A 72,089-nucleotide genomic window follows, 5' to 3' on the forward strand; every position below is an offset into this window, starting at 1 on the left:
TAAACCTCCTAGAAGAAGTTCAACAGGATGTTTTCCAACTACAGAAAAAATGTAGAGAAAAATACTAGTTTAAACTGAATGATACGTTTATTTTGATTAAAAAACAGCGAGAACGAGTCAGTAAAATCCATAAATCCTGGTCTTAATGGACGTTTAAACAATATATTTGTCAGGGTTTGACATTCCCCCCAGCCTTTCAGTTTCTGTTTTGCCCCGCCTGTGTCCCATCTGCCCTGATTGTCTGCACCTGTGTCTCGTCGTGTCTCGTTATCCCCTGAGTATATCTGGTCTTGTCATTCCCTTGTTCCCTGTTGGTCCGTACTGTTTAGTCTTCCATGTTTCCTGCCACGTTTTTCCTCCTCAACTTTTTTGATCCCTGTTTAGTTTCTTCGAGTCAAGAGTCCCCCGTCGAGTCAAGACCCGGACCTTTGTTTTTCTGGAATAAATCCTTGGTTTTTGCAACTCCTGCCTCCTGCTCTCCTGCGTTTGGGTCCACACCATACACCAGACGTGACAATATTGTGTGTTTTTGCTGCAGTAAAAAGGTTTAAGTTCATTCCTGTTCTGACTGCAGGTCAGATCTGTTTTCCCCGTGTTGTAGACAAACTCATCAACACCTAAATGTTATATGTTTCAACCACTGTGTTGTGCGCCGCCCATATGCTCATGTGAACTCTGAACTTATAAAATGTATGGACATTTTGTGAATGTGTATATTCAACTTTGAAACTGCTCAGCTGAAAATCGGCTGTAATGTGCCTCCAAAAATGGCCGCCTGGCCATGAACTACAACCCCCAGCATGCCTTGCATGGGGGGGGTGGCGCCTACAAGCGGCGCGCATCCAATCGCAATGAGGCACCGATGACTTCACCGCAGCGCGCGTAGGATCAAAACGCCGCGCTGCTCCTTTTTTCTTTCTCTTTTTCCTTCATCAACCGCGCCGTTTCGCCAGTTGATCACGGTTTAAACACCGGGATCACCACCCGTTCTAATTGCACGTGGCGTGGTTACAGTTCCGCCATCTTTAAAATACCACAGGAGCCCGGCTTCTTTAAACACCGCAGCCATGTTTTAAACCGTACATGTTCGTGATATCATTTTTATTATTGCTTTGATTTCTTTTTCCATTCCATGCATTTAACTTTCATTTCATTTTTATTGATTGTTGTTTTCCTAGTTAATTAATTGTTTTATAATACTTAAGTTCTGCCATCAGGTTTATTTGGGGTGTTGCGTTTATCATCTTTTGACACCTGTATGTAAATAAATCCTGATTGATTTTTGATGAGTGGTTGTTGTTATTTCATACAAGATTTGGTCACAAACTGATTGATTAAGCAGAACCAGTGCTCGGATCTTACGCCTTCAACTGTTATTCTGTAAGTGATAGTAAGATTTGCTTTCCTGCAGGATAATTCAAATCATATGAGACTGATTTTCTGCTGTTTAGTTATCATTTTCCCCCGGAGTAAGGCCCCGGGGGTGGTGCCCCTATGAGAATTATCATTTTGATAATACAATTTGATAAATAGTCAACTTTATTAATTATTAATAATTATTAATAATATTCATTAATAGCCTTCGATAACTGATCAGCTTAGCTACCTGAGTTGCACAACATAATGGAGCCCCAGCGTGAGGTTCTCGATAGAAGCAATATTTGTGGCCAAGTTTGTATGAAATAACAGAACATTAATTTTGATCGGGAAAGAAAATATTTTTATTTTTCTTCCCCTCATTACCTGATTCCTACGGTTATTTTAAAACCTGTTAATGGCAACCTCGCTTCACTAAGGGTTGGTTGCTTTGTTAAGTTCTTTAATTTTATTAATTTGAACTTTTATTTTTCATCACACGATTATTAATCTTGTGATTGATTTCCTCTGCAACCTTACTTCACTGAAGCTAATGCTACAGCTTCACTGAAGGTAATGGTTGGGTTTGCTTTAAGTTCTTTAAGTTGAGTAACTTGAACTTTTATTTTGATCACTACTTTTATTAATCTGTTTGATTAATTTTCCTCTGCAACCTTACTTCACTGAAGCTAATGCTACTGCTTCACTGAAGGTAATGGTTGGGGTTGTTTTAAGTTTTGTTAATTTTATTAACCTGAACTTTTTCTACCACTCAATTTTTGTGAATGTGTTTGAGTAATTTCCTTTTGCAACCAGGTTCCATGGAAACTAATGGTTGGCTCGCTGTAAATTCCTGATTTTATTAATCTGAACTTTTATTGATGGATCACTATTTTATTAATCTCTGATTAATCCCCTTTTGCAACCATACTTAACTGAAGGTAATGGTTGACTTCAAGTTCTTTAATTCTATTAATTGAACTTTTGTTGATTACCCCATGTGAGTTATTAATCTTCTCAGATTAATCTCTACCGTGTTTTATTAAGTTGAATCTTTAATTTAAAGTTGTTATTTAAAGATTTGTCCTTTTTAATTCACTTTATCAATTCCTTTCAGTTGGTTCTTGCTTCTAAGGTTATAACCAATACCCCAGTCTCCCAGGGTTTGTTATCGGTTTAATTTCTTCTAATCTGGGTGATAACGTGAGCTGACTTCGTTAATAAGTGTAATCTCTTGCCAGAATCCCAAGCGAAGCGCTGGTGTCTGGATTATGAGCTGTGGTGTGGTTATTAATGGCAGAGAGCTCATCGCAGTGGACGGAGAACCAGCAGAGGTGGACAGGCTGATGGAGATGGACCGACAGGCAAGTCTGTTCTTAGGCTGGACCCAAAAAGTGGTGAGCCCGGTCGCTCCTCCCCTGAGCCCCCTGGTCAGACGCCACCGTGAGTAAGCCAATAAATTAATTACCCGAAAGGAGCTGCGGCCCTTCCCAGCTTCACTGTTACTGACGCTGAAGAAGCAGCTTGGCGTTTTCTTAAAGTAAACCAGAGAAGAACAACCAAGGCGCAGACGCCGCACCTGAGAGCACAGGGGGGTCCCACGTTTTACCTTTTTAGCCAAAGAACACTGAACAGCTGCATTACCTTTATGCAGCGGCCCCCTCGCATTTTTTTCTGACCCAGAAGTGGGAGTCCGCTCCACACCTGGAAAGGGGGGTAGGATACCTTGGGGCGTTAAAGAAAATTCACGCCTACACACAATTTCCAGGCTTCCACGGCCAAACATAAGTTAATTTGTGTGTTTTTGTCGCCTAGCAATTAATCAAAGAGTGGTTAAATTGTTAGCTTTTGTTTTTAGGTACAGTGTACATCCTGAAACCTAACTAACTCCTCCTTTTATCTTTCATCTACCGCACTTTAAGAGTGATATCACTGTGTTAGGTAAATTAATGATGTTATTGCTTTGAATATGTTTTTCTTTTCATATTTTTGTGCATTGCTCGCCTAGTGGAAGTAACCAGGCCAGCTCACGCCCTCAGAGTCATGACCACATGGACTGACCGTTTTCGAGCTGCGACAACGGACCCTTTCATTCCCTCGCTCGCAGCCAGAGGGGGGATGTTGTGCGCCGCCCATATGCTCATGTGAACTCTGAACTTATAAAATGTATGGACATTTTGTGAATGTGTATATTCAACTTTGAAACTGCTCAGCTGAAAATCGGCTGTAATGTGCCTCCAAAAAGGGCCGCCTGGCCATGAACTACAACCCCCAGCATGCCTTGCGTGGGGGGGGTGGCGCCTACAAGCGGCGCGCATCCAATCGCAATGAGGCACCGATGACTTCACCGCTCTTTTTCCTTCATCAACCGGGGGGTCAACACGTCCTTTTGGCTCCAGGCCAAAGGTCCCATCTCCTTTTCTCCCCCCGGCTGGGGGGAGGTGTAAGGCCCGCATCGGATCGGGCCCGCTCCGTTGGACCCGCGGTTGAAGCGGCGGTCCCCGGGGAGGCTCCGGCTTCCACTAAACCTTGTCCTCTTAAGTTTCACAGATCCGAGCTTCCGACGCCCACGCGCTCCCGGCAACCAGATCGGGACACAGCTGCGACTGAACGCTCCGACTGAAGCCCCCCTCCCCGCTCCAAGCCCCTGTCTGCTAACCGCGCAGTGATCGGGACGGACGGCCGGCATCTCGCCCGGCGTGAGCTCTCCCGGGGCCCGGACGGCCGCGCGTCAGCGACCGGCGAGCTGGGAAGCACGGCCCCCCGCCGCGCCTAGGAATGCGTGGGAGCGTCCGTTGGTCCGGAACCACGGCCCGGCACAAGGCCGGGCCGTGCTTTGATTTCTTTTTCCATTCCATGCATTTAACTTTCATTTCATTTTTATTGATTGTTGTTTTCCTAGTTAATTAATTGTTTTATAATACTTAAGTTCTGCCATCAGGTTTATTTGGGGTGTTGCGTTTATCATCTTTTGACACCTGTATGTAAATAAATCCTGATTGATTTTTGATGAGTGGTTGTTGTTATTTCATACAGGATTTGGTCACAAACTGACTGCTTAAGCAGAACCAGTGCTCGGATCTTACGCCTTCAACTGTTATTCTGTAAGTGATAGTAAGATTTGCTTTCCTGCAGGATAATTCAAATCATATGAGACTGATTTTCTGCTGTTTAGTTATCATTTTCCCCCGGAGTAAGGCCCCGGGGGTGGTGCCCCTACGAGAATTATTATCATTTTGATAATACAATTTGATAAATAGTCAACTTTATTAATTATTAATAATTATTAATAATATTCATTAATAGCCTTCGATAACTGATCAGCATAGCTACCTGAGTTGCACAACAATTGGGTGACTGTCTGGGCTGGACTGAGTGTATGAGACGATCAGGAATAAAGACGTGAGAGATGATCCCAGTTTAGGAGATTTAATACATCGTTAGCATGTGTTGAAGAATATTATCAAAACCAGTTCAGAAGTCCGCTGTGGTGTATTGAGTGTTATTCAGTAAGCCGGCGGTGAGCAGACCTATGCAGTGCATGGCTGGGTTGGTGTGCTGACCAAGAATGATTGAAATCATGATTCTTTATACAGTAAGTTCAAAGCACAAAAGGCAGGAATAAACAAGCCAAGTGAGAGACAAAAACAATTTACAGTCAGATGTATCTGTGGCCAAATGCCGTTATCGGGCATTTGGCACGACTGTCACTAAGTTGTAAATTACCCCATAGGGTGTTCTCATGGTTCAAGTCTGTGGCCAGATGAGTTGGTATTAACATATCAGTCAGTCAGGAACTTCATCATATGGCATTCCCGTGGTTCAAGTCTTTGTCGAAGGTCCAAGGTGTCGCCCCTGCAGGGGGTTGGAGTTTCACGTCAGCCACGGTGTTACAATGCCTCATCACATGCAAGTGGGTCAAACATACATCAGGCACCTCAATGCAGGAGTGACACAGAGTTAAAGCTGCATAGTATTTTTGAAGATCACAAAATGATGAAGACTAAAAACTACGATTCTCATAAACAGAGCTGAGCTTTCAGAGACAAAACATCCGTCTACACACACTCTGTACCCAGGCTAAGGCTAATGTTTCCATCACACACAGCTGATTTATTGATCTGTGGATCGGACAGAAGCAGGCAGGTCTTCATCGTTTTCATAGTTCACCTCATCATCATCATCTTCATCCCTGTTCACCTGTGGAAACAACATAGTTCATGGGTCATGAGACAACACTGCTCCTCCCTCCTTGTCTTGTCTCCTCCCGTCTCTTGTGTGGCTGCTCTGGTGTTCCTGGTTAGGAGGTGTGTTACCGGGGCAACAGCTGACACACCTGAGCAGTTACCGGGGCAACGGCTGACACACCTGAGCAGTTACCGGGGCAACGGCTGACACACCTGAGCAGTTACCGGGGGCAACAGCTGACACACCTGAGCAGTTACCGGGGCAACAGCTGACACACCTGAACAGTTACCGGGGCAACAGCTGACACACCTGAGCAGCGTCACTGACCATCACACCCTGGATGAAACCAGCAGCTCTACCAGTTTATCAGTTTCCTCCGTGGGTCAGAAATCCTCAGACTGAACGTCAATGTTCTTGTAATTCATGTTTTCACCACAAGAGGGAGATAAAGATCATATTTACATGATAATGTTCTTAATGGTTCCTATGAAATTGATCTGCAATTATCAACTATTTTAATATCAATATCTGAATGAAAACCAAAAAATCATCAATTTATAAGATTTATGAAAGTTAGCAGCTATAAATGTTTATTTAACGTCTTGTAAGTCAACTAAGACTCTCTGGTATTTAGATTTATTAACAGAAAACCAAGAATAATCAGCAGCAAATGTTGATAGAAATGAACCAACAGGAAACATTAGATGAACATGGATATTCCATACATATTTATATTTTAAAGGTAGATATATATAAAAAATTAGTGAAGATACTCACATACTGATGCATTGGTAACTGAACATCTGGAACAAAGAATGTTAAATTCTTAGAGTTAGTTGACAAGATAACACATTTATTATCCTTATTCTGTCATTATTATTATTAATAATAATATAACTTCTGATTTAAGTTGTTCATTAATAAGTCACTTTTTTACATTTCCAGTGATGCTGGAGGGAAGAAATAGTTTCTTCTTCCTCTTTTCTCTACATGTGCAGCTGTGACGTCTTCTCTTCAAGTCTAGTTTAGATCATTTTATCCTGCAGTAGTTCTTTCAAAACCAGCAGATGAAATCCAACATCTCAGACTCTCACTGACTCTCAGATCCAGAGGATGTTGTCCACCAGTCTCCACGCCATTTTCACAAAAAATCACATTTTTAACTGCTTTATTCCAGTTTGAGAAAGAGTTTCAGAGTTTAACTCAATCTAACTTCAGAAACTAAATAGCAACCTGACAGGCAGGTCAAACACACCTGTTTGATGTTTGGGATTGTTCCTTTTAACTTTCATCCTGTAAATGATGAGAAACGTAGCGATGATGACCAGAACCACCATCAGCCCCCTGACCTCCCATCCAATAATCAATCTGGTATTGATCAGACTGGAATCTGGAATCAAAGGATTCAACAAAATGATCAGAAAGTCAATATTAACACTTTAACTGATTAAAAGTGTAAAGTCTGAATCATGACATCCAGTTTTTATTATCTTCATCTCAACCTGGTTTCCTTGTCTGCATGATTTCAGGGTCTTACCTGTAAAGTCCAGTGTGTATTCAGCATTTATCTTCACTCTGTCTCCTTCAACAACCTGGCAGGTGAATCTTCTCTTGGAGCCTCTCTGATGTTTCACCATCAGATCAGAAACACAGTTGTTCTGTCCTCCAGACACAAACCCATCACCTTCACCAAGCAGCACACTTCCTGTCTCATCCACCCAGATGATGCTGTTCTGCTCACAGGGACCCAAAACAATGTGTCTCAACAGAGAACAGCGTAATGTCACATCTCCATCCCTTCCTGGATCCACATCTGGTGGAGATGGAGAAACTGGAAAAAAAACAAATAACTGTTATTTCAGCCACTCGAATATGAGAAACTCCTCATTTTACTGATCCAGTTTTACTGAGTGATTGTCTGATGGAAACATCAAATATTTCAATGTGTAAATAAACGTCAGGTGTTTGTGGTCCAGTTCCTCTGAGAGGATCCATCACGTTGAGGAGGATCCCAAACAGACCAGACGTTCATGTCGCTGACAAATCCACACAAGCTTTTAACAGTGTTTCACTCAGAGTTGATGAGGAGGATTCAAACTGACAGTCTGGATGTTATTAAGTCAAAACACTCACCTGTTAAAACATTCAGATACACAGATTGGGAATAGAAACCCTCAGTATATCTAATCCCATAGATGTAACGACCAGCATCTTCAGCAGTGATGTTGTTGATGATCAGAGAGCAGTTACTGCTCAAACTCATTCTGTCAGCTCCAGGTGACGTCTTTACAAAATTTCCACTATAAAAGATGAATTGTCCGTGTGCATTTTGAATGCCGTAATGAAACCAGTGAACAAGAGAACATGGGTCGGATGAAGATCCAACGCTAGGTGGTAAAACGACGTCATCTCCAGCTCTGTGATGGAGAACGATTTCACCACTGATTCCTGCTGCAGAGAAAAACACTGAGAAAAGTTTTACACTTCACACACCAACCTGACCCAATAAACATATTTAACCAACATATTTAGGTTTGTCAGCACAGAGAAGAGACTTCAACACACATAATCTCTGGTGAATCATTCAGATTTATGTAACATTGTATTCAAGTGGTCTGATTGTAACAGAGGTGAGTTTTATTAAAGAAAACACATTTAGTGAAACAGCAACGTTCAACGGTACACAACAACTTCAGAGTGGTTTTTACAGTCTTTTTAAATCAGGAGCCAGTCACGGCACTCACGACCAAAATATGCCACGGTGCCAGAAAACCATGTGTAAACTATGTAAAAAAAGAGGATCTGCACACTTGGATCAGTGCAAGAATCGTTAATAAATCAACCAAGCTTTCGGTCAGATATTACCCTTATGAAGGTCTTCTGACCGAAAGCTTGGTTGATTTATTAAAGATTCTTGCACTGATCAAAGTGCGCAGATCCTCTTTTTTTTTACATAGTCTTTAAATCAAATTAAATCCTAAAACATGAGTCAGAGTTGATCTTTACCTTCAAAGTGAAGCAGTAAAGTGATGAAGAGCTGCAGTCGTGGTGTCATTCTGTCTCTGCTGGATGAAATGATGCTTCTCTCTGCTGCAGGTCTGTATGTGATGGTGGAACTTCCTGTTTCTGGGAAACTTAACCACTGAAACCATCTTCAGAGTAACACCTCCGACCCTGACGTGTCTTTGTTTCCTGAAATATGTGACCATGAGCCAAAGTTAAGGAAACAACCGTGAATTGTTTAAAAGTGAACATGCAAAGGTGTTTCTGTTGAATATTTATTTTTGTTACATTTCAGTTAACCCTTAAGGTGGATTTGTTCTAGAAGAGTGATAGATTTGGTTTCCAATAAAAATAAAAAAGCAAGTGAACAAAACTTTCTTGTTTTTTATTTATTTTCTCAGAAACATCAACTTCTGCATGTTTGAACGCAGTGAAATCAGTAACCTGAGGGTTGAACGTGGTTTTCCAACAACGACCCGGTCCTCCACTGATCCACGTCTACATGTTATACCAGCTGCTGCCACCGGGGGGCGTCTCACAGATGACAGGAGTGTCGGTGGAGGACGGATGCTGAGGACAGACACCTGCTGAGCCCCTTTGAGACGTAATGAAGGAACAATCAGCTCATCTTTAACATAAAAACACCCAGAAGATGGAATCAAGTAAACATGTTTCCATCCTGAACTAATATGGAGATAAAGTTACAACATCACACCACATTTTAAAAATAACCACATGTTCTGGTGGTTTTCTCTGCTGCAGGTGTGTGTGATGGTGTTATTTCCTCTTTGTGGATCACAAAAGACTAAAACTGTCTTTGGAAAACCACTGACACAAATGAACTCTCTGTAAAAGCAGCATTTAAAATATCCTTGTTTTTAAGTTTAATTGTATTAAATTTAACATTCTGTTTTTGTCTTTTCTTTGTTGCAGTTCAATTTAAAAGATGTTCTTGTTGTTTCTGAGAGGGCATTGTTGACCTGGTAAAAAACATTAACTTTTTCATGTTTGTCCTGTTAGAGGTTTATTAAAAGATGAACTTGTGTATTTCGTGATGTTTGTGCTGGTATTGCACTGGTACTGTCAGGGTTTGACCCTTCCTGTTTTATTTTGAAGCCTCTGCCTGCGCCCCAGCCGGTTCTTAGACCCCTGCCCAGGACTCTGCCTACACCACAGCCCAAGCCAAGGTCCCAGTCCCGAGAACGCCCGTCTTCCCAGTCCCGAGAACGCCCGTCTGCTCAGTCCCGAGAACGGCCCCCTGAACTTTGACTATGTGTTGGGCTCGCACGGGTACTGTCAGGGTTCGACCCTTCCTGTTTTTTTATTTTGAAGCCCGTGTCTTTGTGTTTAAGTTCTGGTTTGACCTTCCTGTTTCCCATCTGCCCTGATCGTCTGCACCTGTGTCTCGTTATCCCTTGTGTATATCTAGTCTTGTCTTTCCCTTGCTCCCTGCTGGTCCGTACTGTTTCCCCCCTCCGTTTTTTCCCTCGTGTTTAGTAGTTTAGGATTCTTGTTTCGAGCAGCGCTTTTTGGGGCCAACACATGGTCAAGGTTCCAGGGGCCGTCCTCGGGCCGGGCCGACCAGGGAGACAGTTCGGGGGGTCGCCCTCGGGACGTAGCAGGCGGGTCAGGAGGTCGCCCTCGGGACGGGGGACTAAGGATCCTCGGGGCTGGCTCGGGGGGACACCGGGTCCTCGGAGCTGGCTCTGGGGGACACCAGGTCCTCGGAGCTGGCTCGGGGGGACACCGGGTCCTCGGCGCAGGCTGAGGGGGAACCCGGGTCCTCGACGCTGGTTGAGCGGGAACCCGGGTCCTCGGCACTGGCTGAGGGGGACACCGGGTCCTTGGCACTGGCTGAGGGGAGTCCGGGACCATCCCAGGAGAAGGAACCGTGGCTGATGCGTCCGGGACCAATGCCGAAACAGGAACAGGAGACGATGCGCCCGGGACCACCGCCGGAGCTGGAGCCTGAGCCGGAGCCGATGCGTCCAGGACTACCGCCGGAGCGGGAACAGACCGGGGCTGGCGCCGACGTCGTCTCCCTTGAAGCTGCTGGCTCGGGCTTGGGAAAGCCAGGCGCGTTCCCCAGAATGGGGACCCCTCTTCCGTGACCCATAGCATGTTCCTCTGTATCTCCCGGTAGGCGAATTGGAAGAGGGTGATGAGCTCTCCTGCTGGTTCCATCTTGGCTGGTCCGTTCTGTCACGATTGCGGTTTGTTGAGGACCCAAACGCAGGAGAGCAGGAGGCAGGAAGCAGGAGGCAGGAGTTCCAGAAAACTCAGGTTTATTTGTAAAGACAAAAACCAAAAGCGCTGCTGAGCAGGATCAAAAAGGTAGAACAAAAACAGGAATCCAAAAACTAGACGAGGAGAACATGGAGGGAGCAAACAGTACGGACCAGCGAGGAGCAGGGGAAAGACAAGACCAGATATACACAGGCGATAACGAGACACAAGTGCAGACAATCAGGGCAGATGGGAAACAGGAGGGACAGAACTCAAACTCAAACTGGGGGAAATGTCAAACCCTGACAAACAGTGAAAGACCAGTTTAATATCAGTGCGATGCCAGTTAAATACCAATGCCATACCAGTTTATTACCAGGGAAGTACCAATTTAATACCAGGGCAGTACCAGTGTAACACCAGTGAAATACAAGGCCCTTAACCCGAATTACTCCACGGGCGAAATGGCCTGTTTCTTCTCTCAGAATCCCTTTTGGATAAAAGTGTCTGCTAAATGGCAGTAGTAGTAGTAGTAGTAGTAGTAGTAGTAGTAGTAGTAGTAGTAGTAGCAGTGGTAGTAATAGTAGTAGTAATGCCAGTGCAACACCAGAAACATACCAATGCAAAAGCAGTTCAGTACCAGTGCAGTACACTTGTAATGTCAGTGCAGTACTTGTGCAACTCCAGTGAAATACCAGTTTAATGCCAGTTCAGTAACAGTGCAGTACCAGTGAAATAACAATGCATACCAGTGCAGTACCACTGTAGTACTAGTGCAACATCAGTGAAGTACCAGTTCAGTACCAGTGCATTGGCAGTGCAACATCAGTGAAATACAAGTGTAATACCTGTTCACTACCAGTATAATACTGTGAAATACCAATGCAAAAGCAGTTCAGTACCAGTGCAGTACACTTGTAATGTCAGTGCAGTACTTGTGCAACTCCAGTGGAATACCAGTGCAGTGCCAGTGCAGTATGTTGGACCACCGTTCATGTGCTCATGTGAACTCTGAACTTATGAATGCTCATGAACATTTTGTGAATATGTGTATTCGACTTTAAAGCCGGCTCAACCCGAAATCAGCTTTAATGTGCCTCTCAAAATGGCCGCTTTGAAAACTACAAAGAACAGCGTGCCTTGGGGGGGGGGTGGCGCCTGAAGCGGCGCGCGTCCAATCACTGGCCTGGAGCCTATTACGTCACGCAGGCCGCGGAGCACAAATCTCTGTGTTGCCCCAAAAATCTCTCTTCCTCTCAACCTTTCATCCTGAGCAGCTGATCCGCTCTTGGGACCAGGGATCCTCTTCTCTTCTCTCCCCCCGGGAGGGGGGAGAGTAGATCCAGCGGAGCGCTGCTCCACTGCCGGCTCCCACACTCTGCATCCCCTCGCTCCAGCTTGGCCTGGAGACCCGCTGCGGCCCCGGAGCGAGGCAGGGCTCCGTCTCTCCCCCTCTCTCCTAATAACGAACTCTGTTTGGGGTTCTTTTTCCCAGGAGGGCCCGATCCTCCGGCAGCTCATCTACATCAGCCCGAGAGCTAGACTCTTCCACGTCCATGAGCCCGCACCTCGTTGATGAAACGGGGGCGGCCCTAATTACAGGGGACTGTGCCAGCGCGCCTGGAGGCCGCGTCAAGAGGCTCCGTAGATCCGGAGAGATCTACCCAGCTGTTGCACGCAGCAAGACTGTTTCTCTTTTCAAAGTAGGAACGGGAGAGAGAGCTGAGCGCCTGCCGGCTCCTGGAGGGCCCCTGCAGGAATGGACTGCCCGTTCCTGGTGGGACCCCCGCCACCGAGAGACTGAGCCGCATGGTGGAGCCGAGCCGAGCTGAAACGAAGCTCTCCGACACCGGGAAGCCCCGGCAGAAACCTGATCATTACCGACAGAGCCCGCAGCCCAGATCCGGAGCCCGGGAGGCGTGAGGTTTTATGAGTTCTGGGGATCAGTGTAATTTAGAGCGGTTCAGAGCTAAATTTATGTTTGATGAAATTACTGTATGCATACTACTGTGTAACGCCGGTGCCTGCGATTGTGTGTGTGTGAGGTACTGCTGAAGCGTGTGTGTGACAGGCTGCGATTGTGTGTGTGTGCAGTGCTGCTCGGTTGTGCGTGTGCTGTCTATGTACCAACGTTTTTCATGTGCATTCATGAGATGTTGTGTAAATGGTAGACTTTGTGAACAGCTGAAAGTAGATATACAATTATATTAATATCATGACAGTCAGTGGATAATTTACTTTTATATTTTTGAACAGTGTTTGTCGCTTCCTGCTCATCTGTTGCTGAGAGAAAAAAAATAGTATGGGTTCTTTATAATAGTTTGCTTACATTGATTAATTCCCTGATCTGGAATTTCACCAGCCAGCTCCGGGCCAACATTCACAAAAAAAAAAAAAACTATTAAAACTATTAACTATGTTGTCTATGTTTTGATTCACACCATTCCTATCAATAAGGTATTCGGGATATATTGCCTTTGTAGATCCTTGTTTAATTAGGTTGTTCAGTATATCCCAAGTTCCTTTTATATTATTTTTATTTTCATGTAATGTTTTTTTATAATATAGCTTTTTGCTAGTTCTTATTATATCTGTTAGTTTATTTTTGTAGATCGTATATCTTTGTTCTGCTTCTTTGGTTTTTACCTTAAGGAAACATTTATAAAGATTATTTTTCTTTTTACAAGCATTTATTATTCCTTTAGTGAACCAAGGACTTTTTAAATACATTCGGATTTATTTGAATGAAAAAGAGAAGGAACCCGGTAAAGGGTCTCAGGAAAAGGAGAGTGGTGAAGGTCAGAGGAGTGAGCGAGTGGGAGGAATATAGGAGGCTGGGTGGGTGCAGAAAGCGGAATTCCACAGTGAAAGGTACTGTGGAATTCAAAGGAGATGTTAGTGAGACGTAAAACATGTCGGGTGAAACAGAAACAAACAAAAAAACTTTTAGAATGCAGTTGGCAGAGGCCAGGCGCAAGGTCAATGAGGCTAAAGCCAAACCGAAGGCGCTGATAGTAACTCAGGCACCACACACACACAAATTGTATTCTCCACCACCTTTCACCACAACCCCCACACTACCATTATGCATACAGAGGGAGAGGGATGGGGGACCGGGGTCCCGGGGGTGGGCGAGGAGGTCCCATACAAAGACCGAACGTAGCCAGTGATCAGTGCTACATATGCCACGAGAGAGGCCATTGGGCCTGTGAGTGCCCCCTGAAGGCCCAGAAGGGGAGAGGCAGAGGTCAGGGTCCCCCTAGAGGGCAGGGAGGATATTGTGCGCCAGGCCCCAACCCAACCAACTAGATACCACTGGCATGGGACGAGTGGGAGGGCCAGGAGTGACACTCCCCACAAAGAGACTAGGGTGTGGGAACCACGCTAGATCCTATGCTGACCATGGAGGGGGACGGCGACCAACAAACACTCCACAATGAAGGTGGGTCCGACATCCCATCTGTCCATCCGTACACTGACGGTGACTGGCTTCTCTGGAGAAAAACAGACTTTACCATTCACACGCCCCCTCAGGATGAGGATGGGACTGCAAATCCTGAAACATTCTTTTCTTGTATCACCCCAAGCTCCCTGTAACCTGATGGGAAGAGACTTACTAATCAGGTTGGGGATGACGATTTAGTGTGGACCCGATGGTTTGACACTTACCTTTCTGGACGGAGGTACACGGCGATGTGTGGATCAACCATCCAGTGGACAATGCATGTTATCTCCTCAGCCAGGTCCGGCCGCAGATATATATTGGACTTTGTTGGAACCAGAAACACCGGCTACTCCTGGCCTCTATACGGTCTATCAACAGTGGCGCCCCTGAATCGACACCCTGGGTCCTTATGCTCCTCCCCCTGACCCCTTACATCTCACATTATTTCATGACACGACACCCAATGGTACCATGATGCCTTCCAAGACAAAAAGGGGGACCATTGGAGTATTGCGTGCACACACGTATGTTTCGGCGGTAGGCGTTGCTGCCTCCGCTGCACTCACAACTGCACGACTAAGGTGGTATGAAATGGCGGATGAGGCCTACCCTCAAGTGTCATTGGCTTTGCGCCCAGGCCATCAGGCTAAGGATTTAAGGTCTCCAAAGCAAAATTACAATGTGCTAGAAAACAGGTTTAATTACTGGGGAGATTGGTATCTCAAAAGGGGGTGCATATCTCTCCAGAACGCCGCTCCTCCATCCTCCACCACCCCACACCCCTGACTGTAGAGAATACTTCTACCACAAACATCACTAGGCTAAAAATGTAATGAAAAAGGCAATGAATTGAAAGACAGGTTTTATTTGGAAGAGAAATTCAATTTTAAACAAAACTCAGCCGGCTGGGCTTTCCTCCGTGCTGTCTCGTCGCAGGAACATCGCAGGAATGCCGGCTAACCGGCGTGGTGCGTGGTGGTGGGAGGAGAGTGGTGCCCGTGGGTGAGACTGGCAGTGCCGTTTCAGGCAAGATAGCGACAATTAATGCAAGAGGGATGTCAGCAGTGTGGACATATTTCATTTGACAGTGGGACACTGTTCTAACATTCTGACATTGACTTCCTGTTTGTTTACTATGGTTTTACTGAGCAGGAAACTGAAATCCAACAAAAAACAAATACATTTATTTCTCTCTATTAACACAACAATGACAAAAACTGGTGAAAAATGTTAGATTAAAATATAGAAATATTACAAAAAAAAGGTACTAAATTGCCAACAGAAGCAGAACCATTTTTAAAAAGCTAATATAAAACTGAACTTATTAGAATTACACCTTCAGATTTCTTTCTCTCAGAACAAAAGATTAAACACATTTCTATCACTGTGTTTTTTTCTAACATGTTTATGTTTGTGCCATTTGAATGCCTCAAACTCATCATACACACATTTTATCCAATGTAAATACAATTGTGACTTCTTAAACTTATCTGATCTGGCAAAAGCTGCCCCACACTGATCACATTTTCTACGGCTTCTCTCCAGAGTGAACACATTGGTGACGTCTTAAATGAGCCGATACAGTAAAAGTTGCCCCACACTGATCACATTTGTACGGCTTCTCTCCAGTGTGAACACGTTGGTGACTTCTTAAATGACCCGATACAGTAAAAGTTGCCCCACACTGATCACATTTGTACGGCTTCTTTCCAGTGTGAACACGTTGGTGACTTCTTAAAGTACCCGATCTAGTAAAAGCTGCCCCACACTGATCACATTTGTACGGCTTCTCTCCAGTGTGAATACGTTGGTGACTTCTTAAAGTACCCGATTCAGTAAAAGCTGCCCCACACTGATCACATCTGTACGGCTTCTCTCCAGTGTGAATGCGTCGGTGCTTTGTTAAAGCACCTGATTGAGTAAAAGCTGCCCCACACTGATCACATCTGTACGGCTTCTCTCCAGTGTGAACATGTTGGTGACTTCTTAAATGACCCGATTCAGTAAAAGCTGCCCCACACTGATCACATTTGTACGGCTTCTCTCCAGTGTGACCACGTTGGTGACTTCTTAAAGCACCCGATTCAGTAAAAGTTGCCCCACACTGATCACATTTGTACGGCTTCTCTCCGGTGTGAATACGTTGGTGCTTCGTTAAATCACCTGATGTGGCAAAAGCTGCCCCACACTGATCACATCTGTACGGCTTCTCACCAGTATGAATACGTTGGTGACTTCTTAAAGTACCCGATTCAGTAAAAGCTGCCCCACACTGATCACATCTGTACGGCTTCTCACCAGTGTGAATACGTCTGTGTTTCGTTAAAGTACCTGATTGAGTAAAAGCTGCCCCACACTGATCACATTTGTACGGCTTCTCTCCAGTGTGAACACGTTGGTGACTTCTTAAATGACCCGATTCAGTAAAAGCTGCCCCACACTGATCACATTTGTACGGCTTCTCTCCAGTGTGAACACGTTGGTGACCTCTTAAATGACCCGATTCAGTAAAAGTGGCCTCACACTGATCACATTTGTACGGCTTCTCTCCAGTGTGAACACGTTGGTGACTTCTTAAATGACCCGATTCAGTAAAAGCTGCCCCACACTGATCACATCTATACAGCTTCTCTCCAGTGTGAATCTTCTTATGTCTCTTCAAGGTTGATGAAGTGGTGAGGACTTTCTCACACTGATCACATGGGTAGTAACCTGTGGGCCTCTCTTTGCCTTTACGTTTCTGTAAAGAAAGAAAGAGATTTAGATCCTGTTGTCGGTTGACCTGTCAAAAGTTTATTCAGTTGTATTTAATAGCTTTCTATCATGGTGTTTAGACAAACAATGAAACAATGAATTCTTATTTTCTAGGGGTCATATTAACCATGTCCTGTCACAACTAGTTCTTTACAGACAAAAACATTCAAATAAAAACATATTGGTAGGTCAGAACAAAAGTGTAAGTGGTGAAAGCTGTGGAAATTCCCAAAAGCTATCATTTTGTGTCTTTTTAAAGGATTTCTTGTTCAGCATTCAGAAATTCAGCTGCAGAGGGATTTCAAGTGGTCTGTCTGGAAAGAGACTGGGCAGTGGCATCCAGTAATTCTTGGTAAGTTTTTAAACTGTCAGGATTTGGCACGGTAACAGCGAAGTTAACACTGTAACAGACAGATTGTTTCAATTTGGTCATCAACAGATACAACAGTTTCAGGTGTAGGCCAAGTATCTGGAGGTTCGCATAAAAAAGCTGGGGCATTGATCCATCGGTTCGGGAGGAAAATATCTGACAGGGATAGGCCTCTTGTAACATCATCAGCACGATAATTTTCTGAATTTATGTGTCTCTAATAGGGATGTCCCGATACCATTTTTTTCACACCGAGTACGAGTACGAGTATTTTAACAATACAGGTTGGGGCATGATCCGAAATGACAATATTATGGTAATTGAAGCTTGTTTGGCACCTACTAGAAAAAAGTCAATTCACGAGTAAGATATGTGTACGTTAGGGAAGGAGAACTCTCTTTCAGCAGGGTGTTGAATCCTCCAAATGTCAACTATATTGGTGGAAGAAATAATACCCTTTAGAGTAGTAAGGGCTTGAGAAGGAGTACAGTGGCAAGGTGGTAGAGCTGATTGTTCATCCATCCATTTTCCACCACTTATCCGTAACCGGGTCGCGGGGGCAGCAGCCTCAACAGGGATGCCCAGACTTCCTTCACCCCAGACACTTCCTCCAGCTCTTCCGAGGGGAGTCCGAGGCGTTCCCAGGCCAGCCGAGAGACATGGTCTCTCCAGCGTGTCCTTGGTCTTCCCCGGGGTCTCCTCCCAGTGGGACATGCCTGGAACACCTCCCTAGGGAGGAGGGACATGCCTGGAACACCTCCCTAGGGAGGAGGGACAAGCCTGGAACACCTCCCTAGGGAGGAGGGACATGCCTGGAACGTCTCCCTAGGGAGGCGTTAAGTCTCTCTTCCTTCATAATCTCCATGAAAGCGTGCGATGTGATGTAACTCTTTACTGCAGCAGGAAGAGAGATCTCAGCATGCAGCGAATCCACGAGTATGCACAGCTGGCGTGGGAAACACAGAGACGTCCCACTGTAGGTTCTGAGAGCGGTCCACAGAGCGACAGCTTGGCATTTGAGGGCAGAGAGGTGCCCCGCCCCGATGCTGACGCCAGGGCAAGGCCCAAGAGACGGCGAAGACGCCGTACATCAGCAGGCCGACAGAGCCAAGGGGGATGCCATATTTACCCTTTTAGCCAGAGCACTGAGCCAGCTGCATGATCCTTCTGCAGCAGACTCACAACTTTTCTGACCCAGAAGTGGGAATCAGCTCCACACCTGGAATGGGGGTAAGGGTATCCTGGAGTGTTAGGGAAGTAAAACTCATGCCTAAACTCACAATTTACATGCTCTCACATCTAACACAATTTTATTTTGTTTTTTTTTTGTCTAACAATTAATCGCAGAATGATTAAATTGTTAGTCCCTTTTGAGGTGCACTGCACCTGCTGTACCCTTTTTCTTTTATCTTTATCTACCTCGCTTTGCTAGTAGGGTTGCACGGTATACCGGTACCAGTATAATACCACGGTACTAGAGTTTTGAAAACGGTACTATACCAGTATTTAAAAACAAACGGTACTTTTATATATTTTTTCTGTGCAAACAAATTGGTAAATTGGAGCCTGTCTCTTTAAGCACAGCGAGCTCAGCGAGTGTGACGTAGTTGCAGAGCCGCCTCCATAGACATCATATAGAACACTAGACTGAGCATTGGCTCCTGGAACGCGAGAAATAGCGCCGCCATCTTGGAGTGGTGAACGTCAAGCTTACAACAACCCCACTGCTATTATAAGTGGGTAGTTTCATATTTAATTTAGCTAACCTTGATGAATGTGTGGGCTCGTATATATATATATATATATATATATATATATATATATATATATATATATATAGACAGTACTTGAGTTGTAAAAAAAAATCAGGGGGGATGGTGGATTTTATCATATGGGGACAGATAATTTGTGCTGATTACAAATAATACAATATATTACAAATAATAGCAGTGACCAAAACAGCTGCAGAAATACTGCAGGAATGACATAGCAGCAGTTAAATGCAGCCTTCTGTAAGCTTTAAATATCCACTGGACTTACATCAAATACATCAAAACACAACAATAAAAAACACTTTTCTGAACTTATCAATATGACTCTGTCCTTCACAGGATAAGTAACATGGATCACTGCAAAAACTCACAATCTTAACAAGAATATTTGTCTTATTTCTAGTTAAAATGTCTCATTTTAGTAAAAAAAAAAATCTCATTACACTTAAAACAAGACTCAGCACTGGAAAAAACAACAATTTTCACCTGTTTCAAGTAGATTTTCACTTAAAATAAGTAGAAAAATCTGCCAGTGGAAGATTTATCTTCTCATTACAAGCCAAAAAAATCTTGTTCCACTGGCAGATTTTTCTACTTATTTCAAGTGAAGATTTACTTGGAACAGGTGAAAATTGTCAAATAAGTTATTTTTCTGGTTTCATTTTTCTGGTGATGACTCTAAATGTTGAAATAGCAGTAAAACCACATTCATTGATGAAATGACATAAAGGATGGAAAGGGGAATGGCAGTTTTACAGGGGGGATGATTTGGACCGTTTTTATTTCAGGGGGGGATGCCATTCCCCCTCACCCTCCCTCAACTCCAGTACTGTGTGTGTGTGTGTGTGTGTGTGTGTGTGTGTGTGTGTGTGTGTGTGTGTGTGTGTGTGTGTGTGTGTGTGTGTGTGTGTGTGTGTGTGTGTGTGTGCGCCCATGAGCGGTTGCGTTCGTTGCTCAGTCTAGTGTTCTATATGATGTCTATGGCCGCCTCCCCCTCCCACTCGCATGCGGAGGAGGAGAGACAGAAAGGAGAAGTCGCGTGTAAGACACACAGACAGAGCGGGTTGAAATTAAGTCAATACAGAGAGATGGCAGCTGGAGAAAAGCCCGTACTTTTGGACAAAATGGGGGCTTGAAGTACGGTATGGAAGTATTTCTGGTTCAAACCCAACAATAAGGGCGAGCCACTGAACCCAGATGCACCGCAGTGCAAGCGCTGCTACAAAGTGTGTCTCGCTAAAGGAGGCAAGACTTCAAACTTGTCGAAACATTTAAAAGGACAACCACGCGGACTTGTTCCACGACTTCAGTCAAGAACGACAGCTGATAACTTTGTTCACCAGTTCTGATTCTGATTCTGATTCTGATGATCAGCAATATTAAAATGATAAAAGGCTTGCAATATTTCAGTTGATTTGTAATGAATCCAGAATGTATGACATTTTTGTTTTTTTAAATTGCATTACAGAAAATCACAATATTCTAATTTTCTGAGACAGTCCTGTAGATCACAGGTGTCAAACTGAATCCCAGAAGGGCCGGTGTCCTGCATGTTTTAGATGTTTCACTGCTTTAACACACCTGATTCTAATTAATCATCGTCACCAGCTTGTCATCAACGTCTGGATAGTTCTGTTGATGACACAGTCACTTGTATCATGGTGCAATGAAGCAGGGAAACATCTCAAACCTGCAGGGACACCGGCCCTCGAGGACTGGAGTCTGACACCCCTGCTGTAGATGATAGAATGAGCCTCGATTTATTTTTCTAGTTATGCCCATTTAATGTTTCATGTGGCCTATAGTTTCAAAACACAAACCTTTTGAACAATGAAACAAGTAAAATAAAGCAATGGCATTCAAATTAAAATGACCATGTTAATTAAAATACTGTACTCCCTCCCTCCCCCAATTACAGAAGTCTAGTGCTGCCGGCTCAGAGAGGGTGACACCACCCACTCAGAAGCAACCTAGTCTCCAAGATGTCTTTCAACAGCATATGAAGTACCCAAAGGACAGCAAAGATGCTAAAAGGCTCAACAGGGGCAGTTGCAGAGTATATCTGTATGGATCAAGTGCCAATATATTCAGAGAAAGCTGGGTTCAGAAACCTTGTACATAATTTGGACAAAAAGTATGACCTCCCGTCAAGGAATTTTTTCATGTATAATGAAATTCCCAAGATATATGACGAGACAAGGTCTATGATCAGTGCACAGCTAGCAGCAAAGCCTTTGTTTGCCTGCACTACAGACCTCTGGACGAGCAGAACTGCAAGTGCATACATGGCTGTAACACTCCAGTATATTACAGAAGCCTGGAAAATGGAGTCCTGGTGCCTAGGATGCTCTGCATTGCAGTCTGACCACACAGCTGAAAGTCTGAAGGAAGCCCTGGAAGATATTGTAACAGAGTCATGGGGGTTGGATATGACCAAAATGTCTGGTATCACAACAGATAATGCTTCTAATAACCGCAAGGCGTTTGCTGATGACTTCAGCTGGATACCCTGCTTTGGCCACAACCTGGATTTGGCTGTCAAGAAATCCATAGCGACAGATTGCGTGGCTAGCTCTCTGTCCCGACTCCGGAAGACCATCTCTGCCTTCTCCAGGTCCAATAAGATGACAAGAATGCTGAAAGAGAAACAGGCCTCTTTAAGGCTACCACGGCATAAACTAATTCATGATGAGCCCACCCGCTGGGGTTCCACCTATGACATGGTGGAACGATTCTGTGAGCAGCAACAAGCCGTTTCTGCAGTTCTGGCGGACGATAGAAAGAAGTGGCACCTGATGCCCAGAGACTCAGACATGACAACTCTGGAAACAGTGAGGGATGTCTTGGCTCCACTCAGTGAGTTCACAGATGCCCTAAGTGGAGAGAGAGAAGCAACTCTCTCATCAGTCCTGCCACTCATATGGAAGATAAGAGCCTGCCTGGAAGATGAGGAAGGTTGAAATGAAGCACAATAGTAAAGAAGACTTTGAAAAGAGATATGATGAGTACAATCTGAAGATGACACTAAACATCACCACATTCCTAGATCCAAGGTTTAAAAATATGTTTGTTACTATGGAAGAAGAAGTTAAGGGAGAACTTCTCCTAAAAGTTGACACAGTTCATCTTCCTAGGGAGCCCAACCAGAAACAAGAAGAGTCAGTGGATGACACAGGAGCAGGTACATCAAAGAAGAGGAGAAGTGACCTAAAGAGTTTGCTCTGCAGTATCACCTCAGAAAAGAAGGGGGCAGATACTAGACAAGATTCTGCCACACCCATGACAACACCCAGTGATAAACTAGAAGGAGAGATGACTGATTATAGACAATTAAGAGACATCAGCCCTGCAGAGGACCCCCGGGTATGGTGGAAGCAACACCAGGTAGAGCTGCCCATCTTAGCTCAGTTTGCAAGACAGTATCTGAACGTGTCTTCAGCACATCTGGAAATATCTGCAGTCCAAGGCGTTCTAGACTGACCGAGGAACATGTAGACATTCTTGTTTTCTTGGCTAGGAACCTGAAAAAAGAAAAACAGTGATAGCCCACCAGCCCCCCTAGGAGGAGTTTTTGCTGCTACAGTGTTTTATTTTACATGGTGACTTTAATTTGAATGGCATTGCTTTATTTTACTTGTTCTCACTGTTTTAAAGGTTTGAAAATTTTAATATCCCGTGCCAATTATTTATTTTATTCATCGTTGTTATTGTTCCCAAAGTCTGGTTTAAAATAAAGGAAAATGTTGACATTTGAGAGTGTTCCACCTTTTTACAAAAAGTATCGAAAAGTATCGAAAAGTATCGAAATACATATTGGTATCGGTATCGAAACAGAAATTTGGTATCGTGACAACCCTACTGTAAGGAGACAAACACCGTGAACGGCGAGTGTTGCAGTCGCTACCCCAAAGCTGCGGGGAACACGAAGTTTGCCGACAGTGAAGGCACTTCGCAGTTTAAACACGATACCATAATTAAACACAATCAAAGCCTCAAGCATAGAGTATGCCGATAATATGCTAATAACTGAAAAAGCAACCCCACTGTCGGCTGCTTTTAGAAGGCAAGAGGCTGTAAATCATGCCGCAGATGAGGCAGAAATGTGTAACCCAGGTAGCCATGGTTACCACTCCTGTCTGTTCCTGACAGTCAAAGCTTTTAGTGATGTCACATCCCCCTTCACTTCCTCCTCAGTCCACTTCCTGCCAGCTAAATGTTTGGTGTGCTCAAGCAGTGTTAGCAGTGTTAGGTGTGCTGCCCGGCTGTGTGCCAGAGATTTCATTCCTACTCAGCGGTGAGTTTACTCAAACTATAGTCACTGGTTTGGTTGATCGGTTAACATTGAGGTTGATACAAAAACAAGCTAATGTTTGAAAGCTAATGTTTGAAAGCTAATGGTTGAATGTTCACCAGGCCACAATGCCTGAACACTGAGCTCTTATATCTGATGGCTTGAGCTGTATTTATTTTGAGTTGATTTATAACTTTTGGTTTGTTTTGAAATGATTATTTGAGCTCATGAAGTAATTGATTTTGGAAAAATATTGTGATTTAAAAGCATTTAAAAAGCATTTAAAAGCATTTAAAATGATCTAAAAGCATGCTAAAAGAATTTGAAAAGAAGAATTGTTTGATTTATGAATGATTGAATTGTTGCAACAAACACTGATTTTTGGTTCGTTTCACCTGGCCTTTCAGGCCAGGTTTTTTGTGTTAGATGGTGAGCTTTCCCCAGTCCTGGAACTGAACCTGAGATCGAGCCTGGACTCTCCTCCCACAGTCCCCATCATGTGTGGTAGGCTTGTGCCTTCTCCCCAATAGGGAGAACCCCCCAGTCCAAACCCCAGTCCCAACCTCTGCCCAAGCCCCAGTCCAAACCCCAGTCCCAATCCCAAATCCTTAAGTCTGAACTGACTGACTGAACTGAACATTGAACCTTGAACATTGAACAACTTAAAGGGCCCCAGTTTGTTATTTTCAATATTAATGCAAATGTGTTTTTTTGTTTGTTTGTTTAAATATTAATATGCATATTCAACTTGAAACGTTTCTGCCTCTGGTTGGTCATTCACACTATACACACTGAGCTCAGCAGCCGAACCTGGTTTTTCTAAACATTTTTCACTAATTCTCATTAATGGTCAATTAGCCTATCAATTAAGTTGTTATCCATTGTGCTTGCTACAGCTTGGTGAGCTAGCCAGGAGCTCAATAAGTGTGAATACCTTTGATTTATTTTTTTGGTTCATTTGCATATTTTCATGTCAAAATGGAGTTTGTTAAACTTGGGGTTAATTTAGCCAATTCAGTGCTTGTCAAAAGTGACACAAACACATCAGAGACAGATCGCAAACTTCTTGACCTTTTAACAACAACCTTTGGCCCTATTGAAAGAGTTGAAAGGGTTGAAGACCCTCTGGATACTGAACACAAAAACCTGGTCGTTGAGTTTATAGATGACTCCGCCCTAATCACTTCAGAGTCACTGTTACCAATGGTGCAAGAAATGGAGGATGAAGGAGTTGTCTATAATATAACATCTCTTGCAAATGAGTACACAGCTATTGTGGGTGGTACACACACTGAAAAATATCTCAAACAAATTACTGATGTAGCCATGTCTACTGGCAAAAGTTTTGAGAGCGTGTTAAAGGACATGCTCACTCAAATGAGCAAGGAACTGAAAGAATCCAGTGAGGAGGAAGTGACTGCTGTTCTCAAAGTTGAAAAGGAGGAAAACACAGGAAATGGAAACACAAGACGTGTTACCAGAACAGTTTCCCTCTCAGCTGATGATTTGAATCCCCCTGAAGTACAGACAGTTGTGGTGGAACATATTTTGAGGAAAGAGGATTTCACTTCTCATTCAATGTCCCCACTCAAACTTCGGGCTTTCTCTGGGAAACCAGAGAAACCCAGTAACGAAACAGACTATGAGACCTGGCGTTCTCAAATCGATATATTGCTCGCAGACCCTAGCATGTCTGCCATGAATGTCACAAGGCGCATCTTCTCGAGCTTGCTGTCTCCTGCAGCCGAGGTAATTAAAGGTCTTGGACCTGAAGCAGTACCTGCTACATATTTACAGGTTCTTGACGCAGCCTTTGCTACTGTTCAGGATGGAGACGAGCTTTTCGCTCAATTCTTGACTACTTATCAAAATCAAGATGAAAAATACTCCGCCTATCTACAGCGTCTACAACTTACCTTGAATACTGTAGTGAAAAGAGGCGGAGTTCAGTCTGCTGAAGCAGAGAAACATCTCATCCGACAATTTAGTCGTGGATGCCTGGAAAATGCAGTAATAACAAATCTGCTTGAACAGAAAAAGGAACACCATCCTTCCTTTTCAGAGCTACTGGTCTTGCTGCGCACTGAGGAAGACAGACAGCTGGCAAAAGAAACACGCATGAAAAAACAAGCAAGTACATCCAAGAAACATGTTCACTTGAGCTCACACAGTGCATGTGCCTGTGGTGCAACATCAGAACATGACGGCAATGCAATTAAAGATCTCCAGAAGCAAATGAATGAACTGCAGAATCAATTGACATCACTGCTTTTGCAGAAGAAAACAAAAGCCACTTCATCAAAGGCTAACCCATCTGCTTATGCTGTGCCCCAGTCCTCTACCAGACCAAGGCCTTGGTACTGTTTCAAGTGTGGTGAGGACGGTCACATCATTACATCCTGCAGTAATGAAGCCAATCCCACTTTGGTGATGGAAAAGAAAAAGCAACTACAACAGAAACAACAGACATGGGACATGAAGAACAAAACGAATAAATCAAACTGAAAGCAGTCTCTGTGGAGGGACAACCAGAGGCTGCAGTGAAACAATGTCCCGTGAATTGTAAACAATCACAACCCACTTCTCATATCTGCAAATTACCAAAAGGACTCATCGGTACCAAAAGCACAGCACAAGTATTCATCAAAGGAACACAATTCAACTGTCTATTAGATACAGGATCTCAGGTGACAACGGTCCCCCATTCCTTTTATTCCAGTTTCCTTTCTGACCAAGAAATCAAACCACTGGTTGAATTACTGGAAGTTGAGGGGGCTAATGGTCAGAGTGTGCCTTACATGGGCTACATCGAACTTGATGTTACTTTTCCTGCTGAGTTCCTTGGCACGTCCATAGACATACACACTCTTGCTTTGGTGGTACCTGATGTCCAATCAATGCAGTCCTTGGTTCTTATTGGCACGAACACACTTGATGTTCTCTATGAGAGAAGTCTGGAAGACAATCTGCCAATGAATCATTCACTCCCATATGGGTACAGAGCGGTACTGAAGATTCTTGAGCTGAGATACAACCAATCCAATCATGGTGTAATCAGACTCCACGGCAATAATCCCCAAACCATTCCTCCAAGAGGAACAGTGGTTCTGGAAGGAACATCTGCCAATTGCTTTTTGCAAAACGCTGTTATTGAGCATCCATGCTCATTCTCTCTACCTGGCAGCTTGATTGTTCAAGCATGCTTGGTTGACTGTTCTAAACATCAACCCTGTCAGTTGCCTGTCATTGTGAGCAATGAATCTGATCATGATGTTATCATCCCTGCCAGATCTCTTATTGCACAAATGAGTGCAATCAACACAGTCATTACAAAAGAGCAAATTGCATCTGATTCAGTGCATTCTTCATCTCAGTCACTGAACTTCGACTTCGGTGACTCACCTCTCTCATCTGAATGGAGAGAGCGCATTACAGCAAAGCTTAGCAGCATCCCAGAAGTCTTTGCTAAACATGACCTTGACTTTGGCAAAACTGATAAAGTTACTCACCGAATCAAACTTTCAGATGAAACTCCATTCAAGCAAAGGCCAAGACCCATCCATCCTCAAGATGTTGATGCTGTTCGCACACATCTGCAGGAACTCTTTGAAAGCGGAATGATCCGTGAATCTGAATCACCCTTTGCATCACCCATCGTGGTGGTAAGGAAGAAAAATGGCACTGTACGACTTTGCATTGATTACAGGAAGTTGAACTTACAGACCATCAAGGATGCTTATGCCTTGCCAAAACTTGAAGATGCCTTCACAGCCCTCTCTGGCTCTGAATGGTTCTCGGTACTCGACCTAAAATCAGGTTATTACCAAATTGAAATGGAGGAAGCAGATAAAGTAAAAACTGCCTTTGTATGCCCCTTAGGATTTTGGGAATGGAATCGCATGCCCCAAGGAGTAACAAATGCACCGAGCACTTTTCAAAGGCTAATGGAGAAATGCATGGGAGAAATGAACTTGAAGGAGGTCCTTGTCTTCATTGATGATTTAATCATCTTTGCACCTACCTTGGAAGAACATGAAGCAAGGCTAATGAAAGTGCTCAACCGGCTGAAAGAGTTTGGTCTCAAACTCTCGGTTGAAAAATGCAAGTTTTTTCAAACATCTGTGAAATACTTGGGACATGTAGTTTCACGCAATGGCGTTGAGACTGATCCAGACAAGATTAAAGCACTCACTACCTGGCCAGTACCCAAAACCTTGAAGGAACTCAGATCCTATCTTGGATTTGCGGGGTACTACAGAAGATACATAAAAGGCTATTCTGCTATTGTCAAACCCCTCCATGATCTCACATCTGGCTACCCGCCATCCCAGAAAAAGTTCAGAGCAACAATTAAACCAGAACAATATTTGAATCCCAAAGAGCACTTTGGAAACCGTTGGACACCTGCTTGTCAGGAGGCTTATGACACTGTAATTCAGAAACTCACTACTGCTCCAGTTCTAGCTTTTGCTGACCCCCAAAAACCATACCTACTGCATACTGATGCCAGCTCCATTGGTCTGGGAGCTGTGCTATATCAGGAGCAGGAAGGACAGAACAGAGTCATTGCTTATGCGAGCAGAGGACTCTCTCGCAGTGAATCCCGTTATCCAGCACATAAACTGGAATTCCTAGCTCTCAAATGGGCAGTAACTGAAAAGTTCAGTGACTATCTATATGGCAATGATTTCACAGTTGTAACGGACAGTAATCCTCTTACTTACCTCTTGACAACAGCTAAACTGGATGCAGCCAGCTACAGGTGGCTTGCCTCACTTTCCACCTATTCCTTCAAGATCCTGTATCGAGCAGGCAAGCAAGCTGCTGATGCAGATGGGCTTTCCCGCAGACCACATGGTGATCTGTTGGACGATTTCAAATCTCAAAAGGAAAGGGAGCGAATACTAAAGTTCTGGGAACATCATTTGCCTGATTCTGAACTCATTCCCGTTGACCAACCCACTGTTCAAGCCATTTGTGACAGACAGCTTGTCTACAGTTCCTATCCCCCAACACAGACTCTTGTCCAATCCCTTTCCATGTCCCTTACAGCCCTCCCAGACAGTTTTACACATGACCAGCAGTTCGGATCCTCAGTCATTCCTCAACTTACAGAAACTGAGATCGCTGCAAAACAAAGAACTGACCCAGTCATACAGCATGTGATAACTCAACTGGAAAGTGGAATCACACCCCCTCCTACCTTGAGGGATGAACTTCCCGACCTGCCACTTCTTCTTAAAGAACTGAATCGTTTGGAGCTCCGGAACAACGTTCTTGTAAGAAAGAGGCAAATCGGTTCTCAATGTTCTTTCCAACTGGTCTTACCACAAGAACTGCGAAACCAAGTTCTCAATGGTCTGCATGACCGTATGGGCCATATGGGAATGGACAGGACACTTGATCTGGTCCGAACCAGATTTTATTGGCCAAGGATGTCTGCTGATGTAATCACAAAGATCAAAACCTGTGAAAGGTGTGTGAAAAGGAAATCCTTACCTGAGAAGGCTGCACCTCTTGTCAACATAAAGACAACAAGACCGCTGGAACTCGTATGCATGGATTTCTTATCACTGGAACCAGATGGAAGGATCAAAGACATTCTTGTAATGACGGACCATTTCACGAAATATGCTGTTGCAATACCCACACCAAATCAAAAAGCCAAAACTGTTGCCAAATGTCTATGGGATAACTTTCTAATTCATTACGGAATTCCTGAAAAACTCCACAGTGATCAAGGACCAGATTTTGAATCCCGAACAATAAAGGAACTTTGCAAAGTAACGGGAATACACAAAATCCGGACAACACCATATCACCCCAGAGGAAACCCAGTGGAACGATTCAATCGTACACTGTTGAACATGCTCGGAACTCTAACAGAACAGGACAAAAGTAACTGGAAGGATTTTGTCAAACCACTAGTGCATGCATACAACTGCACCAGGAATGATGTCACCGGATTCACGCCTTACGAACTTATGTTCGGACGTCAACCGAGACTCCCCATTGATTTAGCTTTTGGACTGCCTGTTACAGACAACCAAACTTCTTCTCATTCTCAATATGTTCAAGATCTCAAATCTCACCTGGAGGAAAGCTATAAAATAGCGACTGGAAATGCAGAGAAAGTCATGCAAAGAAACAAAGCCAGATTTGACAAGCATGTCACTGCCTCCGAATTATCTGTTGGAGATCGTGTTTTGGTCAGAAATGTACGCTTGAGAGGCAAACACAAACTAGCAGACAAATGGGAATCTGACGTGTACATCGTTGTTAAAAGAGCTGGTACTCTTCCTGTTTACACCGTCAGACCTGAGAACAAGGACAAGCCTTCTCGAACATTACACAGGGATCTTCTACTCCCTTGTGGGTACTTACCTGCACCTGTAATATCTCAACCGAAGAAACAGCCACTCAGACCAAAACCACTCCCGCAACCAGATAATCATACCAACTCAGAAGACCTATCAGATGAAGAGGAAACCATCCCATCTCGCTGGTACAATTCTGAACCTCCTAAGTTCACAACAGTAATTCACGTTCCAAACCCATCTCTCATGGTTCCAACACCCATGGAGAGCATATCCTCTGGTGCATTACCAGAGGATGCTCCTCTGAACCTATCCAACTTACCTAATTCCAACTCACCTGATGGCAATGACAACCCTGAAAACTCATACTTACCTGATCCCATACCTGAAACCTCAGACTTACCTGACGACCCTGAAACCCAAGAAAACTTACCTTTACCTGGAACACCAGAACTAAGTTCTGACTCTGATCATGAAGACATAACCCAATCCCCGGACGCACCACTTACCTCGGATTCTTCAATCTCGGACACTAGTGACGACCTCCCCGTGGTTGAGGTCAGGCGTTCATCTAGAGCCTCAAAACCACCAGACCGATTACATTATTCAAAACCTGGGCAATCAGATGCAGCAAAATCATTATTTCATGGGTTAACTACTGCATTAGCATATGCCTTGACAGGCCCAGGTGTTCCTGAATGCGAACAGTGTTCTATGTAATGTACTGATCAATCGACCAAAACCAGTTGACACTAAGCTACTAACATGTACAGGGACGTACCTGAGAAAAGGGGGGGAAAGTGTAACCCAGGTAGCCATGGTTACCACTCCTGTCTGTTCCTGACAGTCAAAGCTTTTAGTGATGTCACATCCCCCTTCACTTCCTCCTCAGTCCACTTCCTGCCAGCTAAATGTTTGGTGTGCTCAAGCAGTGTTAGCAGTGTTAGGTGTGCTGCCCGGCTGTGTGCCAGAGATTTCATTCCTACTCAGCGGTGAGTTTACTCAAACTATAGTCACTGGTTTGGTTGATCGGTTAACATTGAGGTTGATACAAAAACAAGCTAATGTTTGAAAGCTAATGTTTGAAAGCTAATGGTTGAATGTTCACCAGGCCACAATGCCTGAACACTGAGCTCTTATATCTGATGGCTTGAGCTGTATTTATTTTGAGTTGATTTATAACTTTTGGTTTGTTTTGAAATGATTATTTGAGCTCATGAAGTAATTGATTTTGGAAAAATATTGTGATTTAAAAGCATTTAAAAAGCATTTAAAAGCATTTAAAATGATCTAAAAGCATGCTAAAAGAATTTGAAAAGAAGAATTGTTTGATTTATGAATGATTGAATTGTTGCAACAAACACTGATTTTTGGTTCGTTTCACCTGGCCTTTCAGGCCAGGTTTTTTGTGTTAGATGGTGAGCTTTCCCCAGTCCTGGAACTGAACCTGAGATCGAGCCTGGACTCTCCTCCCACAGTCCCCATCATGTGTGGTAGGCTTGTGCCTTCTCCCCAATAGGGAGAACCCCCCAGTCCAAACCCCAGTCCCAACCTCTGCCCAAGCCCCAGTCCAAACCCCAGTCCCAATCCCAAATCCTTAAGTCTGAACTGACTGACTGAACTGAACATTGAACCTTGAACATTGAACAACTTAAAGGGCCCCAGTTTGTTATTTTCAATATTAATGCAAATGTGTTTTTTTGTTTGTTTGTTTAAATATTAATATGCATATTCAACTTGAAACGTTTCTGCCTCTGGTTGGTCATTCACACTATACACACTGAGCTCAGCAGCCGAACCTGGTTTTTCTAAACATTTTTCACTAATTCTCATTAATGGTCAATTAGCCTATCAATTAAGTTGTTATCCATTGTGCTTGCTACAAATGATACTGAAATTTAACACGGCCTACTATGTTGCTAGGGAGGAATTATCCTTCACTAAATTTAAAAGCGAGCTCGAACTTCAGAGGAAGAATGGAGTAAAACTTAACGAAACATAAAACAATGACACTGCATGCGCACAATTTGTTGGCGTTATAGCGGATACACTGAAGGGGAAGACGCATGCAAAGATAAAAGATGCTCCGTATCTATCAATTATGATAGACGGGGACACGGACGTCTCCACTAAGGAATGCGAAATTATATACGCAAGGATCCTTCAGGAAGGGAGACCCAGGAACATTTTGATCGGCCACATTGAAGTCAAACACGCACATGCACAAGGTATGTTGAAATTATGTTTAGACCTGTCCCTAGCTTCTAACTATCTTACTTTGAATATGTCTGTAGTTTAATAATAAACTTATGCCATAATGATTCAGCTGTGAGGTTTGAGGAGGACAGTGGAAATAAACTGTTCATAACTGGTGTTTATGTTCAGTGAATGTAATATAGATTAATGTTATTCCATAGTCATAACATGTGCTTTCATTTTAAGGTGTATATGATGCCACCAAAGAGGCCTTCCAGTATCTAGGGACAGACACAGAGTGGTTAGAGAAGACAGTTGCCATGGGGGCTGATGGTGCAGCTGTCAATCTTGGGCACAAAGGAGGGGTCATAGCCCTCCTCCAAGCTGAGGCAGGGGCTTACATTGTCCCATTTCATTGCATGCCACATAGGTAGGTTACATGTGAACTTTCAGGATAAAAGTAGGGTAGTAGCCTTAACAATGCATCTTTACATTTAAGTTCTATTCATTGTAATTGTAGATTGGAGCTGGCAATGCTATCTGTGCAAAGGAAAAATTCCATGGTGGATCATGTCTACAATCTCCTCAACATGGTTTGGAAGACATACCACTACAGCTGCAAATCTATGAGAGAACTACGTGCACTTGGAGAGGAGTTGGGTGTGCGTGTCAATGTACCAGGCAGTGTCAGTGGGACACGCTGGCTTCCACATGTGAACCGGGCCCTGCAAACCTTGCTGAAACCTGGAGGAAAGGATAAACAACTGCAGAACCCTGGCCAGTTCACAGCAGTTTATTACCACATGGATCATTTGACTGCATCATCCACCAATGCTGATATTGCTGGGAGAGCAAGGAAGGTCTGTATTTAATTTAAAAATGATTTCATATTTGTGAGGCATACAAATAACTGATATGGTGGTTAGTGGTTACTAATTGAGTATGTCTTGCAGATCAAGAAGATGATGGAAGATGGAAGCTTTGTGGGTTTCTGTCACTTCTTGGCTGACTTGTTTGAGGCCATAAGCAAATTCAGCCTTCTTCTCCAAAGAAATTATGTTATTTTGCCTCAGGTAATATAGTTAAAACAGAGAAGGCTACAACTAATTTGAATCAAGGCATATGTAGCTTTTCCCCTTTATGTTTTTCACAAGGAAAATGTATTACAGGCTATAAATGGGATTGAAAATCTCATTGCAACTATTGAGGCCATGTCGGTGAGATGCAAGCCAGGTGGTAGGCTGGCAGAATTACTTGCAGACCTTCAGGCCCAGAGAAGACAACAAGAAGATGAGGGTGAGACTCACCCTTCCTACAAGTATCAGGTGAGCAGGTTATTTTAAAAGTCAATTTTAGATTTGGAGTTTATCTTTTTTTTTTAATTCTTGTCTAAATGTTGAATGCTGTGTGTACTCAGGGGATTCCCATCAAAGGTGAAATTGCTGGGCTGGCAAATGAAGGACTCTCCATGGCAAGCACCCCTAAGCTGCAACAAGCAGTGACAGCAACCATCGACTGCACTGTGCTTCATTTGAACCAAAGATTCAGCAGTCTGCTTTGTAAGTGAAAACACAGAACAAAAGAATAAAAGGGGACTCAATTAAAAGCTAATTTAAAAAGGTGAGTGTTGAGCCGGCCTTTAAAAGCATCAACAGACTCTGCGGCCCTGAGGAAAGCAGACAGGAAGAGGCTGCAGAGGAAAACACAGCACAGAAGATCGTCGGCCCTCTGCCCTCTGTCTGATATCTGCAGCTCTCGTTGTCTCAGTAGGGCAAGGAACATCTTAGGCCCCGTTTACACGGAGCAAAAACGGAGGCGTTTTCATGCGTTTTGGCCATTCGTTTACACGAAAACGGAGCTTAAAGTCTCCAAAAACGATCATCTCTGAAAACTCCGGCCAAAGTGGAGATTTTCAAAAACTCAGTTTTCACGTTTGCGTCTAAACAGGAAAACGGACATTTAGGCTTCAGAACGTCACATTATGAGACAGAAACGTCACCAGCGTCATGTGTGCGACCTGTGTTTACAATTAGTTTGGCCACCGTCAATATTTTCTTATATTTTACCTGTTTTATATTCTAACGTCACAATTAAAAGTAACTCCACTTCTCTGTCACTCCAAACCAAAGACTCTCGTTCCGTCTTGGAAGTAACTGGCAGTCCAGGCTGATTTATGGTTCTGCGTTACACCAACGCAGAGCTACGGCGTAGGCTACGCGGCGACGCACACGTACGTAGGCTACGCCGTCGATTTAACGCGGAACCATATTATTCAGGCTTCACACGTGTCATTTGTTGATGTTTTTTTCCAGGATTCTGATTGGCTAGCATGACTTTATCTTCTCGTTGCACTGCCCCCTGTAGGTTTGGCTGCTCATAGCACCTTAACAGCATATTTATGCGGGTTCGTGTAAACGAAGAGATTTTGAAAACGATCACGTGTAAACGATGGAATTTTTCAAAACGTAGAGAGGGAAATATCCGTTTTTGTAAATACCTGGCTATGTGTAAACGGGGCCTTAAAGGCCAACACCAGCCCCGGTTTCCATTTCTTTGACCCGTTTCCCTCTGGCCGGAGCTTCAGGTCCAGACGGGCCAGAACAAACACACTCAGGGACAGTTTCTTTCCCAAAGCTGTGAACATTCTGAACTCATCAGCTCCTCATACTGTGCAATATTCTTACATCCATTCATGTGCAATATTCTTTCACTCATTTACAGGACTATCTCAGAAAATTAGAATATTGTGATTTTCTGTAATGCAATTAGAAAAACAAAAATGTCATCCATTCTGGATTCATTACAAATCAACTGAAATATTGCAAGCCTTTTATTATTTTAATATTGCTGATCATGGTTTACAGTTTAAGAAAACTCAAATATCCTATCTCAAAAAATTAGAATAATCTGGGAATCTTAATCTTAAACTGTAAACCATAAGTCACAGACGAGTCACAGCTGTATGTGAGGAGATGCAGCTCCAAAATATTAAATTATCCAATGTAATGGACACATACAGGACTGTCTCAGAAAATGATAATATTGTGATAAAGTTCTTTATTTTCTGTAATGCAATAAAAAAAACAAAAAGGTCATACATTCTGGATTCATTACAAATCAACTGAAATATTGCAAGCCTTTTATTATTTTAATATTGCTGATTATGGCTTACAGTTTAAGATTAAGATTCCCAGAATATTCTAATTTTTTGAGATAGGATATTTGAGTTTTCTGTATGTAAATGTATGACGACATTTTTGTTTTTGTAATTGCATTACAGAAAATCACAATATTCTAATTTTCTGAGACAGTCCTGTAGAAGCACAATAAGCAAACAAAGAAGAATGTACACATGCATGAGATGAAATGACAACCTAAATTGGTTTTGTCGGTTTCTTTAGCATCTTTTCACTTTCTGTTTTCAGAGCTATCATTATTATTATTATTATAACAGTTATTTAAGCTTTATTATAATCATCATCATTACTTATATATATATATATATATATATATATATATATATATATATATATATATATATATATATATATATATATATATATATATATATAAGTGTATATATATATATGTGTGTATGTATATATATATATATATATATATATATATATATATTAAAAATATATAATATATATTAAAAATTAAAAAAAATAAAGTACAAATATATATATATATATATATATATATATATATACAGGGCTGCACATAATTATTTTGGTCTGGTGCTCAGAGGAGCCCCTGGATATGTGACTTGGGCCTCCAAAAACGCGGTGACCCGTCTCGCCGGATCGATAAAAGAGGGATGCAGGAATAAGTTATAGGCAAAACGATATTTATTCACTTATAAAGATGAATGGCTCAATATGGTCCTTTACAAAGTTAATTTATTTCAATAATTCAACTAGAATATGGTGTAAAAGTTAATTTATTTCAATAATTCAACTAGAAAATGGTGTAAAAGTTAATTTATTTCAATAATTCAACTAGAATATGGTGTAAAAGTTAATTTATTTCAATAATTCAACTAGAATATGGTGTAAAAGTTAATTTATTTCAATAATTCAACTAGAATATGGTGTAAAAGTTAATCTATTTCAATAATTCAACTTAAAAGGTGAAACTAATATATTACCTAGTCTTATTACATGCAAAGCAAGATATGTTAAACCTTTATTTGTTATAATTTTGATGATGGAATTGTTTATTGATTTCATAAAATATTCTCTAATTTATTTTTTATTTGGGGTTTTCATAAACTTTGAGCCATAATCAGAGCAGCGACTTGCAGGTAACTGCTGCACGCAGTGACGGACACTGGCTGATTTATGGTTCCGCGTTGCACCAACGCAGAGCTTACGGGGTAGGATACGCGGGAGCGCGAACGTACGGTGCGCGTCGCCACGTAACATCATGCAGCCACTTCTCGGCGAACACACGTTTTCTGTTTCTATCCACGGGTAGTGGTTCAGTTTGGTGTCTCTTTGTAGTTGGTGGTGGTGGAACGCCAAAATAATTACTTAATGGCGCTTGCTTCTTGGACATTTTGACGAGACGTGTCGGGGTTTGTAAGCTGATCCTTCCATCTCTCCCTGCGCAACCCACCGCCACAACGGACGCGCTGTGATTGGCCAGTACCAACTTTGAGTGGCAGTTCTGGAGAAAAGCTCTCCCAATAGATTTTTTAATATTAGTATTCTGGTCTGACCACAACCAATAATATGAGCCCCAGCTGTTGGTACGCAAATGCGCTTTGCAGCACCAGATTGACAGCGCACTGTGGATTTTGACGGCGCATGCGCTCCGGCGGCCCACTTATGTGCAGCCCTGTATATATATATATATATATATATATATATATATATATATATATATATATATATATACACATACACATATATATATATATTTGTACTTTATTTTTTTTTAATTTTAAAAAGTGGGCCAGATCAGCTTTCTGCTTCAAGCCCAGACCTTTTCGGTCAAAATAATCACCATTGACCAGGGAAAACCCTGTTAACTTGTTTGTTGATTTTTATGCTTGTGATTGACCGATAATAAATAAATATTAACTAACTAACTAACTATTAACTAACTGACCTGCAGACCAGCAGCTTTAGTCCTGCTGGACGAGGAGTCCTGGTCCTGGTCCATCTCCTGGTCCTGGTTCTGGTTCTGGTCCTGGTTCTGGTTCCGGTCTGCCTGCTGGAAAATGTGGGATTAAAGTACCAGAGACATAAAATGATCGTAAACCGTCAGAACCAAAATGACAAGTCCATCGGTTTCTCTACAGACTCATTTAATAGCGGGTAAAGCCTGATTAATGCTGCGTTCCATTTACCTCGGAATTGGAACTCGGAACTGGGAATGACGTCACAGCCGAGTTATCAGCGTTCCAGTTACAAAGTAGGTAAACAAGTTTGTAGTTCGCATATACCACATGAAAAATGTAAATTACACTATAGCAGCATATATATGCCGAACAATACTTGTATACGACTGATTTAGTGTGACCAAAACTAGAATGAAGTGCTACAAATTTTTACATAGCTCTCTTCTACTGTTTACAACCGGGGCAGTCATCTTGGTATGTGAACTCGGGGGTGGTGAAGACTCTCCCACTTTCCCAGTGGGAAATCCCACTTCGAGGGGCGTTCCAGTTGAAAAATCCAACTAGAAACTGGGAAATCCCCACTTCCGAGGACAAATGAAACGCGGCATTATGGTTCCGCGTTACACCGACGCAGAGCCTACGCCGTAGGTCACGCGGCGAAGCGCCCCTACGGCGTAGGCTCTGCGTCGGTGTAACGCGGAACCATAAATCAGCCTTAACACGCACTCACGGCTCGGTTTCGTCGTTCAATCTTCTCTCGGTCGAATTCCAGACAAACTGAAGCGTCTCGTCTTTTTCTTCTTCTTGTTATCTGTTTTTTTCTCCTGGTTCCTTCTTCTTTTTGGAGTTTTACGGCAGCTTACATCCAGTTAGTTACACTGCCGCCACCTCCTGGGTCATTTAAAACTCACATTCTATTCTCCTCATCAGCCCAGAATCACACAAACATTTAAATAAACTCACATTATATTCTCCTCATCAGCCCAGAATCACACAAACATTTAAATAAACTCACATTCTATTCTCCTCATCAGCCCAGAATCACACAAACATTTAAATAAACTCCCCCTCCCACTCGATCCCACTTCCAAAATACTTTTAACTGTTACTTCTTTCATGCCTATTTATTGCAGCTCTGCCACTAGTTCAGTTCTTTCTCTGTGGAACCTCCTACAACAAATCTGTACAGTACTGGGGATGAGGGAAATAAATATGAAATAAAAACGGTCCAAATCATCCCCCCCTGAAATAAAAACGGTCCAAATCATCCCCCCCTGAAATAAAAACGGTCCAAATCATCCCCCCTGAAATAAAAACGGTCCAAATCATCCCCCCCTGAAATAAAAACGGTCCAAATCATCCCCCCTGAAATAAAAACGGTCAAAATCATCCCCCCTGTAAAACTGCCATCCCCCCTTTCCATCCATTATGTCATTTCATCAATGAATGTGGTTTTACTGCTATTTCAACATTTAGAGTCATCACCAGAAAAATAACACCATAAAAATAACTTATTTGACAATTTTCACCTGTTTCAAGTAAATTTTCACTTGAAATAAGTAGAAAATCTGTCAGTGGAACAAGATTTATCTTCTTATTACTAGCAAAAAAATCTTGTTCCACTGGCAGATTTTTCTACTTATTTCAAGTGAAAATCTACTTGAAACAGGTGGAAATTGTTGTTTTTTCCAGTGATGAGTCTTGTTTTAAGCGTAATGAGATTTTTTTTACTAAAATGAGACATTCTAACTAGAAATAAGACAAATATTCTTGTTAAGATTTTGAGTTTTTGCAGTGATCCATTTTACTTATCCTGTGAAGGACAGAGTCATATTGATAAGTTCAGAAAAGTGTTTTTTATTGTTGTGTTTTGATGTATTTGATGTAAGCCCAGTGGATATTTAAAGCTTACAGAAGGCTGCATTTAACTGCTGCTATGTCATTCCTGCAGTATTTCTTCACGTTTTACAACAAGAGTACTGAGTACATGTTGCACTGTCTCAGGCTCCTGACATTCAGAACATAGTCCATCTTGATGCTTAGCTTTAATATGAAGATACTATTAAGAGCAGTATGTATATAATGACATATCCCTTTCTCCTCCCTCCTCCTCCGATGTTTACTGATTCTGTCACTTTGCCAGTTATTGAAAACAGATTGTTGGAGCCGATATGGGTGTTTTTTGGTTCCTTTTGGTTGGAAGGTAATTTTGGGTGTTATTTATATACCGAGCCACAAGGGGGCAGCAATCACCTTGGTAATGGGCATAGACATATATAAAGGCTGGATGACTCGCCCGCGCTGCTGCGACGTCGTCACACGGCGGCCATCTTGCCACAGGAGAGCTCGCTCACTCATAACATTGTGTTTAATGGAGCATGTACTGCTTAAACAACCTTAACTTGCTCAATTCTCAATAGATTTTCATGAAAATAACCAGAAACAGATAGCTGGTATTTATATTAAATCAATATTTCTATAGTATTCTTAGTAATATTTATATTTACATTATCATATATATATATATATATATATATATATATATATATATATATATATATATATATATATATATATATATATATATATATATATATATATATATATATATGTTTCTGGTTATTTTCATATAAAAGTACGTTTTTCACAGCACAAACACAAAGTTGCACAAGCAAACAATATCAAAACAGTTAAAAACAAATCAGAAATACAGATCACAATCAAAATCAGCAGTCAAAGCATCTACAGCCAGTTGTACAGTATTTGCTTCCAAGTCTTTCAGAAGAACCTTAAAAGCATCAAGTGCCACCAGATTATTACATTTTAAGATTTTCTGCAACTCATTCCAAGCAGAGGGGTTAGCATAGCTGGAAGCCCTGCTAGCTTGTCCAGTGCAGACCCTACAGTCAATAAAAATAAGTCCTGCGACCGAAGATTCTGACTCCCAGTGCTTTTTTGAGAGAGATTCCTCCCCAAATAAGCTGGAACACAGGCCAAAAATGGCCTTATAAACAAAGACAATGATAAAGTCTACAGGTGGCCAGAGCAAACCATGCGACCCGAGATAAAGAACAGTGATGAGTAAAAGATCTAAAATCTGTGATAAATCTCAGAGCCCCATGGTATACAGTATCCAATGCATGAAGGCATTGAGCAGAATAATGCATATAAAGGACATCGCTATAGTCAAACACGGACATAAAAGTTGATTCAACAAGTCTCTTTTTGGAATAAAAGGAAAAACAGGCCTTATTTCTAAAAAAAAAACCCAATTTCAGCTTCAACTTCTTGACTTGATGCTGAATATGAGGGTTAAAAGATAATGAATCATCAATTAGGAATCCAAGATACCGATATTGTTACAGTCAGTACGTGCACATGCAGCGATTCAAGGTGGTTGGAGATCTGATCAGATAATGACATGCAGAAGATTGGATCAACTTGTCTGATTACACATGCTGTTCTGAGATCAGACTGAATCAGATTGAATAAACCACTGTAACCAGAGCATGGCTGACTCCGTGACGCTAGGTGGCGCTGTACCCGAGGTAACCATGGTAACCATTTCAACAAAGAGCCACTTCCGGTTGACCTCCGCTTAACAACGAGGAAAGGAAAAAGTGCATTCTAAGGGCCAATCCCAATTCTCCTTCACTCGCCCTTCTTTTCTCCACTCGCACTTCTTTTCTTCCCTAACCCCTAAAAAAGAAGGGGGAGATTTTAGGGCACTTGAGATCTAGGGCACTTGGCCCAGGTGCCTGTCCCATTTCTCCTACTCCCCCTCGTTTTCATCCCTAACCTGATCAGGAAGCAGAGAGCCAAAAGCTGTTTTAACTTCAGCTGTAGCGCTGTTAATATGGCACTTTATTAAGTTTTAATATTTTTTCAGGTATAAAGGTAACCTTAAGATCTGCAACCAGGGCTCAGTTTATCCAAATAACGCCTGTTAAGAAATTTGACCCGATGTTTTCGGAGATGAGAAGAGCCGCCGCCCCCGGGGAGCAGCAGCAGCTCACAGCCCGAGAAGAGACGTGTCCGCCGGGTCAAGCTGCTGCGTCAGCCCCGGGAGAGAAACTCTCTCTGGGACGCTGCTCTGTTGAGAATCACGCCGGCTGAAATAAATCATTTAGGAAGATGTTGGTTTAATAGATGAAATCTAACAGTTGTAGCTACGCCTGTTAAGAAATTTGCTCCGAAATTTAGAGATTTCTGTCTGCCGGCTACGGAGTTTATGCCGCGTTCCATTTACCTCGGAAATCGGAAGTGGGAACTGGGAATGGCAGCCATCTTGGAATGGTAACTCGGGGGTGGTGAAGACTCTCCCACTTTCCCAGTGGGAAACCCCACTTTGAGGGGCGTTCCAGTTGAAAATTCCGACTGGGGACTGGGAAATCCCCACTTCCGAGGATAAATGGAACGCGGCATTAGGTCCGCGTTAAATAGACGCAGCCTACGGCGTAGGGTACGGCGGATTTTGTTTTTTTTATGCCACAGTTTGCAGATTGATTGTTGATGCGTGGGCTAACGTGTCTGCTGGGATTATTTTGCGAGCTTTTGCAAAAGCGTGCATTTCCGAGGCACCGCACGGCACGGAACGTGACTCTGACAGCGAGGAATTCGGACTGGCACAGCTGATTTAGCGGAACTCTTTAATGCAGAAACGGAGGATGAGACTTAATGGGTTTGATTAATGTAAAAACTGAAATAAAGTAGCCTACAATCAAACAAAGTTTTGCTCCCGCTGTATTTTTAAATACGCACACTCCTGTGCTTGTGTGTGTGTGTGTGTGTGTGTGTGTGTGTGTGTTCTTGTGTGTGTGCCGTTTCGGTCGGTGCACCGTGTGTGTTTTAAATACAGAAATATGACACATAAGACTGAGGCTATGCCTTTTCACACGGCGCCCGTATGGTCGCGAAAATACAGTATTTATATATGAAATGTCAGAATAGGAAATATTTTGACGACACCCCTGAAGCAGTCAAACGACACCCCAGGGAGCTACTACTGAGCAGCGTTGCGTCGTCTCAAAAAAAAAAAAAAAAAGCGTTGCGTCGTCTCCTTTCACTTCCGGGTGAATCCCCACCTGGGGGAAATTCTCGAGCATGCGCAGACTGTAATATCCATGTCTCCGTACACATGGCATTAACAAGGCGGTTGCGACTGGCTTATCTAGGTGCTGCAAGCGGGTTGATGAATCCAGTCTGATCAGATTACTTGACTGACTTAAGGTGTTCACATGCAGTTTAAAAGTCAGTACGATGTGTGCAAATGATCTCCAACCAGTTTGAATCGCTGCATGTGCACGTACTGACTGTCTCAATTTCCTAACCTTGAACAATAATTGATGGGTGATTCACTGGCTTGGATTTGGCCTTTGAGAATGTGTTAGAGGGAAAATATGTACTCTGTTTGATTTGTTTCTTTGCTCTATCTGCTTTTCTCACCATTCCTTGCTGCGTCATGTGAGCCGTGTCAAGGTCACCTCATACAAATCGACTGTGCGATCAGGCGCGTCATTTCCGCCGGGGACGGTGGGGACGCGTCCCTACCACTTTGTCTGACAAGCAGATATGTCCCCACCACTTAAAAAAAAAAAAAAAAAAAAATTTAAGTAGAGAAAGTGCAAACGGCGCTTTTGGTGCAGAAGCTGAATTTTGGTTCAGAAGCTGCTCAAGAACGCCCCTCCCCTAGCCAGGCCTCGCCCTCCTAGTGACGCAACACCTTCAGCAAGTCTGGAACAGAAGTGATTTGGAAGTGGATGATAATCAGGCTACCCCTCCCCCCTCCACACCGAGTTTGGAAATACGACACACGCAGTGAGAGTATGGACACACGTGAACATTCGATTCGAGGGCAGGAGCGCGGTGCTACTGGAACTGGAATGTGCGCGAATGTCTTGAAGAGTGATGCCGACGCTTTATGACACGACAGGAGCCTTAACAGGTAGGTGGGTTGTTTAATTTTGGAAACAATATTTGTGATTTGTGAAAATCGTAACGGTTAAACATGGGCGAAGCCTGTAGACGTTACAATTATTAAAAATGTGCAGGTGGTTAGTTTCCCAGCTAGCAAAGTGCGCTAGGTAGCAAGGTTAACACGCTAACTATTTACGGTTCGCTAGCTAGATGTTGGAATATAAGATTTCATGTGTATTCAGGTGATGTATTTATGTATGTCAGTTGCAGCTAGTTAGTGTTCCAGCTTCTTACTCTGACGTTACCATGGTGAGATTCTGTCACAACCACATGTTTCAAGTGTTTTTTTTTTTTTTTTTTTTTTTTTTTTTTAAATTTTTTTTTATTTAAAATAAGCTTAGTCTTGTTTCTGTTCCCTTTCATTCAAGGAGAGAGATTTGTTTTAATTATATTGAACTGTTTTGTTTTTCTTTTAATGAATGAAATGAATAAAATAAAAAAAAAAAATGTATGGACCTTTTGTGAAATCTTAAAAAGAGACAGTAGCTCTCAAGGAAATAGATGTTTAGATACATGATGTTCTTGTCACGGTTCAGACAGACGACCAGAGGACCACAATTGCGTCACACAAGAAGGTTTATTAATCCTTCAGGGGAAAGGGAAGTTGGGAGTGAATGAGGGCTTCAGGGGGTCCAGGGTGTTCAGGGGGTCCAGGGGATCCCGGGGGTTCAGGGGGTCCAGGGGGTTCAGGGGGTGTTCCCCCGGCAGCGATCACGGGAGCTGGAGGATCTGGGCAGTCCTGGGGGGGAAACACACACACAACAGAACAGGTGAAAACGGAGCAGTAGTGCAGTCGAGGGCAAAGCAGAAAACGTAGTCGGGGGCAGAAGGCAGGTCAACATTACCGGGGCAGGAGATCAGAGTTGGGGTGGAATCCAAGTCCGGGTCACAGATGGGAGTCAGAGAGACAAGCAGACAGGCAGGGTTCCGGTGCAGGTTTGCAGACGATCTGACAAGGGAGAGCTGAAAGACAGGGATTTAAATACTGGGAGAGGTTAAGTGGAGAATGCAGTACAGCTGGCAGGTAAATCAGAGCAGAGTGGGGGCAGGTGGAGCTAATTGGATAGAGGGTCAACAGGTGGAGTGACAGGGCTCATGACAGTTCTGACTGAAACAAGGACATGGTCACATGACATCTAATGGAGCTCCAATTAAATATTAGAGTGAGACACTTGTTTAGTCCAGTTTATTGATACTGAAAAAGTGAAGCTTGAAAACCAGACAAAACTGTTGATGATGCAATCAACAGTCCCAGATATAAAAGACCAGATTTTACCATCAGAGTACAATTGAAAGGTAGAGCAGAGAAAGAAGAAGGCAAGTGATCACCAAGTACTCCTGCTGAACAACTACATATAATACGACTGAACATGAGTCCAACTGTCCACTTCCTGTCAGCAGCTGGACAACCGGACGTCCTGCAGGTCTTTTATCCTCTATTTGGGTTTGAAGACATGGCTTCAGAGACTGCTGGGGTCACTGTTGGTTGGTTTTGATCCTCACAGCAGAATAAGTCACCTCATCTTCTTCCTCCTTGACCTGAAGTGAACAAACCAGAAACGTCACATGATTCCTCAGAAATCCTGCTCATCAGCCACATTTACACCCACATGTGCTGGTTGGACATTTCAGTTTGAAACCATCTGTGCTAATATGATGTTTAGTTCATCATAAAGATGTTGGACTTCACAACTTCGGATCAGGTTTTTGTTTAGTTGCGATGACATCGCCACGTTGTAGTGTTTTTTGCAACACGTCTGCAGCTGGAAGTTGGAACCACTTTTACTGTCTGAAGTATCAGTTTGTAGTTTAACTTCATCGATCGTTTATGAGGAAGCTGGTTGTGGAAGCAACGTTTCAATGATGCATCCACAGACTTCCTCTCAGCAGTCTCCTCCTGAAGTTCTTCCAGAGACACAGAGACAATCTGAAGCTGGCAGAGAAATACAATCTGTCCAGTAAATCCTGGCTCTGCCCCAAAATACAGGAACCACTGAAACTAGCTCTTCCCACTTCAATAATTCCTGAAAGAGAAGCCTGTTATCACCTGTTCGTCTGTATTTACTTACGTATATCTTAGCAGAAGTCTTCCCAGAGTGATTGAGAGAGGCGTAGGTCATGTTGTTCTCCGACTTATCCTGGAGGAAAACAGGAAATACTCAGAAAGCGGTGTCAAGATCTGTGTTGCTGTTTGAAACCACATGTTTCATTTTGCAGTCACGATGAAAGTTAGTTGTTTTTAGCCACAAGAGACGAGAGGGAGATCAGATTATAAACGTTACAAGAAGAACTGGACAAACTCTCGGTGACGTCACCCAAAGGTTTCTGAAGACTCTGGTTCTTGATTTTGGATTTGATTTTATTTGATTATTTATTTCATTCATTAAAAGAAAAACAAAACACTTCAATATAATTACAACAAATCTCTTTCCTTGAATGAAAGGGAACAGAAAGAAGACTTTATCTGTCCCTTTTTCCTGGAAATCAAAGTTCAATTAATGTAATAATTAAAAAAAATTACAAATTGAGCAATTTAAAAAAAACACTTTACTCATAAACGTAATTAAAAAAAAAAAACAACCAAATAAAACAAAACCAAAAATACAACAAAGTTTTAAAATTACACAAAATAGCTGTCGTCAAACACAGATAGTCGTATTCTTTTCTGATTCAAAGACAAAAATATGACAATGGTGCTAAAAAGAGAGAGAGAAAAAAAAGAAAACCCACCTAACTTCACGATTATCATGATATTTCTTCATCAAACTGGCTTTTATTATTCTTTTAAATGTAATGGTTGATTTGCATTCTTTGGCTTCTGTATCCAGATTGTTCCATAAACTGATACCTTTTACAGAAACACAACGTTCCATTAAATTTGTCCTGAATTTGTTTTTTTTTTAAAGATCTCTGTTTCTTTTAAGTTAAACTTGTTTTCTCTTTTTTCTGTATATTGATTGGCAACATTTTCTTATGAGCTTCCCACATAATTTGCAGAATTCTGTGGTCCACTAATTCAAGACATTTCAACAGTTTCAACTGAAGGAACTCTGACTCAGACTCTGATTCTTTGTACTGTGCAGTGAACAGGTAGTTCTTCTAGCTTGGTTAGCTGACCTTATAATGACCTATGAGGCTAATTAATATTATTTTATGATCATTCTGATCATTCCTCCTTGAACCGCCAACTTATTGTGGTGGAGGGGTTTGTGTTGCCATAATGATCCTAGGAGCTATGTTGTTGGGGCTGTTACGCCCCTGTAGGGTCTCCCATGGCAAACAGGTCCTAGGCGACGGGCCAGACTAAGAACGGTTCACAAACCAAACATGGACAAAAGAAAACCAAGGACAATTACGATTGGCGTTACTGGGGCCCTTCCCTGGAGCCAGGCCTGGGGTTGGGGCTCGGAAAACCCTTGCAGAAGGGACATAGAATGTGAACTCGCTGCGGGGGAAGGAGCCGGAGCTTGTGCAGGAGTGTTAGACCCTGGCCTAGGGGAGCCAAGGGTACAACAAAAAGCAGGGGAGACGCAGTACTCAAAATACTATAAATTTATTAAATAAGCAAAGGTAAATAATCAAACGAACAAATGAGTGAGCAAACAAACAGATGAGGTGTGGAAGTCAGTAATCAGTAGTGTAGTGTGTGTATGCATGAGTGGAATGTATGTGGGTGCATGTTGGATGTATTAACAGAAATGATGAAAAAGGTGCATAGTGGGAGAGGGGTAGAGGAGAACTGAATACAACAGAACTCTCCAGGGACTGGAGAGACAGGCTTTTATACTGGGTGTCGGCCACCCGGGCCCAGGTGCCGACACTTGGCTGATTAATGCTGGCCATGATTGCTCTGCTCCCCAGTCCACTGAAAAACAAGGAAAAAAGGATTAGGACTGAAAAGCAAAGAGAATCTAAATAACCAATATATAAAATGCTACACCAGACCAATCAAATAACATACTACCACCATCTACTATGACACAATACAATAATATAATCCCATATCATATCATATCATATCCTACCAGGGAACCGTCACACCCCCCCCCATAAAGACGGGGTCCCAACGGGATCACCGGAAACCTATTTACAAAAAAAAAACAAAAAACAATCCTATCTGGTGTACTGAACCTCTACTCCAAAGGCCGCCAACCACCTGTCACAGACCTCCACCCCAGCAACCGGATCCAATGAAGCCTTTTTAAGGGGTAAAAGACAGAGGCAAATGGAGGACCACTGGAGATGAATAAGACTAGGACTTCAGTCATGAGGAGCCCGTGATAACGCATCGGCCACCACGTTCTCCGTCCCTTTAACATGACGAATGTCCAAGGCATAGGACTGCAGGAATAGTGACCATCGAATCAACCTCTGGTTCGGACACTGTAGAGAAGTGTTGTAAAGCTAAAATCAAAGCCAATGCTTCTTTCTCAATGACTGAGTAGTTTAGCTGGTAAGAGTTGAATTTCTTGGAATAAAAGCTAACAGGCTTATCTATTCCTAGATTGTCCTCCTGCATAAGTACGGCCCCCGCCCCCACATGACTGGCATCCGTGTAGATCGTAAACGGCCTGTCCAAACGTGGAGCCGACAAAACAGGAGCAGTACACAAAAGTGATTTAGCCTGCTCAAATGCTTCCTGGCAAACTGGTGTCCAGTCAAACTGTACCTTAGACCTAAGTAGGTTAGTGAGAGGTGCCACAACCGTTGCAAAATTCCTACAAAAACTACGATAATAACCTATCAGACCAAGGAAACGCATAAGCTCTTTCTTTGTGGTTGGAACCGGATACCGCTCAACAGCTTGAACCTTAGCCTCAACTGGACAGACTTGGCCCTGCCCAACCACCCGACCCAGGTACGTCACAGTCGCCCTCGCAAACTCACACTTTGCAAGATTGACTGTGAGCCTTGCCTCCTTCAGGCGTCTGAACAGCTCCCGAATGCGCGCCAAATGAACTTCCCAGGTATCTGAATAGATTACCACGTCATCGAGGTACACTGCACACCCTGGCATGTCCCAAATTACTTGATTCATCAGGCGCTGAAATGTAGCAGGCGCATTGCGCAGTCCGAATGGCATGACCTTGTAAGAATAAAGACCATTGGGTGTTATAAACGCAGCTATCTCCCGCGCTCGTGCTGACAGAGACACCTGCCAGTACCCCTTCAGTAGATCAAATTTACTCACAAACTTAGCGGAGCCCACTTGATCAATGCAGTCTTCCATTCTAGGAAGTGGAAAAGAGTCAGGCTTAGTGACATTATTCACCTTACGAAAATCTGAACAAAAACGAAATGTACCATCCGACTTAGGAACCAATATACAAGGTGAAGACCAACTAGATGCACAAGGCTCCGCAATACCGTTTGTTAACATGTAATCAACCTCGGCTTCCAAATATTGACGCTTATCAGCATTTACCCTGTAAAACCTCTGTTTTATTGGTTTCGCGTCACCAACGTCAATGTCGTGTTCAATTAAATGAGTACAACTCGGTGTATCACCAAATACGCACGGAAACTCACGGATTAACCCTGCAAGCTCCTTCCGGCCGGACGCAGGCAAATGAGCCAAGAGCGTATCAAGGCACGCAAGCGCTTCTGAATTTTTCACCCGACCGTGCACCAACGCTGGATCAGGTGTACTCAGACCATCTTCCTCCATTTCCCGAATAGGAGGAACCACCGGAGCTGCCATGCAAACGGCATGAGCCAAGCCAACCTCTGGCTGCACACACAACACAGGTGTTTCAGAATTGTGTGCAAAATATGGCTTCAGCAAGTTCACATGGCAGAGCTGGGTTGCTTTCTTACGTTTAGGCGTTGAAATAATATAATTTAGCTCTGAGACCTTTTTAACCACTGTGTGTGGACCGGAAAATTTGGCCTGAAAAGGAGAAGTGACAATGGGGAGTAGGGCTAACACCTGGTCTCCCGGACTAAACTCACGGCGCTCGGTTTTAGTATCATACCACTGTTTCATCTTACCCTGAACTGCCGCTAAATTTTCTTTAGCCATCAACCCGGCTGTGTACAACCAATGACGAAACCCATTAACGTAGTCAATCAAATTTTTGGGAGGCTGTTCCTCTACCCAATCACCAGACAATGCTGCCAAAGGGCCTCTCACTGTATGAGCAAATACAAGCTCGTTTGGACTAAAACCTGTGCTCTCCTGTGTTACCTCTCTAGTAGAAAGCATCAGCCACGGCAGACCCTCTTCCCAGTCTTTACCCATCTCCGTACAGTAGGCACGCAAGATCGCCTTTAACGTTTGGTGAAAACGCTCCAAGGCCCCCTGACTCTGTGCATGATATGCTGAGCTCAGATTGTGGCGCACCCGTAACTGTTTCAGGACCTGATAAAACATATGTGAACAGAAATTAGAACCCCTGTCCGACTGAATGACCTGCGGAACACCAAAAACAGAGATAAATTGAGAAAGAGCCCGCACCACTGACCGCGTTGTTATAGTACGGAGAGGATAGGCAGCAGGGTAGCGAGTTGCCTGGCACATTACTGTTAACAAATACACTGCTCCAGACTTTGAGCGTGGTAGAGGACCAACACAGTCTATGATTAGATGTTCAAAAGGTTGGCTTATGGCCGGAATGGGATACAATGGAGCTGGTTTCAACTTCTGGTTAGGCTTGTCAGTTAACTGGCATGTATGACATGTTTTAACGTATGCTGCCACATCTCTCTTCATACGAGGCCAAAAGAACTGCCTAAGTAGTCTGTCATAAGTCTTTTTCACACCTGCATGTCCAGATTCATTATGCGCTACTTTTAACACTGCCTGACGAAGTTTAGCTGGCAAGACAACTTGAAACACTGGTTCACCCACAAACCTTCCATCATGTGGCAGCCATTTTCTCACCAACACCGAGTTCTGATGAAAATACCCACAAGCACTGTCAACGATCTCATCCTCTGGTCGTATCAGCGGCACCAGCTCCTTCAGAGAGGGGTCCGTCTGCTGTTCTGCCACCAGATCTGAACGCGTTATGGATAGGGGAAAATCAGCAAGAGGTATAGAAAACTTTTCTGATATGTTAGGCTTAAGTGATTCTTTTGACTCAGATTTCCCCTTTAACTTGGCCATTGCCCGTGTCACTGCACACGCTGAGAAAACCTCTGGAAAGTCCTGTTCACTTTTATCCATACCACCAGTTATCAAAGGCACAGACGTCACCACTGCCGGTGGAGGAACCTCCGCCCACACCCGAGCACCAACCAAGTCGTTCCCCAGGATCACAGTCACCCCTGGGATTGGCAGCGCTGGGCGCACAGCAAGCCTTGCTTCCCCCTGGAATAATTCACATTTGAGCAACACTTTATGCAAGGGAACCCACAGAATGTTCATATCTATGCCACGGATAGGCACCTTGTCACCCGTGTCAGAATCCTGAGTTAAAGGCAGAATACCAGCCTGAATAAACGAGTCAAAAGCACCCGTGTCCCTCAGAATAGTTACTGGTACTTCTTCCCCATTTTGCAGCAAAGCCACAAAGCCTTTCATGATAAACGGTCGGTAAGAATCCAGAGCTGCCACTGCTGTGTCCTTATTAGGGCCGCAATTAGGTGTAGCACAAGTGGACACCGGACGTGGAGCGGCTGCGCCAGCCCCTTTTTGCTGCGAACGACCAGCCAATTGAGTCCTGGGGTTTCCATTTAACTTAAAACACTCAGATTTCCAATGGCCCCGTTTATGACAGTAATTGCAAACCTTGTCTGGCTCACGCAACTTACTACCGCCATTAACATCACTTTTAGCTTGTTCAACATGAAGAGGTCTATCTGATCGGCCACGAGATTCATTATTAGCAGTGTTGCCACTGCCCGCCTTAAACTCTCCCCGGTGCGTCAAAACATAGTCATCAGCCAGTGCTGCCGCGTCTGATGCGTTGCGTGCCTTCTGCTCGTTTAGGTACATTGCCACTCGAGGTGGAATAGAGTTTTTGAACTGTTCCAAAATCATCAGATCACACAACTCTTCAAAGGTTTCTACACCCGAGGAATTACGCCAGCGTGTAAAACTGGTAGTCAGATCACGTGCGAATTCTAAATGACTTTGCTTGTCATGTTTTTTCCAGAACCTAAAACGCTGGCGATACGCCTCGGGGACGAGCTCGAAAGACTTGAGCACTGCTGCTTTGACCCGAGAATAATCTTGGCTGTCAGCCACACTCATAGCCGAAAACACTTCTTGCGCCCTGCCAGTCAACACGCACTGCAACAACAAAGTGCGCGCAGAGTCAGGCCAATTACGAACGTCTGCCACACGTTCAAACATGGCAAAAAATGCCTCCGGATCACGCTCATTAAATTTGGGGACCAGACGTAAGTTACCGTTAATATCAAAATCCACTGCGGACTCTGCCGGTTCTTTAATGAACATTTGTGCAGCACCTGGAATTTTACCATCCCTTATCAGGTCCAGCCTGTTTTGCTCTACTTCCCATTTCATTTTTTCAATTGCATACTGCACGTCTAACCTACTTTTCTCCTGGTCAGCCTGCACTCGAGCTTGTAACAAAATTAACTCTTTTTGCTGTTCAAAAGTCAGACCTGTCTGCGGCATGATGAATGTAGGCACTGCCGATGCAACCTTTAATGGAGGAGGAGACACCTTCTCTGGCTCTGCCAAACCCTTCTCAAATAAATGGTGTCTCAAAATTGCTATTATGGATTCCTTAGTTTTCTTATCATTTGTATCAAGTTTAATCCTATAATGGTCTGCTATTTTAATTAATTGGTTTTAGTGCATTGTATTAATAGGTCCTCAGATGGACAGGCAATAACTTCCTCAGCTGGTAATAATATAAAAAAAAAAAATACAAGTGCCCCTCTAGCCTATATAATCCCCAAGTTAAACTCCACCCGTCTTCATGCACGGTTTGCGGTAGGTACTTATGCACTGAATACCGAGAGGCAGGTAGGGCAACCAGAAACTGGCGACCCGCGTACACCCCTCAGCTGTGCCCCCGAGACAGACTATGTACAGGCCAAAAAGGCCTACACACAGCCGCTACAGCCGCTCTGTGCACCTAAACCACCCCTTGGCCTAGACCCAGCGAGCTATTTAACCCCGAAAACTAACCGCGCCTACTAGGGACACTCATATTAAACAAAAAACAAAACCAGCTACGCAAACTGTACAATATATATATCTATATATAGGCTATATTATGATAACACTTATATATATACAGTATATGTATTTAATTAAGCAGCATCGCAACCAGAAAAACTCTCCACTAGCACAACTTAATCAAACTTAATGCAAAGTAACCAAACTTTTCAATAAATCAAATTCAAATGATCAAACAAATGACTGCATCTCCCAAAGTCCGAGTACATGCACCAGCGTGTACGCTGAAGTAAACATCGCTTAGTTTGTACTCACCGGGCTGATGAATGGACAAAAGGAACCCCCGGAATGATTCCCAAATGACGTCACCGCACGTTCATTCACAAAACCACGGTGTTGATGAGCCATTAATTAAGGCAAACGAGCCATCAATCAACCGCAGCAGAGAACAATAAGTAGAACAAAAGGCAGAAGGGCGAGTCACTTGACTCTCCAAACTTACAGCCAAACTACTCCAAATTCAAAGGACTGAGCCCCCATTTGTTAGACCCTGGCCTAGGGGAGCCAAGGGTACAACAAAAAGCAGGGGAGACGCAGTACTCAAAATACTATAAATTTATTAAATAAGCAAAGGTAAATAATCAAACGAACAAATGAGTGAGCAAACAAACAGATGAGGTGTGGAAGTCAGTAATCAGTAGTGTAGTGTGTGTATGCATGAGTGGAATGTATGTGGGTGCATGTTGGATGTATTAACAGAAATGATGAAAAAGGTGCATAGTGGGAGAGGGGTAGAGGAGAACTGAATACAACAGAACTCTCCAGGGACTGGAGAGACAGGCTTTTATACTGGGTGTCGGCCACCCGGGCCCAGGTGCCGACACTTGGCTGATTAAAGGCTGAATTATGGTTCTGCGTCAAAACGACGCCGTGTCTACGGCGTGTGGTTTGGATTGACGCAGAGGACACGCCGTCACATGCGCCGTCACTGACGTGCACCTCCCGAAAATTGTAACTACGCGTCGAGGAGACGCCGACCACACGCAGACCGAGAGGGCTGTGATTGGTTCGTTTGAAAGCGAAGCATTTCCGGTTTCCGGTTTGAATCAGTAGTGAACTTCCAGGGCTTTTTTCTTCGTTTATATGTGATTTTTTTTGTTTTTGTTTTTTGCACAATAGTTGTCCTTATTTCTTTGATTTACTGTGACCGGAAAAAGTCGGATAAACCATTCAGAAAAAGATCGCTAACTAGTGGCCGCGGGGGGTACTGCACCGCGACCAAATGGAGAGACGGAGAACTCTGAACGATTCGTGACGGCGTCACGGGTGCGCCGTGTGCTCTGCGTGTGTGTGACGCAGAACCATACCCGCACCTTAATGCTGGCCATGATTGCTCTGCTCCCCAGTAGTACTGAAAAGCAAAGAGAATCTAAATAACCAATATATAAAATGCTACACCAGACCAATCAAATAACATACTACCACCATATACTATGACACAATACAATAATATAATATAACCCCATATCATATCATATCATATCCTACCAGGGAACCGTCACAAGGAGCTTGAGAGATACCGGCTAGAGATAGTCGGGCTCACCTCCACACATAGCTTGGGCTCTGGAACTCAGCTCCTTGAAGGGGGCTGGACCCTCCACTACTCTGAAGTTGCCCAGGGTGAGAGCCGACGAGCTGATGTGGTCTTGTTTATAGCCCCTCAGCTCAGTCGCCATGTGTTGTTGTTGTTGTTGTTGTTGTTGTTGTTGTAGTGTTTATTTTGAATATGAATCATATTAAAAAAAAGAAAGAAATAAGACAATCGTCTTACATGTGTTGGAGTTTACCCCGGTGAACGAGAGGGTCGCTTCCCTGCACCTTCAGGTCGGGAAACGGTCTATCACTGTTGTTTGCGCCTATGAGCCAAATGGAAATACAGAGTACTCGGCCTTTTTGGGGTCCCTGAAAGGAGTACTTGATGGTGCTCCAACTGGGGATTCCATTGTTCTACTGGGAGACTTCAACACTCACGTGGGCAATGACAGTGATACCTGGAGAGGCGCGTCATTGGGAGGAACGGCCTCCCTGATCTGTTGTTGGACTTCTTTGCCAGTCACAGTTTGTCCATAAAGAACATCATGTTCAGGCATAAGGGTGTCCATCAGTGCACGTGGCACCAGGACACTATAGGCCGGAGGTCAAATGGACTTTGTTGTTGTTTCATCTGATCGACCGCATGTCTTGGACACTCGGGTGAAGAGACGGGCTGATCACCACCTAGTGGTGAGTTGGATGCGCTGGCGGAGGAGGAAGTTGGACAGACTGGGCGGAACCCAAACGTATTGTGAGGGTCTGTTGGGAACGTTTGGCTTAGCCCTCTGTCAGGGAAGTCTTCAACTCTCATCTTGGAGAATACTCACAGATTCCAAAGGAGGGTAGACCATGTTCTCTGCCTCCATTGGCGATGGCTCAAAGTTGTAGACACAAAGTCTCTGGTGCCTTTGTTGATGGCAATCCCCGAATCCGGTGGTGGACACCAGAAGTAAGGGATGCTGTTAAGCTGAGGTCCTATCAGGCCATGTTGGCCTTTAAGACTCCTGACGCAGTAGATAGGTACCGGCAGGGCAAGCAAGCCGCAGCTCGGGCAGTCCTGGAGACAAACACTCGGGTCTGGGAGGAGTACAGTGAGGACATGCCTTGAAGAAATTCTGGCAAACCGTCCGACGCCTTAGAAAGGGGAAACAGTACTCTACCAACATTGTTTATGGTGCAGGTGGGGAGCTTTTGACCTCGACTGGGGACATTGTCGTCGGTGGAAGGAATACTTCAAGGATCTCCTCAATCTCATTGACATGCCTTTCATGGGGTGTACTCTTCCATCACCCAAGCCGAGGTCACTGAGGTGGTTCATAAGCTCCTCAGTGGCAGGGCATCAGGGATGGATGAGATTCACCCTGAGTACCTCAAGTCTCTGGATGTCGTAGGGCTGTCTTGGTTGACACGCATCTGCGACATCGCATGGAGGAAGGGGACAGTACCGTTGGAGTGGCAAACTGGGGTGGTGGTCCCTCTGTTTAAAAAGGGGGACTGGAGAGTGTGTTCCAACTACAAGGGGATCACACTTCTCAGCCTCCCCGGGAAAGTCTACACCAGGGTACTGGAGAGGAGATTACGGCCGATAGTCGAACCTCGGATTAAGAGGAACAATGCGGTTTTCGTCCCGATCGTGGAACACTGGACCAGCTCTATACCCTCCGCAGGGTGCTCGAGGGTTCATGGGAATTTGCCCAACCAGTCTACATGTGCTTTGTGGATCCAAACATGTGTCCCTGGTGGCATTCTGTGGAGGGTGATTCTTAAGTTAAGGGTTCGGGGCCCTCTGTTAAGGGCTGTTGGGTCTCTGGATAATTGGAGCGGGAGAATCAGCACCTTCAAATCCAAGGCCATGGTTTTCTACCGGAAAATGGTTGCATGCCTTCTCCGGGTGGGTGGAGAAGTCCTGCCTTTAGTGGAAGAGTTCAAGTATCTCGGAGTGTTGTTCACGAGTGAGGGAACGATGGAGCGTTAGATTGACAAACGGATCGGTGCAGCGTCCGCAGCTATGCGGTCGGTGAACCGCACCGTTGTGGTGAAGAAGGAGCTGAGTCGAAAGGCGATGCTCTCGATTTACCGGTCAATCTACGCACCTACCCTCACCTATGGTCATGAACTTTGGGTAGTGACCAAAAGGACGAGATCATGGATACAAGCAGCGAGATGAGTTTCCTCAGGGTGGCTGGGCGCTCCCTTAGAGATAGGGTAAGGAGTTCGGTCACCCGGGAGGAGCTCGGAGTCGAGCCGCTACTCCTCCACATTGAGAGGAGTCAGCTGAGGTGGCTTGGGCATCTGTACCGGATCCTCCTGGACGCCTCCCTAGGGAGGTGTTCCAGGCATGTCCCTCCTCCCTAGGGAGGTGTTCCAGGCATGTCCCTCCTCCCTAGGGAGGTGTTCCAGGCATGTCCCTCCTCCCTAGGGAGGTGTTCCAGGCATGTCCCACCGGGAGGAGACCCCGGGGAAGACCCAGGACACGCTGGAGAGACTATGTCTCTCAGCTGGCCTGGGAACGTCTCGGACTCCCCTCGAAAGAGCTTGAGGAAGAGATGGAGGAAGAGGGGTGGGTGGGTGGCTGAATGGATGGATGGCTGGTCTGATCAAATCTGTCAAAACATCCTCGATATTGATGCCTCCACCAAATCAACAACTGGGGTTGGCAGAGAACTGAAAGTAAGTCTAGCAGAGCTCCACTGGGGTCTGCAGTCACTTGGTCTGATGATACCGGGGTTAGACCTGTTGTGGTCAGACAAGTCTACCAACATCCTTGTCTGGCTCCTGACTTCTGGTCAAGTACGCTGACGACACAGTTCTCCTGTCGCTGCTGTCAGGCCCCTCACAACACCACGGACCCGTTCTGCAGGAGTTTGTGGAGTGGTGTGACAGCTCCAAACTGGAACTAAACCCCAGCAAGACCAAAGAGATGGTGGTGACCTTCTCCAGTAGACAGAGGGATCTGGCTGCTGCAGTCACCACCACCATCCACGGGAAGCCAGTGGAGACAGTCGTGGAGTACAATTACCTGGGCACCATCTTTGACAACCTCCTGAAATTCTCTGCCAACACAGAGGAGATTCTCAGGAAGTGTCACCAACGGCTGTACCTCCTCAGGAAACTAAACTCCTTTGGAGTCAGCACATCATGATGACTTTCTACTACGCCTTCCTGGAAAGCATCATGACCTTCTCAATGACCTGCTGGTTCCACTCCCTCAGCATCCAGAACAGGAACAGACTGCAGAGCACAGCATCACTATGCTCTAAAATCATCGGCCTGCCAGTCAGAACTCTGTCTGTGGTTTTCAACCAGCAGGCCCTCAGTCAGGCAGCTAAAATCATCAACGACCCCTCCCACATACTCCATCCCGCATTCCAGTGGCTCCCCTCCAGGAGGTGCCTGCGCTGTGTTGCCTCCAGGACTGAGAGGAGGAGAGCTACTTTTGTCCCCAAAGCTACCCTGCTTTTTAATTCCAGCTGCTAACCACCATCCCCCACATCCATAGACCCCCCCCCCCCCCACACACACACTTTACACTGTATATTTTATTTATACCACAGTCACTCTAATGTACATTTTTTCTGACATTCTTATATTTATATTTATATATTTTTGGTACATTTTTTGCACAGTTTTGTACATATGAGACACGCACCACTTATCTGTTCCTTTTTTTATTTTATTTTATTATATAAATATATTTATATAATGTTTTTCTGAATCTGAATCTGAATCTGAATTCTTCATTTGATCCAAACTGATGGAGCTGCAGAGCTGCTGGTGAACATTTACAACCTGAACTCTCGTCTCAAATGTGGTTTTTAAGATCAGAAATGACCACTGCGGTGATCAGTTAGTACAAGGATGGGAACCTCCAGTCTTCAAGGGTCACTGTCCTGCAGGTTTTAGAGTCTTACCTTTATTTTAGTGGAAGTATTTTGATTAAAACCACCAACAGCAGCAAATGTAACATTGTTCTCAGGATCATCCTGGAGACAAACACAAATGCAGAAATGTCTCTTAAACTCTATTACATGAACATTTGTTTAAAACCACAACTTTATTTCACTGTTCCAGAGAGGAATCAACCTCTGAACATCAACGTCACTGCAGTTCCATGTTTGACCACAAGGCGCCAAACGGCGCTCTGATACTCACATTGTGGAGCATCAGCTGCTGAACATCTGAAACAAAGGTCACATTTCAAGAGTTAGTCAACAACATAATTACATGTCCATCAAGTTAATTCAGTAAATAACATTTCTACTAATAAACTTCTGCTCTGCATTAAGTTATTATCAGGACGTTTCAACAATGAAAAATCCAGCTGATCCAAAACACTCCAGCAAGATTTTATATAAAGCATTTTTTAATTGTGTTCTTCTTCAAAAGGAGAATAAATGTAGTTTTCTTCACATATAAAGAAACCAGGAACAAATCTCTGGAGGATCAAGACCCCAGAGTTGTTTCATGTCAACAGAGGATTTGACCTCTGCAGTTATTGGAGGTTCCTGGAGTTTCCAGAAGTGGAATCTGAGACAGACTTCAGACATGAGCTGGTTCTGTTCTGCACACGTGTTGTTTTCTGATGACTTTCATACTTGGTTCATTCTGCTGATCTTCTGTTTCTTTGGTTTTCCTCCTGCAAACGATGAGAAGAGCAACAGCAACAGCCAGAACCAGCATCATCCCGACTGCTGATCCGATGATCACGCTGGTGTCGATCAGAGAGGAATCTGGAATCAAAGGATTCAACTAAATGATTGCAAAGGAAATATGAACAATTTTCTGAATTAATTATACATGTATGAGGTTTATTATGATTATAACAAAAAGTTTAGATGATGTTTTGCTCTTTTCTCCTTTATTTCCTTGTCTTACCTGTAAAGTCCAGCGTGTATTCAGCATCTATCTCCACTCTGTCTCCTTCAACAACCTGGCAGGTGAATCTTCTCTTGGAGCCTCTCTGATGTTTCACCATCAGATCAGAAACACAGTTGTTCTGTCCTCCAGACACAAACCCATCACCTTCACCAAGCAGCACACTTCCTGTCTCATCCACCCAGATGATGCGGTTCTCTTTACAGGGAATCATAGTATTGTATTTTATCAGAGAACACTGTAATGATACGTTTCCATGCCTACTTGCGTCAGCATCTGGTGGAAATGGAGAGACTGGAAGAAGACAAATAACTGTTGTTACAGGATAAAAAATGTCCAACAAGCTGATTTAATGTATTAAAATGTGAGAATGTCTTTAATTTACAGTCTTGGTTTAACTGATTGACTGGTTAACTCCATGAGGAGGATTCAAACTGACAGTCTGGATGTTATTAAGTCAAAACACTCACCTGTTAAAACACTCAGATGCACAGATGTGTCAGAGTAATCATGATAATTTCCAACCCTACAGGTGTAACGACCAGCATCTTCAGCAGTGATGTTGTTGATGATCAGAGAGCAGTTACTGCTCAAACTCATCCTGTCAGCTCCAGGTGACGTCTTCATAATATTTCCATTAATAATCTCATTTACTGATTTTGCATTTTCAATCTTGTTGTAAATCCAGGCAACACGAGAACATGGGTAATATGAAGAATCAACGTTAGACGGTAAAACGACGTCATCTCCAGCTCTGTGATGGAGAACGATTTCATCACTGATTCCTGCTGCAGAGAAAAACACTCTGAGAAAAGTTTTACACTTCACACATCAACCTGACCCAAGAAACATATTTAACCTGCATATTTAGGTTTGTCAGCACCGAAGCAACATTCAATAACCTCACACATCCTCCATCATTGTATTTACCGTTTTTGTTGACCTGCTCTCTCATAAGTCAAACAAAGGACTCTACCTTTTTGTTTGCTATTCATTCAAAAGTTTGTTTATCCAACAGGACATAAAATTCATCTTCAGCTGTAATTCTCCTCCTCCTCCTCTAAACTGGTTCAGTTCCTACCTCACAGGCCGCACTCAGTTCATTCAACTTAAATCTTTCACATCCCAGCCTTCCCCTGTCACTTCAGGTGTGCCCCAGGGCTCTGTCCTGGGGCCCCTCCTTTTCATCATCTATCTTCTCCCCCTTGGCAACATCTTCCGTAAGTACAACATCAGCTTTCACTGCTACGCGGATGACACCCAGCTCTACCTCTCCAGTAAGCCCACCTCCACCCTCCCACCTTCGTCCGTCACTGACTGCCTAACAGAAATCAAATCCTGGTTCTCTTCCAACTTCCTCAAATTAAACAGTGACAAAACCGAGGTCCTCCTCATTGGTTCTAAATCAACACTATCCAAAACCGACAGTTTCCCTATTCTCATCGACAACTCCACTGTTTCCCCCTCCCCACAGGTCAAAAGTCTGGGTGTCATCCTCGACAGTACCCTATCTTTTCATTCTCATATCAACAACATTACCCGGTCTGCTTATTTCCACCTGCCCAACATCAACCGCCTCCATGTTTTTAAATATTTTCATTAGTGGATCTCCATCTGTACATAACAGACATGTTATTTCTATTTCAAACCACTGACAACCTTTATATTTAAGTGAAACAGTTGGTGTCATTTAAGTAATGTTTACAATACACTCAACTTTTAAATGAATTGAAGCCGATAACATATAATATAAAGTTGATATTTACCTTCAAAGCTTAGCAGTAAAGTGATGAAGAGCTGCAGTCGTGGTGTCATTCTGCCTCTGCCGGAGGAAATCTTGTTTTTCTCTGCTTCTCCTCTCTATATGAACATGTCATTTCCTGTTTCTGGTTAACTTGCTGACCAAAATCATCTTCACACCAACAACCACCGGCCTCACACTGCTGCAAATCCTCTGAACACACAACCAGGAAGAGTTCAAGTTCAAAGAAACAAGCTTCAATTAAGTCAAAATAAAAGTAAAGACCGAAGGTCCTTTGGCTCGTTCCCTTTGGGACTTTATCCAGCTGTGGTGTGTTTTTTTCTGAATGATTTCTTTATCAGGTCTCATGAAAGAAAGATCAATCAATCATTTTATTTATTTCAAACCAACAAAACCACAACTCTCGTACTACAAAACAAGAACAGAAAGTTACAGGACACCATTGAACAGAACAAACAACAATACCAACAACAGACACTATAACAAAACAAAACAAACACTGTTTGAAAAGGGGACGGCAGAAGCAAAGCTTATTAATTTCCATCCCCCGCCAACACACATATAACAAAGACAACCACAACACAAAGTTACTCCCTTAAGCCCCTCTTCCCCTCAATCATTTCACTTCTTTACATGAGTTTATCTCCTCTTCCCTTTTATACATTTCAAAGACTGCTTTTCTGTACTTGCTTTTAAATTGACCGACACTTTGACTAAGTTTAATTTCATCTTCAAGGCTGTTCCACAGAAAAGAAAGAAAAAAAGGAAGTTTCTTCTCTGTTTTTAAGCTCTTCTGTAACATCCGTCCTCTTGTCAAATCAAGAGGAACTTTGGTATTTGGTAACGTCAAACCAGCGAACTTGAAGCTTTGGATGCGCTCATGCTGCTGAATTTCTCTGTGTTGGAAATTCAAAGATTCACTTCCACAAACGTTTTAGCACCTGTTGCCAGTTAGGGGCAGTCCCAGGAATAAAAATAATATAATGTAATAATACATTTTATTTAGTGGCGCCTTTCAAGTCACCCAAGGTAACCTTACAAGAATAAAAGCATAACATATAAGCATAAGCATAACAAACACGCATAAAATGATAACAAGCAATGTTAATCCAAACAGCATTAACCAATATTGTGGCCACGGAGACAGTGTACAGTCAGAGGGAGTAGGCCAGTTTGAAAAGGTGAGATTTGAGAGTTACTATGGAGTCTGAAAGTCTTATGTCTGGGGGGAGGGAGTTCCATAGTTTGGGTGCCGAGCAGCTGAAGGCTCGGGCACCCATGGGTTCCCCCATGGTACTGAGGCGTGATGTGGGGATGGTGAGTAGTCCAGCAGAGGTTGAGCGGAGGGTTCTTGGAGGAGGTCAGAGAGGTAAGTGGGGGCAAGATGGTGGAGAGCTTCGTAAGTGAGGAAGAGGTTTTTGAAGTGGATGCGGTGTTGTACCGGGAGCCAGTTTCGGTGCGGATGATAATCCGGGCGGCCGAGTTCTGAACGAGTTGCAGTCTGTTAATGAGTTTGGTGGTGAGTCGGGTGAGGAGGGCATTAAAGTAGTCAATGCGGGAGGTGACAAAGGCGTGAACCAGAATTGTGGTGCTGGATTGCGACAGTGATGGGTGTAGTCTGGAGATGTTGCGGAGGTGGAAGAAGGCAGACCGGGTGATGTTTTGAATGTGAGGTGCAAATGAGAGGGTGCTGTCCAGGATTACGCCGAGGCTTTTGACTTGGGGGTTGAAGGGTACAGGAAATCTCTCAATAAAGATGGGCAGGACTGGGGTGTGTTGAGATTTAGTGAGCCTCAGTTTTATTGCCGTTCAGCTTCGGGAAGTTCCTCCTCATCCAGCTCCGGATGTCTTCGAAGCAGGTGATGAAGGAGGTGGGAGGGACGGCGGCGGTGTGTTTGGAGGAGATGTAGACCTGTGTGTCATCGGCATAGCAATGGAAATAGATCCCATGATGACAAAGGATTGTGCCAAGGGGGAGGAGGTAGATAATGAAGAGGAGAGGACCCAAGACTGACCCCTGGGGGACACCCAGTGAAACACCTGAACACCCGGACTTGTGGTCCCTTATTTGTACAAACTGTTGGCGGTCAGTGAAGTATGATGTGAACCAGCGGAGTGCGACACCAGTGATCCCAATGGCAGCCAGGCGGTCCAGGAGTAGTGTGTGGGAGATGGTGTTGAATGTTGCGCTGAGGTCCAGGAGGATGAGGATGGTGAGAAGTCTGGAGTCAGCTGCACGGAGGAGGTCGTTAGTGATTTTGACCAGGGCTGTTTCAGTGCTGTGTTTAGGACGGAAGCCTTGCATTGGAATTGTTCATGGAGGTTGTTTGTGTCAAGGTGGGACTGTAGTTGTGCGGCAACCACCCTTTCAAGTGTTTTGGAGATCAGAATCAGAATCATCTTTATTGGCCAGGTTCGAACATTGTCCAACAAGGAATTTGACTCCGGTAATTTCGCTATTTGGTGATAAAATGAAATAAACAATAAAACAAAAGTGGTATTTCTATGATACAGAATAAACAGTATAAACATTTAAGGTGCAGCATTTTGAGGTAGAGAGAGAAAAGAAAAGAAAAGAAAAGAAAAAGAAAAGAAAAATGGACAGTTCTGAATAAAACTAAACATAACCTATTTACAATTTTACAGGGTAATTATACAAAAAAAATACAAAGATTATACAAATTATACAAAGAAATACACAGTGAGGGGTGCAGCTGAGTGAGGCAGACCAGGCTGTCAAGGAAGGTGCTAGATGATTTTTTGCACGTGATTGGTTACTCTGAGACTCTATTATTTGTGGGAGTTCATCAGAGCAACCGCTTGGGGGAAGAAACTGTCCCTGTGTCTCGAAGTTCTGGCGCACAGTGCTCTGTAGCGCCGTCCAGAGGGGAGGAGTTGGAACAGGCTGTGTCCCGGGTGTGAGGGGTCTGCAGAGATTCGACCTGCCCGTTTCCTGGTCCTGGACCGGTACAGGTCGTCGATAGATGGGAGGTTAGTCCCAACTATGAGAGGGAAGAAAGATGAAGGGGAGGTTGGAGATGGGCCGGTAGAGGTTGAGGTCAGTTGGGTCAGCACCAGGTTTTTTCAGGATGGGTTTGATAGCAACCAGTTTGAGAGTGTGGGGTACAGTGCCAGTGGTGAGGGAGGAGTTAACTATGTTAGTGATCATGGGAGAAATGGATGGCAGACAGGCTTTGACGAGGGAGGTGGGAAGAGGATCAAGCTGGCAAGTGGTGGGTTTGGCTTTTCAGATCACTTCAGAGATTGTGTGTTCTTATACTGGGGTGAAGTCGTAGAGGTAGCTGGTGAGTGGTTAGCCGGTGGTGATCATCCAGGTTGGATTGTTTGATGCGGTGCAGGATGAGGCCAGTTGTTGGTGAATAGTCTTGATTTTAGAGCTGAAGAAAGCAAAGGAAAGCAGTGCACTGATCTGTGGAACTGTCTGGTGGGAGGGTTTTGGGTGTCTGAATCAGAGGACTCTGTTGTTGCCTGTGCCAGTGTTGATGAGGTTGGAGTAGTATGCGGATTTGGCAGTGGCAAGGGCATTCTTGTAGTGATGAAGGTGGTCCGAGTACATTTGGCAGTGTATAGTGAGTCCAGACTTTTTGTACAGTCGCTCCAGTTGACGGCCTGTGGCTTTGAGCTGGGGTAGGTCAGGGGAGAAACAGGGAGCAGTGTGAGTGAATGAGACTGAGCGGATTTTCAGGGGAGCCAGGGTCTTGAGAGAAGAGGAGAGACAGTTATTGTAATTAGTCGCCAGGTCAGCAGGAGAGGATACTGGGGAGGGCTGGGGTAGGAGCTGAGAGATCTGGAGAGATCTGTGGTGTTGATGTGTTTAATGTTTCTGAAGGAGATTAAGAAAGTACTGCTTTGTGGTCAGAAATGTGGAGATCCGTGATATCAAGGTTGGCGGGAGTGATGTCAATACAGCAAATTAAGTCCAATATGTGGCCTTTATTGTGGGTTGGGAGGTTGACATGTTGAGTGATACCGAGACAGTCCAGGAGTGATGTGAAGTCGTTGGCAAGGATATTGGATGGATTGTCAATGTGGATGTTGAAATCACCAAGGAGGATGACAGTGGGGGACATTGCACACACAAATGTGAGTAGTGATGAAAATTAATTGAGGAAAACAGCAGAGGGTTTTGGAGGCCTGTAGATGGTAACAATGATGGTGGGTTTGGGGCCGGTGAGTTTTACAGCTAAGCATTCAAAGGAAGCGTGATGCGGGACAGTGAGGGCAGTGACCTTTATGTTATTACGGTAAATGAGAGCCAGCGCCCCTCGCCCCCTCCCGGTGGCGCAGGGTTTACTAATATAGGAAAAGCCAGGAGGGGTGGTCGCATTTAGCTGGGTGAAATCATTGGGCTGTTCCCACGTCTCTGTGAGGCAGAAAATGTCCAAAGTTTTGTCAGTGATGAGGTCGGAGATGAGAAGGGCCCTATTGGTGAGGGATCTGATATTGTGCAGCTGCTATCCAGGTTAAGATGAAAATAATAAAAACTGGATGTCATCATTCAGACTTTACACTTTTAATCAGTTAAAGTGTTAATATTGACTTTCTGACCAATTTGTTGAATGCTTTGGTTCCAGATTCCAGTCTGATCAATACCAAATTGATTATTGGATCGGTGGTCAGGGGGCTGATGGTGGTTCTGGTCAACATCGCTATGTTTCTCATCATTTACAGGATGAAGGTTAAAATGAACAATCCCAAAAATCAAACAGGTGTGTTTGACCTGCCTGTCAGGTTGTTATTTAGTTTCTGAAGTTAGAACAAAATCAACAGACAGCGTTTTCTCGAAATGGAATAAAGCAGTTAAAGATGTGATTGTTTGTAAAAATGGCGTGGAGACTGGTGGACAACATCCTCTGGATCTGAGAGTCAGTGAGAGTCTGAGATGTTGGATTTCATCTGCTGTTCTGTTTTTAAAGAACTAATGCAGGATAAAATGATCTAAACTAGACTTGAAGAGAAGATGTCACAGCTGCACATGTAGAGAAAAGAGGAAGTAGAAACTATTTCTTCCCTCCAGCATCACTGGAAATGTAACAAAAGTGACTTATTAATGAACAAGTTAATCAGAAATTATTTTATTATTAATAATAAGAGAATAACGATAATAAATGTGTTATCTTGTCAACTAACTAAGAATTTTACATTCTCTGTTCCAGATGTTCAGTTACCAATGCAGCAGTATGTGAGTATCTTCACTAATATTTAATATTCTATATATATCTACCTTTAAAATATTAATATGGAATATCCATGTTCATCAAATGTTTCCTGCTTGTTCATTTCCATCAACATTTGCTGCCGATTATTCTTGGTTTTCTGTTAATAAACCGAGAGTGAATCATTATTGTTGTCTAGTTGACTAACAAGACGTTAAATAACCATTTATAGCATTTTCATAAATGTTATTATTGATATAAAAGAGTTTATAATTGTTGATCAAATTCATAGAAACCATTAGGAACGGACCATTATCATGTAAATATGATCTTTATCTCCCTCTTGTGGTGAAAACATGAATTACAAGAACATTGATGTTCAGTCTGAGGATCTCCGACCGGTAACTGCTCACGTGTGTCAGCCGTTGCCCCGGTAACACACCTCCTAACCAGGAACACCAGAGCAGCCACACAAGAGACGGGAGGAGACAAGACAAGGAGGGAGCAGCAGTGTTGTCTCATGACCAAAGCTGCCAAAAATTGTACTCAAGTAAAAGTACTGTTACTTCAGAATAATATGACTCAAGTAGAAGTCAAAAGTAGTCATCCAAATAATTACTTGAGTAAAAGTAAAAAAGTACTTGGTGAAAAAACTACTCAAGTACTGAGTAACTGTTGAGTAACGTCTGATATATTTTTTTTAATTTTAACACAACCATTCAAACAGACAAAAGTACAAAATAATCATCTTCAGGAAAATTAAATCAATAAAATAAAATTAATACAAAATAATACATAGCTTAAATTAAAATAATCTTAAAGTACTTTAATAAATAATAAAATAATAACTTAATAAATTAAGCACAAGTAGCACCAAATTTCCAGCCTTTGAACTTTTCTTTTTTAACCAGGCAGAACTAGAACAAACATGAACTCATAGAAACTCTGTGTGTGTTTGAGTCTGTGTAAATGTGACAAAACATGCAAAAACAAACATTTTTCCCAAAGAATCACCCAGTGATGTCATGAGATTGACGCGTACGCGGATAAAAGGGATAAAAGAAAAGTAACAGCTCAACATAGCCTAATGTAGCGGAGTAAGAGTAACAGTTTCTTCTTCACAAATCTACTCAAGTAAAAGTAAAAAGTATAGTGATTCAAAACTACTCCTAAAAGTACAACATTTCCCAAAACTTACTCAAGTAAATGTAACAGAGTAAATGTAACTCGTTACTACCCACCGGGATGAAGATGATGATGACGATGATGATGATGATGATGATGAAGATGATGATGATGTGGTGAACTATGAAAACGATGAAGACCTGCCTGCTTCTGTCCGATCCACAGATCAATAAATCATCTGTGTGTGATGGAATCATTAGCCTTAGCCTGGTACAGAGCAGCAGACGATGTTTGGTCTCTGAAAGCTCAGCTATTTACATATAGATTTATCTCTTTAATTAGGGCCCGAGCTTTCGTTCGTTCGTTCGTTCGTTCGTTCGTTCGTTCGTTCGTTCGTTCGTTCGTTCGTTCGTTCGTGTTCGTGTTCGTGTTTGTGTTTGTGTTCGTGTTCATGTTCTTTCTTTCTTGTTCTTTCTTTCTTTCTTTCTTTCTTTCTTTCTTTCTTTCTTTCTTTCTTTCTTTCTTTCTTTCTTTCTTTCTTTCTTTCTTTCTTTCTTTCTTTCTTTCTTTCTTGTTCTTGTTCTTGTTCTTGTTCTTTCTTTCTTTCTTTCTTTCTTGTTCTTTCTTTCTTTCTTTCTTTCTTTCTTTCTTTCTTTCTTTCTTTCTTTCTTTCTTTCTTTCTTTCTTTCTTTCTTTCTTTCTTTCTTTCTTTCTTGTTCTTTCTTTTTCTTGCTCTTTCTTTCTTTATTTCTTGTTCTTTCTTTCTTTCTTTCTTTCTTTCTTTCTTTCTTTCTTTCTTTCTTTCTTTCTTGTTCTTTCTTTTTCTTGTTCTTTCTTTCTCTTTTTCTTTTTCTTTCTTTCTCTTTTTCTTTTTCTTTCTTTCTCTTTTTCTTTCTTGTTCTTGTTCTTTCTCTTGTTCTTTCTGTTTCTTTTTCTTTCTTTTGAAAGTGTGAGGGCCCGCAGCTTTAATTTGCTTTGTTTTGCTTATGTTTTTTTTGTTTTTTTCGGTATATACATTTTATGTGTTCTGATTATTTTTTTTGTTTTTGTTTTAACCTGTTTGAATAAATAATTAAATGAGAAAAAGAAACGCGGCTGTTTATGAGAATCCTAGTGTTTAGTCTTCATCATTTTGTGATCTTCAAAAATACTATGCAGCTTTTCCTCGGTGTCACTCCTGCATCGAGGAGCCTGATGTTTGTTTGACCTGCTTGCTAACGATGTATTAAATCTCCTAAACTGGGATAATCTTTCACGTCTTTATTCCTGATAATCTCATACACTCAGTTCAGCTCAGACAGTCACCCAGCGGTTCAAACATGTAACACGGAGGTGTTGATGAGTTTGTCCACAACTCAAGTTTGTTGCACTGGTACTGAACTGGTGTTGCAAATTTGTTATTGAAAATATAAACTGGTCAAATGCTTTCTGTAAAAAAGGTTGTGAGTGTTTTAAAACGCTGGGATCAGAGAAAACAAAATGAGAATTTACCTCTTGTTGGAACCTGGATGGAACTACTGAAACTCTAGTTGGAAAACAAGTACAGAAGTTGCAAGAAAACACAATCAAACAGTCAGAAATTCTGACAGCACGTGTACAGAAGTGAACAAGAGATGCTGCCAGGACATTTAAGCTGATTTGAAATGGTTAGATTGTAAACAAATGGTAATAATTAATTTATTCCAGTTCCAGCAGACACATCCAACCTAAACAGTCCTGAACAAACACTGTTGTCCAACAGTTACTGCAACAATGAAACTGCAGATTGAGCCCCATTTATGCTCAACTGAGGAAAGTCAGGAGATCAAACAGTGAAATGGTTCATGTTATTAAAATGTTGTAATAACTAACCCGCCACCAGGTGGCAGCAGTTAACTTTAACCTCGTTACCAACGCAACACTGCAGATGCACAGATGTGGATGTCTGGAGATTTGAACCACCTTCATCTTCCTGCTGGACTAAACAGGATTATCTGACTAAACCATGAATACTGTGTTAGTTTAAACTAAATTAAAGATATTTAGAGCTCAACACTGATGTGTAAACCTCTTTTCATTAGTAGTTACAACTGTTCAGGGACCAAACATGGATCAGAGGGGGAACACTGATGTTCTGATGTGTGAGCCACTTCCTCTACTGACGTCTTTACTCTGATGTTCTCGTCACTCTGGAACAGAGTCAGTCTGGACTCATGACTTTCCTCCGTTTCTGCAGAGTCCAGTGTTCAGGTTTCCTCGCAAAGGCTTTTATTTTCTCCTTAAAGATCATCGTCATCAACGACTTCCTCAAAGATCATGTTCGATCAAAATCCTTTCAAGATTTCAAATTGTGTTTTGAAAAAGTTTGACTTATTTCTAAACGTGAATCTAGTTGTGTGTTTATCCAATTCAAGCATTTGTCAAAATAAGTTAAACTTGTGTATGTGTGTTTGAAGCTGTGAGTCCATCTTACGATACAAATTCATAAAAATATATGAGGTACTTCCTTTTTCTGAAACAAAGACCCTTCGGGGGGGGGGGGGGGGGGGTCTAACCTGGTTTGGTCTATGCAAACTCCTTATAAAACTCCTCCATGACTCCTCCCTCAAGTAGATCAATCTGAATATGATGATGAGGATAAATAACCATGAAAAACCGCTCATCATCAATCATCCAAACAAGGAACTTACAAAAACATGTGAAAAAATGCAAAAAAAAAACATCCATGTGAGCTCGATACGCTCCTGTCAGAAGTTGAGGCCTGAAAAATAATTTATTTGGGGCATTTCTTCTGATTTAAGCTGTAAAAGACAACAGAGTAGCGTGCTGTAGTTGTGTTGGCTGCATTGCATCATGGGTATTTTTGTTCTTTGCTCTTTTTATCTTGTTTGTATTTTAAGAACCGACACCAGAACTTAAATTGCTGGGACGAAAAACGGCTCCTCGTTCCGCTTTACTGTCACGCGTATTATAAACTAACAGATTAAGACCAATGTACATGTCTTATAGTTGGTATTGTGGATGTTTGCAATCACCTCTCTCATAAGTATAACAATGTGAAGAACTTATACTTATATTTAAAACATGAAGCATCACGATCTGATTCCTCTGCTGCAGAAATAAAGAAAAGTTGTTCCAAGGTGATTAAAAGAAAAATATTAGGACGTCTGTGGGACAGCCAAAGCTTTGCTGGAAATGTTTCTCTATTAGAACAACGTCCTAAACACGGCAGGAACTGTTGACCAAAAACCCGCTACAGTCCTGTTAGCTGGTACCAGCCTGACAGACGTGTGTCTCCCTTCTACGAGGTTCATCTGTGAGGTTTGTTCTCTCTAAAGCCTCCACCCCGACCTCTCTGCAGCAACACCTGCAGAACATCTTCATCAAACTCTAGCTCTACGTTGGTTTAAATCATACCTATCTGACAGGTTCCAGTTTGTTCATGTACATGAGGTTTCGTCAGAACAGTCAAGGGTCTGTTATGGTGTTCCGCAGGGTTCAGTGCTAGGGCCAATCTTGTTTAGTTTATACATGCAGCCATTGGGAAGTATAATCCAGAATCACGGCATACACTTTCATTGTTATGCTGATGATACGCAGCTCTATTTGTCTATGAAGCTGGATGAAACAGAACCGTTAGTTAAACTTCAGGCATGTCTTAGGGACATCAAGGACTGGATGTCCAGAAATTTCTTGCTTCTAAATTCAGATAAAACAGGGGTTATCATTCTTGGTCCAGAGCATCTTAGGAAGGGATTAGATGGTGTTGCGATGGCTTCCAGTGCAACTGTGAGAAACCTTGGTGTTGTTTTCGATCAGGATTTGTCGTTTAAACCATATGTTAATCAGGTTTGTAAAATAGCGTTTTTCCATCTCCGTAATATTGCAAAGATTAGGAAAATCCTCTCGCAGAGTGATGCAGAAAAACTAGTCCATGCGTTTGTATCTTCTAGACTGGATTACTGTAATGTGTTGTTAGCAGGATGTCCAAGTAATTTGCTGAATCGGCTCCAGCTGATCCAGAATGCAGCAGCACGAGTGCTGACAGGAATCAGCAGGAGAGACCACGTCTCTCCAGTGTTAGCGTCGCTCCATTAGCTACCCGTAAAATTCAGAATTCAATTTAAAATGTTATTACTTGCGTATAAAGCCCAAAACGCCTCAGCTCCGCATTATTTGCAAGACCTGATAGTGCCTTATGTTCCTGGCAGAGCTCTCCGCTCCCAGGGTGCAGGTTTACTCGTACTTCCTAGAGTATCTAAATGTAGATTTGGAGGGCGGGCGTTCTGCTATCAGGCACCATTACTATGGAACCAACTTCCAATCTGGGTTAAGGAGGCTGACACCACCTCCACCTTTAAAACTAAACTTAAAACCTTTCTGTTTAGTAAAGTGTTAGTGTTAGTAAACCTCTAGCTGGTGTTGGTAAATCTCTAGGTAATGTAAACTCTAGTGTGAGTCAGTAGTTATAGTTGCAGCTATAGAACAAGACTATAATAGTTAGTCTCAAATATAGCTTGGTGGTAGATATGCTGCTATAGGCCTATGCTGCAGGGGGGCACCGACATGATCCGCTGGGCGGTGCCTCTCACCCTTCTTCTCTTCTCCTCTTCCCTTCCCCTCTTCTCCTTTCCCATTTTTATTTATTATAAATATCTCATAGCCATCAATTTTGTCCATCGTTCCTGTAGTTTCTTGTGCTGGCCCCCCTTTTTTCTCTTTTGTGCCTGTTTGCAGGCCGGAGCATCAGGAGTTGCATGCTGGCCTGCGTCCCCCCCTCATTGAATTGAATTGAAATTGAATTGATCAGTCCCAGAACCCAGGATCTGTCCCAGGATCCAGGATCTGTCCCAGGATCCCAGGATCTGTCCCAGGATCCAGGATATGTCCCAGGATCCCAGGATCTGTCCCAGAACCCAGGATCTGTCCCAGGATCCCAGGATCTGTCCCAGGATCCCAGGATCTGTCCCAGGATCCCAGGATCTGTCCCAGGATCCAGGATCTGTCCCAGAACCAGGGATCTGGAGTCCAGGATCTGGAATCCTGCAGAGCTCCTTGCTGAGCTGCTCTCGTATCTGACGTAAAGGACCTGAACTGTGAGCAGTCAGTGGAGGAGGTGGAGGAGGAGGTGGAGGAAGAGCGCTGCGTCCGGTCGCTGTGCCCCGAAGGTGTGGTCTGAACCGGGTCCTCCTCCCGGCCCTCGTGTTCGGGAGGAGCCGCCTTCCTGCTGCTGCCGAGAGCAGCAGAGCCAACGGAGCCTGGGAAGGACAGGGAGGACAGAGCAGAGACCAGAGACCAGAGACCAGGAACCAGGAACCAGGAACCAGAGACCAGAGACCAGAGACCAGAGACCAGAGACCAGAGCTGAGGCAGCAGGAACCAGAGAGGTGAGTGAGCCGGGTCTCGGGTCTCGGGTTGCCGTCAGAAGGAGTTAATCCGTCCTGCAGGACTCTGCAGCG

At 43.3% G+C, this 72,089-nt stretch overlaps 2 protein-coding genes across 5 annotated transcripts in view; one reads left to right on the forward strand and one right to left on the reverse strand.

The window, feature by feature from the left end:
- Window positions 1-14,767: 14,767 nt before the first annotated feature.
- LOC133418545 (zinc finger protein 93-like) lies at window positions 14,768-37,850 on the reverse strand. 3 transcript variants are annotated; one of them, XM_061707281.1, is made up of 3 exons: window positions 37,773-37,850; window positions 37,034-37,138; window positions 14,768-16,958 (listed from the first exon to the last, which is right to left on the reverse strand). In XM_061707281.1, the coding sequence occupies exons 2-3, from the start codon at window positions 37,085-37,087 to the stop codon at window positions 15,747-15,749; spliced, it is 1,266 nt and encodes a 421-aa protein (XP_061563265.1). In that variant the 5' UTR covers window positions 37,088-37,138; window positions 37,773-37,850; the 3' UTR covers window positions 14,768-15,746. The 3 variants fall into 3 exon arrangements, with proteins under 3 accessions (XP_061563265.1, XP_061563263.1, XP_061563264.1); XM_061707279.1 differs by having other exon boundaries at window positions 37,777-37,847; XM_061707280.1 differs by having other exon boundaries at window positions 37,034-37,135; window positions 37,777-37,840.
- A 34,001-nt stretch (window positions 37,851-71,851) lies between these two features.
- Window positions 71,852-72,089, forward strand: part of LOC133464692 (rho guanine nucleotide exchange factor TIAM2-like) — a 72,973-nt gene continuing 72,735 nt past the window's right edge. For both annotated transcript variants that reach the window (XM_061746819.1, XM_061746821.1), the window contains exon 1: window positions 71,852-72,017. The gene's annotated coding sequence lies outside the window, so the exon portion shown is untranslated. The remainder of the gene's footprint in view (window positions 72,018-72,089) is intronic.

This window comes from Cololabis saira, chromosome 18, assembly GCF_033807715.1.
Source record: "Cololabis saira isolate AMF1-May2022 chromosome 18, fColSai1.1, whole genome shotgun sequence".
NCBI lineage: Eukaryota > Metazoa > Chordata > Actinopteri > Beloniformes > Belonidae > Cololabis > Cololabis saira.

Bases quoted from the DNA above. Each gene is read 5' to 3' on its own strand.
- LOC133418545 (XM_061707281.1), bottom strand. From the start codon at position 37,087: ATGGACCAGGACCAGGACTCCTCGTCCAGCAGGACTAAAGCTGCTGGT. The intron at 16,959-37,033 runs GTCAGTTAGTTA...CTTTCTTTACAG, and splicing joins CTAAAGCTGCTGGTCTGCAG to AAACGTAAAGGCAAAGAGAG.